Source organism: Delphinapterus leucas, chromosome 13, assembly GCF_059928025.1.
Source record: "Delphinapterus leucas isolate spDelLeu-1000000601 "Yukka" chromosome 13, BTC_Dleu_Yukka2, whole genome shotgun sequence".
In the NCBI taxonomy this organism is placed as follows: Eukaryota; Metazoa; Chordata; class Mammalia; order Artiodactyla; family Monodontidae; genus Delphinapterus; species Delphinapterus leucas.
The window spans coordinates 25,731,441-25,803,529 of record NC_143141.1 but is presented as its reverse complement, the minus strand read 5'-3'; the positions used below and the strand labels follow the sequence as shown (position 1 = coordinate 25,803,529).

Sequence of the window (72,089 nt, the reverse complement as noted above, 5' to 3'; positions counted from 1 at the left end):
CCAGCAGAAAGAAAGCTGCATTTAAAAGAAAATACCAAGAGTCCTACTTCAATTACGGGTTCATTGCAACAGGTGATTCACATTTCCAAGCCTGCTTTGTATAATATGTGGCAACTGGCTATCCAACGAAGCCATGAAACCTTCAAAACTGCTCCACCACATGGAGACAAAGCACCCTGCATTAAAAGAAGCCTTTGGAGTTTTTCGAAAGAAAAAAAATGTGAACACGAAGAATAGAAGCAATTATTAAAGACCACCACTTCATCAAATGTGTCACCGAAGAGCATCATTCTTAGTGGCTAACTGCATTGCTAAAGCTAAGAAGCGCTTTACTATTGGTGAGAGTTGATCGTGCCTTCTGCTAAGGACATTTGTCATGAACTTTTAGGAGAGGCTGCAGTTCAAATGGTGGCATGTTCTTCTTTCGGCTTAGCACCATAACTCGACGAATTGATAAAATAGCAGGGGACATTGAGGCACAATTGTTAGAAATGATTTATGAATCACCGTGGTATGCAATACAGGTTGACGAGTCTATTGATGTTGACATCAAGGCAACAATGCTTGTTTTTATGTGATATGTTTTTCAGGAGGATGCGCATGAGGATATGTTATGTGAACTTTTGTTGTCAACCAACACCACAGCTGCAGAACTATTCAAGTTTTTGAATGATTACATATCAGGAAAACTGAACTAGTCATTTTATGTCAGTATATGCATGGACAGAGCAGCTGCCATGACTGACGGCTTTTTGGTTTCACTACACAGGTCAAAGAGGTCATTTCTGAATGTGAGTCTATGCACTGTTTCATCGATAGAAAAATGCTGGCTAGCCAAAAAATGTCACCTGAATCTAACAACGTTTTGTAGGATGTGATTAAAATTATCACATTAAAGTACATGCCCTTAACTCACATCTGTTCACTCAGCTCTTTGAGGAGGTGGACACAGAGCACACATGTCTTCTCTTATACACAGAAGTGAGATGGCTTTCTAAAGGTAGATCACTGACCTGAGTTTCTGAGTTATGAGAGTTGCTCCAGAGATTTCTTTTCAAAAAACAGTAACTACTGGCAGCACATTTCAGTGAAAGAGAATGGGTCGCAAAACTTCCTTACTTGTGTGACATATTCAACCTGCTCAATGAGCTCAATCTGTCACTTCAGGGGAGAATGATAACTGTGTTCAAGTCAGCAGATAAAGTGGCTGCATTCAAAGCCAAACTGGAATTACGGGGGCAACAAGTGAACATTGGGATTTTTGACATATTTCAAACATTAGCAAGAGATTTTGAAAGAGACTGAGCCAAGGCCTTCTTTTTCCCAGCTGGTGCATGATCACCTATCTCAGCTTTCAAAAGAGTTTGAGCATTACTTCCCAACTACAAAAGACCTCCAAACTGGGAAGGCATGGATCCACGACCCATTTGTGAATAAGCCAGCTGAATCAACTTTGTCTGTGCTAAAGAGGATCAACTGCTTGAGATTGCAAATAATGGTGGCCTTAAAAGTATGTTTGAGACAACTTCAAATCTCCATGTCTGGATTAAAGTCAAGGCAGAATATCCTGAGATTGCATTGCACAAAAGCACTGAAAAGTCTTCTTTCATTTTGAACATCCTATCTTTGTGAAGCAGGGTTTTCTGCAGTGACAGCAACCAAAATGAGATTATGGAGTAGACTGGACATAAGCAACATGCTTTGGGTGTCTCCCATCACCCCCTGATAGGACCATCTAGTTGCAGGGAAACAAGCTCAGGGCTCCCACTGATTCTGCATTATGGTGAGCTGTACAATTATTTCATTATATATTACAATGTAATAATAATAGAAATAAAGTGCACAATAAATGTAATGCACTTCAGTCATCCCCAAACCATATCCCCCCCACCCCACCACCGGTCCATGGAAAAATTGTCTTCCACGAAACTGGTCCCTGGTGCCAAAAAACTTGGGAACCACTGATTTAAGGTCACTGTTTCCTCATTGATTTTCTGTCTGAATGATCTATCCATTGATGTAAGTAGGGTAATAAAGTCCCCTTCTATAATTCTACTACTGTCAATTTCTCCATTTTGTCTATTAATATTTGCTTTATATATTTATGTGCTCCTAAATTAGGTGCATACATGTTTATGAATGTTATATTATCTTCTTGGATTGACTCCTTTATCATTAATATAATGCTCTTCATTATCTTTTACTATAGACTTTATTTTACAGTCAATTTTGTCTGATATGAGTATTGTTATCCCCACTTTCTTTTATTTATCTTTGCATGAAAGATATCTTTATCTTTTTTTCCATCACTTCACTTTCATTCTGTGAGTGTCTTTAGCTCTGAAGTGAGTCTCTTGCAGGCAGCATGTAGATGAGTCTTTTTCATTATTCAGTCAGCCACCCTGTGTGTCTAAAATAAAAATTGGAGCAGTTAGTCCATTTACATTTTCTTTTAATTAAAGAATACTTGATTTACAACATTGTGTCAGTTTCAGGTAAATAGCAAAATGATTCAGTTATACATGTATTACATATATACATGTATATATTCTTTTACAGATTCTTTTCCATTATAGGTTATGATAAGATATTGAATATAGTTCCCTATGTTATACAGCAATTCCTTGTTGTTTAATTATATTATATATAGTACTGTGTATCTGTTATTCCCCAAATTCTAATTTATTCCCTCCCTTCACCTTTAGTACCATAACATTGTTTCTATGCCTGTAAGTATCTTTCTGTTCTGTAAGTAATTTCATTTGAATCCTTTAAAAGATTCCACAGATAAGTGATATGATATTTGTCTTCTCTGTCTGTCTGACTTACTTCACTTTGTATGATAATCTCTAGGTCCATCCATGTTGCTTCAAATAGCATTATTTCATTCTCTTTCGTGGCTGAGTAATATTCCATTGTATATAAATACCAAATCTTTATGCATTCATAATTTGATAGACATTTAGGTTTTTTCCATGTCTTGGCTGTTGTAAATACTGCTGCTATGAACATTGGAGTGCATGTACCTTTTTGAATTAGAGATTTTGTGTAATGTCTCCAGCATTTATTATTTGCAGACATTTCGATGATGGCAATTCTGACACGTGTGAGGTGATACCTCGCTGTAGTTTTTATTTGCATTTCTCCAATATTTAGTGATGTGGAGCATCTTTTTGTGTGCCTGTTGGCCATCTGTATGTCTTCTTTGGAGAAATGTCTATTTAGCTCTTCTGCCCATTTATTGATTGGGTTGTTTGTTTTTTGATCTTTAGTTGTATGAGCTGTTTGCATATTTTGGAAATTAAGCCCTTTTCAGCCTCATCATTTGCAAATATTTTCTCCCAGTCTGTAAGTTATCTCTTCATTTTGTTTATGGTTTCATTTGCTGTGCAAAAGCTTATAAGTTTGATCAGGTCCCATTTGTTTATTTTTGCTTTAATTTATTTTGCCTTGAGAAACTGACCTATCACTATGATTTATATCAGAAGATGTTTTGTCTATGCCTTTTGCCTATGTTTTGCCTTCTAGGAGTTTTATGGTGTCTTGTCATATTTAGGTCTTTAAGCCATTTTAAGTTTATTTTTGTGCATGGTGTGAGGGAGTGCTATAACTTCATTGATTTACATGCAGTTGTCCAGATTCATCAGCACCAGTTGGTGAAGAGACTGTTTTTCTCTGCTATATATTCTTGACTCCTGTGTCATGGATGAATAGACCATAGGTGTGTGGTTTATTTCTTGGCTCTCTATTCTGTTCCATTGATCCGTATGTCTATTTTTGTGCCAATACCACACTGTTTTAATTACTGTAGCTTTGTAGTATTGTCTGAAGTCTGGAGAGCTGTGCCTCCAGTTTTGTTCTTTTTCGTCAGGATTGCTGGGCAATTCTGGGCCTTTTGGGGTTCCATAGAAATTTTAGGATTATTTCTCTAGTTCAGTGAAAATTGTCATTGGTAATTGGATAGTGATTGCATTAAATCTGTAGATTGCTTTGGGGAGTATGGCCATTTTTAAGTCTCCCAATCCAAGAGTATTGAATATCTTTCCATTTTTTGAATCATCTCAAAATACCTTTATCAATGCTTTATAGTTTGCAGCAAATAAGTAATTCACCTCCTTGGTCAGATTTATTCCTAGGTTATTTTATTTTTGATTCAATTTTAAATGGGATTGTTTTCTTATTTTCTCTTTCTGTTATTTCATTGTTAGTTAGTGAAATACAAGATATTTCCCTATGTTAATCTTGTATCCTTCTACCTTGCTGAATTTTCCTCAGTTCTAATAGTTTTTGTGTGGAGTCTTTAGTGTTTTCTATATAAAGTATCATTTCATTTGCATTTAATGACAATTTTACCTCTTCCCTTCCAAATTGGATATATTTTATTTCGTTTTCTTGTCTGATTGCTGTGGTTAGGACTTTCAGCACTAAGTTAAATAAAAGTGGAGAGAGTGGGCATCCTTGTCCTTTTCCAGAGTTTAGTAGGAAAGCTTTCAGCTTTTCACTGTTGAGTATTATTTTGTCTGAAGCTTTGTCATAGATGGCTTTTATTATGTGGAGATATGATCTCTCTATACCCTCCTTAGTGAGAGCTTTAATCATGAATCAATGTTGGATTTTATCAAATGCTTTTTCTGCTTCTATTGAGATGATCATGCAGTTTTTGTGTTTTCATTTGTTGATGTGGTGTATCACACTGATTCAACATTTGCGTATGTTGAACCATCCTTGTGCCATGACATGAATCCAACCTGATCATGGTGTGATCCTTTTTATGTGTTGTTGGATTTTGTGCATTAGTATTTTGCTGAAGATTTTTTCATCTAAATTCATCATAGTTATTGATTTGTAATTTTCTGTTTTCGTAGTGTCTTTGGTTTTGGCAACAGGGTGATGGTTGCTTCCTAGGATGCCTTTGGGGGTATTCCATAGACTTTAATTTTTGGAAGTGTTTGAGAAGAATCAGTAAAGGTTCTTCTTTGTATGTTTGGTAAAATTTCTCAGTGAAGCTATCCAATCGTGGATTTTCATTTGCAGGGAGTGTTTTTCTTTTCTTTTTTAAGTATCTTTATTGGAGTATAATTGCGTGGTTGTTAGTTTCTGCTTTATAACAAAGTGAACCAGCTATACATATACATATATCCTCATATTGCCTCCCTCTTGCGTCTCCCTCTCACCATCCCTATCCCACCATTCTAGGTGGTCACAAAGCACCGAGCTGATCTCCCTGTGCTATGCGGCTGCTTCCCACTAGCTATCTTTTTTACATTTGGTAGTATATATAACTCCAAGCCACTCTCTCACTTCATCCCAGCTTACCCTTTCCCCTCCCTGTGTCCTCAAGTCCATTCTCTATGTCTGCATCTTTATTCCTGTCCTGCCCCTACGTTCTTCAGAACAATTTCCTTTTTTTTTTTAGATTCCATATATACCTGTTAGAATACAATATTTGTTTTTGCTATTTCTGACGTACTTCACTCTGTATGACAGACTCTAGGTCCATCCAACTCACTACAAATGACTCCATTTTGTTTCTTTTTATGGCTGAGTAATATGACATTTTATATATGTGCCACATCTTCTTTATCCATTCATCTGTCGATGGACACTTAGGTTGCTTTCATATCCTGGCTATTGTAAATAGAGCTGCAATGAACATTGTGGTATATGACTCTTTTTGAAATATGGTTTTCTCAGAGTATATGCCCAGTAGTGGGATTGCTGGGTTGTATGGTAGTTCTATTTTCAGAGACTTAAGGAACCTCCATACTGTTCTCCATAGTGGCTGTATCAATTTACATTCCCACCAAGAGTGCAAGAGAGTTCCCTTTTCTCCACACCCTCAACAGCATTTATTGTTTGTAGGTTTTTGATGATGACCATTCTGACTGCTGTGAGGTGATACCTCATTGTAGTTTTGATTTGCATTTCTCTAATGATATCTGATGTTGAGCATTCTTTCATGTGTTGGTTGGCAACCTGTATATATTCTTTGGAGAAATGTCTATATAGATCTGCCCATTTTGGATTGGGTTGTTTGTGTTTTTGATATTGAGATGCATGAGCTGCGTGTATATTTTGGAGATTATTCCTTTGTCAGTTGCTTCATTTGAAAATATTTTCTCCCATTCTGAGGGCTGTTTTTCATCTTGTTTACTGTTTCCTTTGCTGTGCCAAAGATTTTAAGTTTCATTAGGTCCCATTTTTTTTATTTTTGTTTGAATTTCCATTTCTCTAGAAGGTGGGTCAAAAAGGATATCACTATGATTTATGTCATAAAGGGTTCTGCCTATGTTTTACTTTAAGAGTTTTATAGTGCCTGGCCTTACATTTAGGTCTTTAATCCATTTTTGGTTTATTTTTGTGTATGGTGTTAGGGAGTGTTGTAGCTTCATTCTTTCACATGTAGCTTCCAGTTTTCCCAGCACCACTTATTGAAGAGGCTGTCTTTCCTCCATTGTATATTCTTGACCCCTTTACCAAAAATAAGGTGACCATATTTGCGTGGGTTTATCTCTGGTCTTTCTATCCTGTTCCATTGATCTATATTTCTGTATTTGTGCCAGTACCATACTGTCTTCATTACTGTAGCTTTGTAGTATAGTCTGAAGATAGGAAGCCTGATTTCTCCAGCTCCATTTCTCTTTCTCAATATTGCTTTAGCTATTCAGGATCTTTTGTGTTTCCATATAAATTTTTTGTTCTATTTCTGTGAAAAATTCCATTAGTAGTTTGATAGGGATTGCATTGAATCTGTAGATTGCTTTGGGTAGTAGAGTCATTTTCACAATGTTGATTTTTCCAATCCAAGAACATGGTATATCTCTCCATCTGTTTTTATCATCTTTTTTTTATCAATGTCTTATAGTTTTCTGCATACAGGTGTTTTGTCTCCTTAGGTAGGTTTATTACTAGGTATTTTACTCTTTTTGTTGCAATGGTAAATGGAAGTATTTCCTTAATTTCTTTTTCAGATTTTTCATCATTAGTGTAAAGGAATGTAAGAGATTTCTATGCATTAATTTTGTATCCTGCTACTTTACCAAATTCGTTGATTAGTTCTAGTATTTTCTTGTAGCATCTTAGGATTCTATATGTATAGTATCATGTCATCTGCATCTTTGTCAGACTGCTTCGAAAGTCAACTGCCTGCTTGGCATAGAGAGTCGGCCAGTATGGTTTCCCAATATAAACGCTAAGGAGAGTGTTTCTTCATTGCAGCCCTGGTTCAGTGCTGGGAGCCACTGGCCGTACACCTAAAAGACCTGCTGGACCTGTGTTCGAAAGCTGGGACATCGAGCTATCCAACGAAGAAAGCTGTGTGTCACCTTTCACGCCGCATTTCAAGAGATGATTCGGAGGTCCCAGGGCCCTGAAGGTTGTGAAGTCTCCCAGAAAGAGATATTTGGGACGCAGTGTCCTTCCAAGGGAGGTGCGGAGGACGCAGGAGTCCAGGAGTCCTGAAAAGCTCACTAACATGAAGGCACTACATGGACTACGTTTTCATGGCAAATGCTGTGCGCCTAATCTTGTGAATGCAATACATGGACCTTACTATGAGCCTGGCTGGCAGAGTCTTTTTCCCTTTAGGTATTGGCGTCTATGGGATGCCTCAAGCAAGGAACTGGAAGCACCCTATTGCTCTCAAGTAAACACCCTTTTCCTAAGAGGAGCATTCCAGCACGTAAGACTGAGAGCAGCACTATATTTCAGGCAGCTTTGGGGCGTAAGCGGTCCTTCTTTACAGCTGGGAAGTGCTACCATGCGCATACATTCCCAATCCGAAAGTTCAAAACTGCACAAGTACGTTTAGTTTCCAGCGACTGAAAAGAGACAAAAGGAGCACTGTGGCAACTTCCCGGATTATTTTTGAACCAGGGAGTTGTGCAACGTGTGAATGATCTACGGGACTTAAGGCTTTAGGTAGGTTACGACATGTCCTCACTACTTCTCTAAGTGCAGTAGTGTACAGGGGAGTCTATACATTTTCAAGACGGCATGGAATGTCCAGTTTCTGCGTGGCGTAGAGAGGAGTCAGGTAAGTAAGTGTACCAACAACGGACAAAAGAAAAGAGTGTTTTCATTGCGGCTCACGCTCTGCACTGAGAGCCAGTGACATTACACCTAAGACTAACTAGATCTGTGTTCAGGGGGTCTGTTGAAGGTTTTGGCCATCTAGATATCTGGAGAATAAAGCAGAGGGTTGCCTTTCATTCTGCTTTCAAAGAGGTGATCCGGTGGCATTAGGTAGCGTGTTAGTAATCTTCACCACAATTTGAGCTGGGTAAACTGAGTCAGGAAGATCAAAATAATTGAATGAATGAGTGAAAAGATCACTATCTTTAACGTGTCTGGGACAGTCATAGTGTAACCAAGTTTCAATCCACAAGCATTTATTTACAATTCTGAAAACTTCCACAGAATTACAAATGGGACAATAGTAGTAAATTACTATTTGGATAAAGAAAAAATACAAGTGAGCACAACCTAGTTTACAAACTTACAATTAGGCACATTCAATTTGGTGCTAAGTCATAAAATATTTTTTGCAATTTATGAAAAATATCCAATAGGCATGTAATGGCCAAAAAGTTCAAATGATACAAATATCTATAGACATTACAGTGTACCAATTGTGACATAAATCTATCAGAAACTCGAAAATCTATGTTGGTCTTATAGTTCCAGCTTGCTAAAAGATACAGGCTTTGGGTGGGAACACAAAAAAATCCAGCCCTGGCCATAACAGGGCTTCCAGAAAGTATGGGAACTAGCAAAGAGTAGGCCTCTGGATGGGAGTGGGTCCAACATGAGATAAAACAATGCCTTAATGGGTATGTAGTAGGCTGGGATGGAAAATAAAGGAGCAAGGGATATTTGGAGAATCAGACAGCTAAGTATTTGACACTAACAAAATCTACCAGTATCCCATAGGGCCTCAGGTACCATGCAAGGGTTTGAGGGATTCCAGTGTTTAATTAAATCACAATGAGACAATGGGAAGAATTAAGGACAGCCTCAGGGGTAGATGAACTGGGGATGTTACACCAAGACATGTCTCAGTTAACCTGATGGGTTCAAAATGCAGGAAGTGGGTATATGGGACAAGACAATACCCTAACTATAAGAAAAAACGTTTAGGTCAGGGTAGGGCCTGATGTTGCTAAGTGTTGAAATAGAGCTCTTTAGTTTCTTTCTCTTCCATGTACGATTCTTTTAGAGGTTAAGATGATGCTGAGCCTGCAAGCTAAAGTTAAATGGCTGGAACTAGAGAGAGAAAATAAGTTACATAGGCTCGGAACCAGAAAAAGCCTAACTAAGGAATTATAAAGGGTGTACTGTTGCTTCCTAACAGGTGTCATTTGAGAGATCTACCTCTGTACGTTCAAATGATTTATTTTGAGACTTTGCTTATATGTGCAGTAAAACCTTTAATTCCCTAAGATCTTCCTTTCCTCCATCTCATACCCCATTAAGCCCGCTTCAGTTTATCTCCTGAATTTCTTCTGAATCTGTCAACTCTTCCTCAACATCCTAATACTGAACTTGCCTGTCTGTTGCAATTAGGTCCTAAGTAGTGTCCATATTTCTTGTTTCCTTCCAATCCATTCTTCACACAAGAAACCTAAAAAGCAAGTTGGAACATTGCTCATAAACATTGCTCAAAAGCATTGTTTTGAGAATAGAAAACAAACCGTTGGCCTTTAAGACTCTGCGTGGTCTAGAATCCTCTCTGCTTCTCTGGCCCCATCTTGTGCCACTTTTGCCCTCACTTTCTATGCTTCAGGTACACTGAATTAACCTTAGTTCTAACTCATCGTACAGAAGTCAGTTCAGATATTATTTTTCACTGTGATTCCTAGCATTAAGGAATTTTATTATCAGGTTTTGTATGAGGACTAAAACTAAAGGGGAAGAATTGAGTTTAAACTATTTCAGTCAACACGCATGTATTAATGATACCTTAGTAGTCAACACCGGGCTAGGTTTTATCAGGGATACAGAAGTTCTGGCCATCTCTGGTTTTAGATATCCTTTATTTGTTGAGACCTTTGCATTGTTTTGTTGCCTTTTATCTGTTTTCAAGATGGGAAAACAGGAACAAGGGAAGTATAGGTTATTACTAGGTGGGGTTGAATAAGTGGAGCAGCAAAATGCAAAGCAGAAAGAAGAGGGACCTACCCTAGAGGGATATGATTTCCATTTTCAAGGCACATCCATCCTATGCAGGGAGACAGCCTAACATAAAATTTGCCTAACAAAAAATATATTAACAGGTGGAAAGACTATCTCCCAGTTGAACAGCGGATGCCTGGGACTCGTTTCATTGCTTTCAAATTTCCTTTAAAAAAGGTAAGCAAAATTTAATACCGTATTCTTCCAGAAATATGAATTCACCATATACAGCCCTGGCTTTCAACTCCATCGTACTCCATTATCCCTTTTTATAACAAATACTTTTCAATAACTCCTTTACTATCCAGAAATGGAATTCATAGATAAATACAACCTACTTTTTTACTTAATTATAAAACAACAACAACAATGTACTGCCCTAACTATAAATAAAGAGTAAAGTAATTTATAAGAAAGTAATATGTATCTCAGTATGTAAATGTTTGGGGATGACTATACTAGAAATAAAGAAATAGTCAGTTACTTGTACCATGAATGCAATAAACTATGGACTTTGAATGATAATGATGTGTCAGTGTTGGTTCATGAATTCTAACAAATGAAGCACACTGGTATGGCATGTTGATAATGGGGAAGGCTGTGAGGGATGAAGGAGAGAGGGTATAAGTGGGAACTCAGTACATTTTGCTCACTTTTGCTGTGAACCTCAAACTGCTCTAAAACTGGTCTACTAATTTAAAAAAAAGTGTGTGTTGCTGACACTTGAATAACCAAACAGATTAATGGAACAGAGTACATAAATAAGCCAAATACTTAAAAAAATATTTATCAGTGAAAGCCATCCTTCATATAGGTAGATATTCAAGAAGTATTTATTTTTGTGTCTATTTTCAGGCACTATGCTTGGAGCTGGCAATACAGTGGTAGGCAAAATTGATGTGGTCCCTGCCTTCTGGGAGTCTACAGTCTGGTTAGGAGACCAACATGTAATAAAGAAATTTTGAAATAAGTATATAGAGGTGAACTTATTTTCTTCCATCTAATCTCTCTGGAAGAAAGGATTGTAATATCGCTTGTAAATTCCAGCAGAGGAAACTTTACTTTGAATCTCATATGTTAGCATCACAGGGTTTGAATAAATAGATAATATAGTAAAGGATTTTAAACGTATGTTCTCCCTTATTTTATTCTTTCTGACAGAGTTTTGAAAAGAATCTTGCTCCAGAAGAATGATTTTCCCCCTTGGATCTTTTTTAACAAACTCCAGGAACAAAATGAAGAACTTGGGCTGATTATTGACTTAACATATACTCGCGGCTACTATAAACCAGAGGTAAATGGAACCCGTAAAGAACGACCTTCTTTCTGATACTGTAATAATTCATAGTAGTTCAGTAGTTATCATCTTATGCTAAGGTGAGTCCTGGCCTTCTCTCGTGGGTTCAAAAAGGGAAACTAGTGGTTTCCTTAAATACACATTTGTAATTGCTGTTTCAAAATGAGATTAAAGATATGAATTGAACTATATATTTGGCGGTAGGCTCTAGATATGTTGAAGAAATTCTATAAGCTTCCATGTTTTATATTTTGAAAATGAAGTAAACTTTCAGTAGGAATAGTAGTAGCCTAAAAGGAAAGAAAGGTATGTCCATTATGTCTTTAGCACTTATGTTAAGCAGTTGCCTGAGCATGTTTAAGCATCAGGGTAAAAGACAATTGTTCTCTAAGTTTTATGCTTTCTTTTCCTAATATCTTCTGATATAGTACAGAAACCCATCTATTCTCTTGGCCCATGTAGGACATTCCAGTGCAAAAGAATTATCCTTCCTCTGACCTGTTCCATGGCCTTGGGAGACAGTAACACCTAATGTCTTTTAATATTTGTAGAGCAGTTTGCCATTTAGAAAGTTCTTTCATATCCATTGACTTAGTTAATCTTCACAGCAATCCTTTGCTCTTGAAGTGGAAGTAGTACTGATATCTCCTACTGAGTGTTTACCCTGCACTAAGCTCAGAGGATAGACAACTACAATTACTAATTTTACAGACGATGAAACTGACTCTCGGAAAAGGAAGAATTGAAATTTCAACTCAGTTATTCCTGTTTTTTTTATTGTGGTAAAATATAGAGAAATCATATTTCTTTTAACCGTTTATAAATATGCAGTTCAGTGGCATTAAGTACAGTCACAGTGTTGTGTAACCATCACCGCTGTCTAGAACCAAAACTTTTTCATCGTCCTCAACAAAAACTCTGTAACCATCAAACAGTAACAACCCCATTTTCCCTCCCACCAACCCTTGGTAACCTCTATTCTATTTTCTGTCTCTGTGAATTGGCCTATTCTAGGTACCTCGTGTAAGTGGAATCTACAACATTTATCCTTCTATGTCTGGCTTATTTCACTAAACCTAGTGTTTTCAAGGTTCATCCATGTTATGGCATGTAACAAAATGCCATTATTTTTTTGGCTTAATAAATCCCACTGTGTGTATATAGACCATAATTACTTATTCATCGGTTGATTGACACTTGGTTGTTTTCCACCTTGTAGGTATTGTGAATCATGCTGCTATGATCATTGGTGTACAGATATTTGTTCAAATCCCTGCTTTCAGTTCTGTTAGATGTGCAGCGTAGGTAGTAGCAGAGTTGTTGGATCATAGCCTACTGCCAAATACTAAGCTCTACGCTTAACCTGTGAGAAAGTGCCAAACTGTTTTCTACAGTGTCATCTTGTTTTTAAACAATTATCACAATTTTTAAGCATATACAAAAGTATAAAAATACTGTGAGTGTTCCTTGTATACCCATGAACTCATCCAGCTTTCTTATTTACCAACTGATGGCTGTCATGTTTTATCTATACCCCCACCTGTTTCACTCCATTCCATATTATCTTGAAGCAGCTCCGAGACAACATGTAATTACACCTATACATTTTTTTAAAATTAATTAATTAATTTTTTTTGGCTGTGCTGGATCTTCATTTCTGTGAGAGGGCTTTCTCTAGTTGTGGCAAGTGGGGGCCACTCCTCATCGCAGTGCGCAGGCCTCTCACTATCGTGGACTCTCTGTTGTGGAGCACAGGCTCCGGACGCGCAGGCTCAGTAGTTGTGGCTCACGGGCCTAGTTGCTCCGCGGCATGTGGGATCTTCCCAGACCAGGGCTCGAACTCGTGTCCCCTGCATTGGCAGGCAGATTCTTACCCACTGTGCCACCAGGGAAGCCCCACCCATACATTTTTGTATGTATATTTAAAATATAGGACTTTTATTCCTTAATATCATTTTTTAATATTAAATACCCAGTGAGTGCTCAAATTTGCAGTTGTCTCCTAAATGTCATAATAAATTGTTTTTAAGAATTTTGAATTAGATCAAAATAAGGTCCACACTTTGCCGTGGATTGTTAGGTCTCTGAAGTCTTGTTTAATCTATAGGTTCTCCCTCCATGTCTCTCTCACTTTTTTTTTCCTCCTTGAATTTTGTTTCTAAAGAAACCAGGTAATTTGTCCCATCTAGATGTCGATGATTACATTCCATGTGTTGGTAACATATTCTTCAGTCCTTTTATTTCCTGTAAGTTGGTAGTTGATCAGAATGAAGTTTGCATGTTTTGTTTTGGCAAGACAGTTTCATGGGTGATGATGTGTTCTTCCATGGAGACGTATAATTGTCTCTTTCTGTGATGTTAGCAGTCACTGATGATTCGTACCTACGTCCATTAATTCAGTTGAGGCTTCAAAAAATGGTGAATTCTGTTGTTCTTTTTTTCACTTAATAGCTGGGTATATTTCTATCAGAAGTTTCCCTACATCAACTACTTGGTTGCCCAGTTGTACAGGCATGATTCTCTTCTTTTATTTAAGAGTTTTCAAACTAATGAGTTGATTCACAAATATCCTCCAGTGGTGACCAATTTTGTAAAATTTATTTATTCCTATCACTGTGGACTCCATTGCCGTTATTATTCTAACTGAGGCCCTATCTTTGGCCAGTTGCAGCTTTTCAGTGACTCCTGAGTCCTTTTGACATGACATCAGTTGTTTCTACCCTTTTTCAGTGGTCAGAGCTAGGAAATATGTATGTTTGTTTTTAATATTTTTAAAATAGGTCATAGGTTCATACTGCTACTTTCCATTTAAATTCAGAACTAGAGAATTTTCACTTATCCTTTTCTGTCTTCTATTGATAGTCTACTTTCTCCCACCCCAAAAATACCAGTTCTCAACAATGCATGAAATTTGCTCTATTTCCTAATTCGAATCCAAGTTCTTCTGACTCTGTTCTACTCTTCTACCTAAATCACAGCCTCTTTATGGCCCTTGAAATGTAAGATAGAACATAAATGTAGGTAGAACTGTTTATATCATTTTGAGTTACATGTGCATTCATTCACATAGATTTGCTTTTCCTTTTGCATGCCTGGTAACTGTCCGTTCTGCAGTTTTAATGAAAATCAAGTGATAATTACTGGTTAAAGCAGCTTTGGAAAAAATGGCTGTCATCAGAATGACTGACATACAAAGTTTAATGTACTTTCCTGGTTTATATTCTGCTTTCTCTAATTAATTTTTTATTCTTTCCCTACAAAGAAATAATACATATTTTGATGGTTTTGGCTTATAAGACTTACTGGAAACTATTCCTTATTTAAAAATTTGTACAATTGGGCATCAGGTGCCAGATGACGACACTAGTTTTAAATTCCAGTGTGCTGTTAATGGGTTTCTGAAAGAAAATAAGGATAATGGTGAGTTGTTTTTGTTTTTGTTTTTTATTCCTTTACCTGAACTTTGGTATGCATTTTGAGTGGGGTTGGGGATTTTTAACATTTTTAATAGTTCTGGCATTAGTGTCAAGTTGTGTTTGGTAACATTAAGGTGGAAATGTCAGATGGTGCTAATAGAGTACGGTGCTTTTCCTATTTATGGTCACTAACAATTTAGTTTAGTTTGGAAAGTGATTTTTGTGAGAAATATCAACTGAACTAGCTTACTTATCTCTTTTTTAAAAATTTGAATGGAAAAAACATAAAAAAATAAAAATGTTCTTTTGTCCTATTTATTGGTTGAGAGGTGGAAGAAAAGGTTTAGACTCTCGGGTTCTTAGCGTACATAAAAGAGAAAACCAAAAGCAAGGGTTCGGAGTGAGACAGATCCCTAGAAGCAAAACAAAACAGAGTGGACCAGGTAGAGTGGCTTCCTCATCATATATGTGTTTAAGATATTTTTGCTGCTTTTACACTTCGGGTGCAAGTGAGGAAGAACACTACCACCTCTTACTCTTATCTTCAGACAGGAAGAACTTAAAAGGCTGGTGTTTTCTTGTTTCCATTTTAAGATCTACTCTGTTGATAGTAGGTCTTAATAGCGTGTGAATTTTAAGGATCCACTTGCCTTTTTCTAGCATCTAACTATCAGAAGGAACATGGTGTTTGCCATGTTTTAAGACTGAGGAATCTTTTGTCTTTGGAACACCACTGACGCCCATGTGAAAGTGTTCATTTTGTCCTCTTTCTAAATTTAGCCTGAGGAGTGTGCACTTTATTAAATCAATGTAACAGACAGTAAATATTCCGTGTATATATAAAATGATGCACGTGTATACATAAAACAGGGAGTAGGGGAGAGGGAATAGAGATGGAGGTGGGAAGATAGGGGATAGGAGGCGAGAGAGAGAGGGAGAGACTGGAATTTCAAGATGACTTTTCATCCTATAACCTGGTTGCTTAATGCAGGTACTAGCTCTTAAATATCTTCAGCCCTATTCACAGATCTTCCGTGTACTTTAGCTTTAAAACTTGAGAGGCTTGGCCTGTCCTGTGATAACCAGGGTGTCTAGAAAGGAGGCAAATTATCTGATTTGTGTAAACTGTAGTCACAGTAATGTTACCTGTGCTGGCCTACTCACTTCCTCCAGGTTCCTTTGTGTGTGTTCTGTCTGTTCTGCGTGGGCTAGAAGATACTTACAAGTGCATGAGAACACGTTTGTAAACCTTGATTGTTCACATGTTATACCAAGTGTAGTCCATTGCATATGCTGACTCCTCTGTGGGTCTTCTGCATGCATTGGGCTAACTTCACCATGCTGTCTGCCATTGCAGTCTCAGGACCTTAGTTATGATCCATTGGTGACTTCCTCTGCTATAAGCCCCTCCCACAGATGCCAGGCTCACTGATAATGAGGAGGAGACTATACTATCCACTCCCTAGAATTGGTAGAGACTCAGAAAATAAATTGTTTCAGTAAACACCGAGAGGCTTATAGGTTTGTTGTTAGGGCACGGGGATACAGTGGTGAGCAGAAGTCTTTGTTCAGTAGCAACTTACAGTTATCTAGGAAGATAAACATGTAGTGAGTATAAGTGGGTTAATTATGATAAAAGAATCAAGTGCAGCAGGAATATAGAGGAGAAATTGAGGAAGGCCTGACTGAGGAGACAGCGTTTGAGCTGGGCTTTGGGGAAGAGGATTTTTCCGGAATGAGGAAAGGACAGCCCAGGTATTGGGGACAGGTACAAAAGGCCCAGGGCTTGAACTTGTGCTCTGGAGGGGCAGCCTCTGGTGTGACTAGAGGGTAGTGTGAAAGGGCAAAGAATTCATACATTCATTTTCAGCAAATATTTGTATAACAACTTCTAAGTTGAAGGCACTTTTCTAGGAAGTAGGAATAGAAAAAATTTCTTGCCCTTACGTACTTTACATTCTAGTTGGGGAGAGAGATAAATAAATAAGTAAATATATGGAGTGTCAAGTGGTGGTAAATGATTTGGAGAATAACAAAAGAAGATGAAGAGGTGAGGGAATGTGGTAGGTGATCAGGGAAGTCCCCTCTATTAAGATGTCGATTGAGCAGAGCCTTGAAGTGAGAAACAAGCCATTGGATATCTGGGAGAGTGGAGATGGGGTGGGAGGGTGTGTTCTGGGAGAGTGGAGATGGGGTGGGAGGGTGTGTTCTGAAGCAGAAGGAATAGTAGGTGCAAAGTCCCTGAGGCACGACTGTGCTTGGCATGTTTGAGGAATAGTAAGGAAGCCAGTGTGGCTGGACAGGGGAAAGTGAGTGAGGGCAGGGCAGTAGAGAATGAGATCAGGGGAGGCTGGCAGGGCAAAGGAGGGAGGTGGATGATGTAGGTCCTTGTAAGTCATAGTTTGAACTTATAATTCAGTTGGAGAGACAGACTGATATTTGTTTATGAAGAGTTCTCAATGCTGTGCTAACAACCTGGGCTGTATTCTGTGCTAAGTGAAGATGTTCAAGCAACAGAGCAATCCAGCCAAGTTTATATTTCAGAAAGATAACATCTTCCAAGTGGAGGATCATTTGAAATAGAAGAGATTGTTAGAATTGTAGGGCAGTAGTAATCCAGGCAGGAGATGTCACATGCCAGACGCCACCTAGTCACAGACATAACTTTTGCAGAGATCAGCTACATGTTGTTGTTTTGTATTTACTTTCTCATATAACTTTTTTTAAAGTGCTGGACCACGAAATACTGTGGCATAGTTGGACAAATCTGAGACTCGATTCTAGTCTTTTTTTCTGTTTGCCTGCTGTGCAGCTTGGACTTACGTCTGAAGCCTTACTTTTTCATTGTGAAATAAGAACGGTGCTAGTTAACCCGAGAATTGCACAGGCACATAGACCCGTGGTGTGTGAGGAGCAGTGAATGAGAGAAAGAATGGAGGTGTTTGGGACCCCAAGAGCCCTTCAGGAAACGTTTGTTCTTTTTAATATTGAGCATTAAAAGTGAAGGCATTCCATTTGTTTCACTCAAAAACAAATTCTATTCTTCTGTTAGCCTGTTTTTTTTTTTTGCACTCCCTTTTTCTATAGTCAGATCAGTTCCTGATGGGCATTCTCCAGTCCACACTATTGCATCTGATTGGAGGCTATGCAAAGTTTCCCAGAGACAATGAATTTTGACTTTATAGTAGTTAATTCTTCATAGTACGTTCCTGCAAAATACTCTTTTCTCCTGAGTTTTTCCTTTTCAGGATAGTGGTCGTGTTTTGGTAACTAATAAACGCTACTCTTCAGAAAATTGTATAACTTGTGTTTAGTGTATCTACTTCGCTTACTTAATTCCATATTCCCTGTTTTATAGACAGACTTATTTGTGTCCAAAGTACCCATGGTTGAAACAGGACCGCCTACCTCATCTGCAGGTGAGTTGCCAACCCCAAGAGGCAGACCATGTTTAAATTGTTCTGTTTACAACAGTAATGTAAGCTAATGTAAGCTGAATGCAAAAAATGCAGTCAGAGAAATGTATGAAGTGGAAGGCAATTTTGCCCCCTACTCAGAGGTTACCACCAGTAATAATTTAGCACATAATTTTTCAGACGTAAAAAATGCAGATATAAGCATATACAATGGTCCCTTGGTATCTGCAGGGTATTGGTTTTAGGACTCCCCATGGGTAGCAAAATCCTCGGATGCTCAAGTCCCATATGTAAAATGGTGTAGTATATTCGGCCTTCCATATCTGCAGGATATGGAACCGTTGGATATGCAGAACTGACTGTACATGTGATTTAATGGTATAGTATTTAGACATTCTGGTTTATAATTTAATATATGGTGGACATCTTCCTATGAAAATATTTGGAGATCTCAATCTTATTTATTATTATTTTTTTCCTCCAAATTTGCTTTATGTAGTTGGATATAAATTAATGAACAAAAACTTAAGCACAATACATGTAACAATTTACTAGAACCTGATACTCGAATTCTTTCAGTTTTTCTCAAACTCACCATGGGACTCGTAAGAAAAGTCCCTGAGGCACGACTATGCTTGGCATGTTTGAGGAATAGTAAGGAGGCCAGTGTGGCTGGACAGGGGAAATTCAGTGAGGGCAGGGCAGTAGAGAATGGGATCAGGGAGGCTGGCAGGGGAAAGGAGGGAAGTGGATGATGTAGGTCCTTGTAAGTCATAGTTTGAACTTATAATTCAGTTGGAGAGACAGACTGATATTTGTTTATAAAGAGTTCTCAATGCTATGCTAAAAACTTGGGCTTTATTTTGTGCTAAGTGAAGATGTTTAAGCAACAGAGCAATCCAGCCAAGTTTATATTTTAGAAAGATAACATCTTCCATGTGGAGGATCAGTTGAAATAGAAGAGATTGTTAGAATTGTAGGGCGGTAGTAATCCAGGCAGGAGATGACGAATGCCAGACGCTACCTAGTCACAGACATACGTTTTGCAGAGATCAGCTACATGTTGTTGTTGTTGTTGTTTTTTGCGGTACGTGGGCCTCTCACCGCTGTGGCCTCTCCCGCCGTGGAGCACAGGCTCCGGAAGGGCAGGCCCAGCGGCCATGGCTCACGGGCCCAGCCGCTCCACGGCATGCGGGATCCTCCCAGACCGGGGCATGAACCCGCGTCCCCTGCACGGGCAGGCGGACTCCCAACCACTGCGCCACCAGGGAAGCCCTTGTTTTTTATTTACTTTCTCATATAATTTTTTTAAGTGCTGGACCACGAAATACTGTGGCATATTTGGAAATATCTGAGACTCGATTCTAGTCATTTTTCTGTTTGCCTGCTGTGCAGCTTGGGCTTACGTCTCAAGCCTTACTTTTTCATTGTGAAATAAGCACGGTGCAACTTACCCGAGAACTGCACAGGCACATAGACCCATGGTGTGTGAGGAACAGTGAATGAGAGAAGGAATGGAAGTGCTTTGGGACCCCAAGAGCCCTTCAGAAACTGTTTGTTCTTTTTAATAGTGAGCATTAAAAGTGAAGGCATATTATACCCTCAGACCTACTGTAGGACATGCTGTTCTTTGCTGTTGCACTTGTGGCAGGATTCATAGTTTTTCTAACAGGTACAGATCCCTATGCCTGATACTGTGAGGAAATGTTATACTTGAGCTCCACTCTTACCTCTCTCAGGCACTTTTTGGAATTGTCTAAAATGTAAATCCATACTGTCAGCCTCCAGCATGATACCAGGCACATAATACGAACCCAATAAATGTTTCACTGTGAGTGGAGTATAAGTTGATAGAATATTTTTGAAGGTTGATTAGACAGATTAGATTGATTGAAAATCTTTCAATATTTTAAGTTTGCATCTCTTTCATTCCAGAAATTCTATGTCTAGAAATTTATGTATAGCTATATACATGTGTAAAGAGGTTCACATTGCAGCCATGTGTAAAGAGGTTCACACTGTAGCCGATCTGTAAAAGAGGACAAAAACAAACAAACAAACAAAAATACCTCAAACTGAAAACAACTAAAAGTCCATCAATATTGGACTGGCCATGTAAATTATGTAATCTTAACGCAGCTATTGAAGAGAATAGAATGGATGGACACAAAAATTGACTTTGAAAATCACTATCCAAGACACATTGTAGACTATGTATATAGTATGCTACTCTTCTATAAAATACAGGATATCCGTTACGTACAAATACTTACATACAAGATACAAGTGTGAATGTAAGCACTTGGGAAATATCTGACAGAACCACACAAGAAAGTGGGAGAGTGGGACAACTTTCCATGTCCCGTATGATTGGAATTCTGAAGGGTACACACACGAGCTAATGGACCTCCGCTACCAGCCTCCTGCTAAGGAGGGTAATTGCAGGCATCAAATCCTCTTTACTAATGAAGCGTCTCAGTAGGCCGACGTGATGACGTCATCTCGACGGGCGGTGGCGCATGCGCAGTAGTAGGAGGTCCGCGAGCTGCGTGGGCTTGTGCCTAGCCGCCTGTGGTTCGTGGCCTTGTGCTGGCACCGGCGTCGCCGGGTTGGCGACGTTGGCACTCTTGGCGTTGGGTGGGCGGTATCTTGGGGGTTCACATGAGACAGTGGCATCATGCCTGAGGGCGCTGGAGTCAGCGTCGCGGCTTTTCCGGACGTTTGTCAGCCAGGAGGAAGGGCGGAAAGCATATCCCGGAAAGGTAATACGCCTTGGCCCCTGGTCGTTGCCGTTGGAGCTCAGAGCCCCTGGGCCTGGGCTTCCTCTCTTGTGCTGTTTCCTGTGACTGTTGCCCCCGCGCGCTGCCCCGTCCGCGCTGTGCTAGGGGGTATTGGTTGTCTCGCGGCTCAGTTCACAGTAGCTGAAAGGGGCAGTGTGTGATGTTCTGATTTCCCCCCATCGTTTTAAATGGGAGGCTCTGGCCATTGCTCCTCGCGTAAAATGCAGAGGGACTGTTTTTTAAGATGGGACTGTCAGTGTTGGGGACACTCCTTAATTACCAAAATGGAATCCCCTTCAATTCCCCAAGCTGTGTTGTTTTGGCACAGAAAATGTGAGTAAGAGGAACTGGAACTAAGTTTGAGTGAAAAAAAGCACGGGTACTGCCGAATTTTCCATCGAAACAGTTGATTTGTGTTGCCTCTCGGAATTATAAAGGGCGTACTGTTGCTTCCTAACCGGTGTCATTTGAGAGATCTACCTCTGTACGTTCAAATGATTAATTTTGAGACTTTGCTCATGTGTGCGGTAAACGCTTTAATTCCCTAAGACATTCCTTTCCTCCATCTCAAACCCCATTAAGCCCGCTTCAGTTTATCTCCTGAATTTCTTCTGAATCTGTCAACTCTTCCTCAACATCCTAATACTGAACTTGCCTGTCTGTTGCAATTAGGTCCTAAGTAGTGTCCATATATCTTGTTTCCTTCCAATCCATTCTTCACACAAGAAACCTAAAAAGCAAGTTGGAACATTGCTCATAAACATCGCTCAAAAGCATTGTTTTGAGAATAGAAAACAAACCGTTGGCCTTTAAGACTCTGCGTGGTCTAGAATCCTCTCTGCTTCTATGGCCCCACCTTGTGCCACTTTTGCCCTCACTTTCTATGCTTCAGATACACTGAATTAATCTTAGTTCTAACTCATCTTACAGAAGTCAGTTCAGATATTTTTCACTGTGATTCCTAGCATTAAGGAATTTTATTATCAGGTTTTGTCTGAGGACTGAAAATAAACTGTGAAGTGGAAGAATTGAGTTTAAACTATTTCAGTCAACACGCATGTATTAATGATACCTTAGTAGTCAGCACCGGGCTAGGTTTTATCAGGGATGCAGAAATTCTGGCCATCTCTGGTTTTAGATATCCTTTATTTGTTGAGACCTTTGCGTTGTTTTGTTGCGTTTTATCTGTTTTCAAGATGCGAAAACAGGAACAAGGGAAGTATAGGTTATTATTAGTTGGGGTTGAATAAGTGTATCAGCAAAATGCAAAGCAGAAAGAAGAGGGACCTACCCTAGAGGGATATGATTTACATTTTCAAGGCACATCCATCCTATGCAGGGAGACAGCCTAACATAAAATATTCCTAACAAAAAATATATTAACAGGTGGAAAGACTATCTCCCAGTTGAACAGCGGATGCCTGGGACTCGTTTCATTGCTTTCAAATTTCCTTTAAAAAAGGTAAGCAAATGTTAATACCATATTCTTCCAGAAATCTGAATTCACCATATAGAGCCCTGGCTCTCAACCCCGTCATAATCCATTATCCCTTTTTATAGCAAATACTTTTTAATACCTCCTTTACTATCCAGAAATGGAATTCATAGATAAATACAACCTACTTTTGATCTTAATTAAAAAAACCGAAACCAATGGAATGCCCTAACTATAAATAAAGAATAAAGTAATTTATAAGAAAGTAATATGTATCTCAGTATGTAAATGTTTGGGGATGACTATACTAGAAATAAAGAAATAGTCAGTTACTTGTACCATGAATGCAATTAACTATGGACTTTGATAATGATGTGTCAGTGTTGGTTCATGAATTCTCACAAATGAAGCACACTGGTATGGCATGTTGATATCAGGGAAAGCTGTGTGGGATGAAGGAGAGCGGGTATAAGTGGGAACTGTGTACATTTTGCTCAGTTTTGCTGTGAATCTCAAACTGCTCTAAAACTAGTCTACTAATTTAAAAAGAAAAGTGTGTTGCTGGCACTTGAATAACCAAACAGATCCATCGAACAGAGTACATAAATAAGCCAAATACATAAAAGAATATTTAGCAGTGAAAGCCATCCTTCATATAGGTAGATATTCAAGAAGTATTTATTTATGTGTCTATTTACAGGCACTCTGCTTGGAGCTGGCAGTACAATGGTAGGCAAAATTGATGTGGTCCCTGCCTTCTGGGAGTTTACAGTCTGGTTAGGAGACCAACATGAAATAAACAAACCTAGAAATAAATATATAGAAGTGAACTGATTTTCTTCCATCTAATCTCTCTGGAAGAAAGGATCATAATATCGCTTGTAAACTCCAGAGGAAGAAACTTTACTTTGAATCTCATATGTTAGCATCACAGGGTTTGAATAAATGGATAAGATAATAAAGGATTTTAAACACATGTTCTTTCTTATTCTTTCTGACAGAGTTTTGAAAAGAATCTTGCTCCGAAGAATGTTTTTCCCCCTTGGATTTTTTTTAACAAACTCCAGGAACACAATGAAGAACTTGGGCTGATTATTGACTTAACATATACTCACCGCTATTATAAGCCAGAGGTAAATGGAAGGCGTAATTGAAAATGACCTTCTTTCTGATACTGTAATAATTCATAGTAATTCAGTAGTTATCATTTTATGCTAAGGTGAATCCTGGCCTTCTTTCATGCGTTCAAAAAGGGAAGCTAGTGGTTTCCATAAATACACATTTGTAATTGCTGTTTCAAAATGAGACTAAAGATATAAATTGAACTATAGTATTTGGCAGTAGGCTCTAGATATGCTGAAGAAATTCTATAAGCTTCCATGTTCTATATTTTGAAATTGAAGTAAACTTTTAGTAAGAATAGTAGTAGCCTAAAAGGAAAGAAAAGTATGTCCATTATGTCTTTAGCACTTATTTTAAGCAGTTGCCTGAGCATGTTTAAGCATCAGGGTAAAAGACAATTGTTCTCTAAGTTTTATGCTTTTTTTCCCTAATGCCTTCTGATATAGTACAGAAACCCATCTATTCTCTTGGCCCATGTAGGACATACCAGTGCAAAAGAATTATCCTTCTTCTGACCTGTTCCATGGCCTTGGGAGACAGTAACACCTAATGTTTGTTAAGATTTGTATAGCAGTTTGCCATTTAGAAAGTTCTTTCATATCCATTGACTTTGTTAATCTTCACAGCAATCCTTTGCTCTTGAAGTGGAAGTAGTACTGATATCTCCTACTGAGTGCTTACCCTGCACTAAGCTCAGAGGATAGACAACTACAATTACTAATTTTATGGACAATGAAACTGACTCTTGGACAATGAAGAATTGAAATTTCAACTCAATTATTCCTTTTTTTTTATTGTGGTAAAATATAGAGAAATCATATTTCTTTTAACCGTTTATAAATATGCAGTTCAGTGGCATTAAGTACAGTCACAGTGTTGTGTAACCATCACCGCTGTCTAGAACCAAAACTTTTTCATCGTCCTCAACAAAAACTCTGTAACCATCAAACAGTAACAACCCCATTTTCCCTCCCACCAGCCCTTAGACACCTCTATTCTATTTTCTGTCTCTATGAATTTGCCTATTCTAGGTACCTCGTGTAAGTGGAATCTACAATATTTATCCTTCTATGTCTGGCTTATTTCACTAAACCTAGTGTTTTCAAGGTTCATCCATGTTATAGCATGGAACAAAATGCCATTCCTTTTTTGGCTTAATAAATCCCACTGTGTGTATATAGACCATATTTTGTTATTCATCGGTTGATTGACACTTGGGTTGTTTCCACCTTGTAGCTATTGTGAGTCATGCTGCTATGATCATTGGTGTACAGATATTTGTTCAAATCCCTGCTTTCAGTTCTGTTAGATGTGCAGCGTAGGTAGTAGCAGAGTTGTTGGATCATACGGTAGCTCTACGCTTAACCTTTGAGAAAGTGCCAAACTGTTTTCTACAGTGTCGTCTTGTTTTTAAACAATTATCACAAATTTTAAGCATATACAAAAGTATACAAAATACTGTGAGTGTTCCTTGTATACCCATGAACTCATCCAGCTTTAATATTTACCAACTGATGGCTGTCATGTTTTATCTATACCCCCACCTATTTCACCCCATTCCATATTATCTTGAAGCAGCTCCGAGACAACATGTAATTACACCTATACATTTTTTTAAAATTAATTAATTAAGTAATTATTTTTTGGCTGTGTTGGGTCTTCGTTTCTGTGCGAGGGCTTTCTCTACTGGCGGCAAGCGGGGGACGCTCTTCATCGCAGTGCGCGGGCCTCTCACTATCGTGGACTCTCTGTTGTGGAGCACAGGCTCCAGACGCGCAGGCTCAGTAGTTGTGGCTCACGGCCCTGGTTGCTCCGCGGCGTGTGGGATCTTCCCAGACCAGGGCTCGAACCTGTGTTCCCTGCATTGGCAGGCAGATTCTCAACCACTGGGCCACCAGGGAAGCCCCACCCATACATTTTTGGTATGTATATTTCAAATATAGGACTTTTATTCCTTAATATCATTTTTTAATAGTAAACACCCAGGGAGTGCTCAAATTTGCAGTTGTCTCCTAAATGTCATAAAAAATTGTTTTTAAGAATTTTGAGTTAGATCCAAATAAGGTCCACACGTTGCCGTTGATTGTTAGGTCTCTGAAGTCTTATTTAATCTCTAGGCTCTCCCTCCATGTCTCTCTCATTTTTTTTTCCTCCTTGAATTTTGTTTTTAAAGAAACCAGGTAATTTGTCCCATCTAGATGTCGATGATTACATTCCATGTGTTGATAACATATTCTTCAGTCCTTTTATTTCCTGTAAATCGGTAGTTGATCTGAATGAAGCTTGCATGTTTTGTTTTGGCAAGACAGTTTCACGGGTGATGCTGTGTTCTTCCATGGAGACGTATATAGTTGTCTCTTTCTGTGGTATTAACAGTCACTGATGATTCATACCTTCATCCATTAATTCAGTTGAGGCTTCAAAAAATGGTGAATTCTATTGTTCTTTTTTTCACTTATTAGCTGGGTATATTTGTATGAGGAGAAGATTCCCCTCATCAACTCTTTGGTTGCCCAGTTGTAGAGGTATGATTCTCTTCTTTTATTTAAGAGTTTTCAAACTAATGAGTTGATTCACAAATATCCTCCAGTGGTGACCAATTTTGTAAAATTTATTTATTCCTATCACCGTGGACTGCGTTACAGTTATTATTCTAACTGAGGCCCTATCTTTGGCCAGTTGGAGCTTCTCAGTGACTCCTGAGTCCTTTTGACATGACATCAGTTGTTTCTACACTTTTTCAGTGGTCAGAGCTAGGAAATATGTATGTTTTTAATATTTTTAAAATAGGTCATAGGTTCCTACTGCTACTTTCATTTAAATTCAAAACTAGAGAATTTTCACTTATCCTTTTCTGTCTTCTATTGATAGTCTACTTTCTCCCACCCCAAGAATACCAGTTCTCAACAATGCCTGAAATTGCCTCTTTTTCCTAATTTGAATCCAAGTTCTTCTGACTCTGTTCTACTCTTCTGCTTAAATCACAGCCGCTTTATGTCCCTTGAAATGTAAGATAGAACATAAATGTGGGTAGAACTGTTTATGTCATTTTGAGTTACATGTGCATTCATTCACATAGATTTGCTTTTCCTTTTGCATGCCTGGTAACTGTCCGTTCTGCAGTTTGAATGAAAATCAAGTGATAATTACTGGTTAAAGCAGCTTTGGAAAAAATGGCTCTCATCAGAATGACTGACATACAAAGTTTAATGTACTCTCCTGGTTTATATTCTGCCTTCTCTAATTTTTTATTCTTTCCCTGCAAAGGAAATAATACATATTGTCATGGTTTTGCCTTATAGGACTTACCAGAAAGTATTCCTTATTTAAAAATTTGTACAATTGGGCATCAGGTTCCAGATGACGACACTAGTTTTAAATTCCAGTGGGAATTTAAATGGGTTTCTGCAAGAAAATAAAGACAATGGTGAGTTGTTTTTGTTCTTTTTTCCTTTACCTGTAATTTGGTATGCATTTTGAGTGGGGTTGGGGATTTTTAACATTTTTAATAGTTCTGACATTAGGCCTGTTGTGTTTGGTAACATTAAGGTGGAAATGTCAGATGGTGCTAATAGAGTACGGTGCTTTACCTATTTATGGTCACTAACAATTTAGTTTAGTTTGGAAAGTGATTTTTGTGAGAAATATCAACTGAACTAGCTTACTTATCTCTTTTTTAAAAATTTGAATGGAAAATACATAAAAAAATAAAAATGTTCTTTTGTCCTATTTATTGGTTGAGAGGTGGAAGAAAAGGTTAAGACTCTCAGGTTCTTAGTGTATATAAAAGAGAAAACCAAAAGCAAGGGTTCGGAGTGAGACAGATCCCTAGAAGCAAAACAGAACAAGTGGACCACAAGAGTGGCTTCCTCATCATATATGTGTTTAAGATATTTTTGCTGCCTTTACACTTCGGGTGCAAGTAAGGAAGAACACTACCACCTCTTACTCTTATCTTCAGACAGGAAGAACTTAAAAGGCTGGTGTTTTCTTGTTTCCATTTTAAGATCTACTCTGTTGATAGTAGGTCTTAATAGCGTGTGAATTTTAAGGATCCACTTGCCTTTTTCTAGCATCTAACTATCAGAAGGAACATGGTGTTTGCCATGTTTTAAGACTGAGGAATCTTTTGTCTTTGGAACACCACTGACGCCCATGTGAAGGTGTTCATTTTGTCCTCTTTCTAAATTTAGCCTGAGGAGTGTGCACTTTATTAAATCAATGTAACAGACAGTAAATATTCCGTGTATATATAAAATGATGCACGTGTATACATAAAACAGGGAGTAGGGGAGAGGGAATAGAGATGGAGGTGGGAAGATAAGGGATAGGAGGCGAGAGAGAGAGGGAGAGACTGGAATTTCAAGATGACTTTTCATTCTATAACCTGGTTGCTTAATGCAGGTACTAGCTCTTAAATATCTTCAGCCCTATTCACAGATCTTCCGTGTACTTTAGCTTTAAAACTTGAGAGGCTTGGCCTGTCCTGTGATAACCAGGGTGTCTAGAAAGGAGGCAAATGATCCGATTTGTGTAAACTGTAGTCACAGAAATGTTACCTCTTAAGATGTTAGGGTGCAGCTGCCGGCCTACTCGCTTCCTCCAGGCTCCTTTGTGTGTGTTCTGTCTGTTCCGCCTGGGCTAGAAGATACTTACAAGTGCATGAGAACACGTTTGTAAACCTTGATTGTTCACATGTTATACCAAGTGTAGTCCATTGCATATGCTGACTCCTCTGTGGGTCTTCTGCATGCAGTGGGCTAACTTCACCATGCTGTCTGCCATTGCAGTCTCAGGACCTTAGTTATGATCCATTGGTGACTTCCTCGGCTATAAGCCCCTCCCACAGATGCCAGGCTCACTGATAATGAGGAGGAGACTATACTACGCACTCCCTAGAATTGGTAGAGACTCAGAAAATGAATTGTTTCAGTAAACACCGAGAGCCTTATAGGTTTGTTGTTAGGTTAGGCCACGGGGATACAGAGGTGAGTAGAAGTCTTTGTTCAGCAGCAACTTACAGTTCTCTAGGAAGAGAAACATGTAGTGAGTATAAGTGGGTTAATTATGACAAAAGAATCAAGTGCAGCAGGATGTTGAGTAATGATTAGTGATGTTGAGCAGCTTTTCATGTGCCCTGTGGCCATCTGTATGTCTTCTTTGGAGAAATGTCTGTTTAGGTCTTCTGCCCATTTTTTGATTGGGTTGTTTGTTTTTTTAATAATGAGCTGCATGACCTATTTATATATTTTGGAGAATAATCCATTGTCTGTTGATTTGTTTGCAAATATTTTCTCCCATTCTGAGGGTTGTCTTTTCATCTTGTTTATACTTTGCTATGCAAAAGCTTTTAAGTTTCATTAGGTCCCATTTGTTTATTTTTTTTAAGGCTGCATTGTTCCTTTGCTCACTGATGAACATAAAAAGTTCGAAGTTTTTGATATTATAAAACGTCAAAGTAATGGACATTGCTGTGTGAACACCTTTGAATATATATGCTTTGTCTCAGTTAACTTCACTCAGAATGGGACTTCTGCATCAAAGAGTTGGTGCCCTTATGCTTTTTGTGGATGTTGCTACACTGTACCAATTTATGGTTGTTCACGCAGGAAGTACTTATTGAGCATGTGTTATGTCTAAGCGCTGTGCTGGGGGCTAGCAAAAAGACTTGTGACATTTTGTGAGTGAAGAGACTTGACCTGCCCTTTGTGAATTCTAACAGTCCAGAGAGGGAATATATATTCAAGAATCATACACTGCATGTAGAATTACATCTCTGACAAGTGCCAAGGAGAGGAACATGGTTCCATGAGAGCATATTTTAGGGAGGATTTGATCTCATCATGGAGATTAGAGAAGGTTTATTTAGGGATGTTTCAGCTGATATCTGAAGGATGAGTAGGTATTAACCAGATAGGGAGGTTGGGGAGAGATTTCTGAGCATAAGGAATAGCAAAAGATCCTATAAGAGGAAAGCATATGCTGTGCTGGAGGAACTGGCCAGGAAGGTGGGGCTGTTGGGGGAGCATGTGATTATAATGGAGCTACAAGTATGGGTAGGAGCTCGATTGTGCAGGCTTATGTTTAAGGTTTCAGACTTTAAGAGTAATAGAAAACCATTGAACTTTTTTTGTTGAAGGTGAGTGCATGGAACATACCCAGTTGCATTTTCAACCTATTATTTTGCTACCGAGTGGAGAATACAGTGCAGGGAGAAAGAGTGGAAACGAGGAAACAAGTTAGGAGACTTTTGTAGAAATTGGGCATAATGGTGGCTTGGACCAGGGTATGGTGGTCATTTTGGTGGAAAGATGTGGACAGATTCTAGAGGTATGTAGGCAGTATCATTGTTAGCACTGGTGGTGGGTTGAGGATGAGGGTGAGGGAGAAATAGCTGTCAGTGATGGTGATTCCTAAGTCTCTGGCTCCTATGGTTGGTTAGATAGGGTTTTTCAGATATGATGTTAATATTTGTCCTGATTTGTCTTTTGTTATTTGTTGGTTCTTGATGAATACTCTGTCATATTAAGTCTCCTGTTTTTAGCGTACAGAGCATTTTCACCCAAACTGACTGTTGCACGTTATCAGATAACTTTTTAACAGTTTTGTCCTGTATTTTATTCTCTTTCATTTATTAATTAAGTTGTTGTATCAGTGTAAATAATTATATTAATAAATTTTCTAAAGTTGCGTTATCCTTGCATCCTTGTAATAATGCCTTTTTGTAGTCCTGGTGTATATCATTCTTTAATAATTATTGATTAGATGTGCTGATATTTTCTTAGGATTTTTATATCTATATTTGTAAAGTGAAATTGGACATTTTTTGCGAAACCTTGATTTTCTTTTCTTTTTATTTACAAATGACTCGAATTTTGTTGTTTTGTAGATATTTGATTGATGTAGAAGGCATGTGGCCAGATGATGCAATTGGATGTAAGTATAAGGGTTGTCACTACTTTTCCCTTTTTATAAAATTTGAAGGTAGAAGTGTAGGGGAATTTCTCAAATTTTGGAGAAAGAGAAAAGTTTGTAATTCATTTGTTCTGACATAAGGTAACATTTTACCAAAAGTTTTGAAAGGGATGTATCTGGAAATAGTGAGATATAACAGCCTGAATAATTAGTCAGTGGATTTCAGCATTTTTTTTCTTTTTTAAATTTATTTAATTAATTACTTTATTTTTGATATTATATCCACTGCACCACCAAGGAAGTCCCTTTTTCTTTCTTCCTCCCTTCCTTTCTTTAAAGCTCCAAGTCATTTAAAATATATGACTTCTTACTAAAAATCTCCAGTTCATATAGCCAAGGGGTTTATAACTTCTCCTCTAAAAGTTATATTCCTGGGACTTCCCTGGTGGTCCAGTGGTTAAGACTCTGTGCTTCCAGTGCAGCAGGCGTGGGTTCAATCCCTAATTGGGGAGCTAAGATCCCACATGCTGCGCAGCCAAAGAAATTTTTTTTAAAAGTTATATTCCTGTATTATTGAATTTAGTGGTTTAGATTTTTTTTAATGTTTAGAAGATTTCAGTTTATTTACCAGGAACAAACAAAACATAATGTAAAAACAGTTTTCCGGAAACTATTTCCATCATTCTTCTCTTCCCTTTCTCCTGCAGACTGGTGTTTTATCCTTACAAGTTCTCCGTCATTCCATAAGAGAGCTGCTCTTCTTCTGGTTTCATAAGAGATGGTGAACCGTGTTAAAATATCCAGTTTACATAAATTTCTAGAGTACACTTCAGGGAGCGAATGATGGGGTGGGATGTTGGGGCAGAGTGAGAGATACAGATTCTGGTGAGACTGAGAGTCATTCACAAAAATTACTGGGCTGTGGTGAAGGGAGAACAAAAATAAATCAGGTTCCTGCTGGTGGACAGGAAGCCAAAATGAAGAAGAATGGTGCGTAGCCGGGCAGTGTAATTAGGCCCATAAGTGCTGTGTCTTCTGATAGTAATTATGAACAGAAACCAACTAATAATTACAAATAACATGTAGGTGACCAATCCTTGAGAGCTGAGGCAGAGAGAAGGAAAGATGGCATTATACCTTGTCTCTGGTTCATTGAGTTTCCCAGGCTGCTTTGTGACCAATCTTGGGTGAAATCATAACTAAATCGTTTTTACTAAGGTGATCAGCTTTCGTGGGGTCCTTTCTCTGCACTCTGTCCAATGATAAAGCCCACTGGTTTATGCCCCCTGGAAAAGAGTTATTTCAAAACAGTATAAGTGAAGCATTGATGAAACAGCCATGAGGAACACGTTTCCACATGGCCTCGCACCTCCTTTTCAAAGTGCTTTAAAACTTTTTTCATCCAAAAATCAATAAAAGAAAAGGATTGGGATCAAATCCCGTACAGAGGTAGTGTAAGAAAAAAGAGAATAAGGAGCAGAATAGCATCTCTTCGGACAATAAAATCAAGTTGGAAAAGACAGGTCCTCAAAACTGTAACCTATTATTTCAAAGTGGGCTAAAAGATGTTAGGAAAAACAGTGGAAAAGATGAAAGAACATGGATCGAGGAGGGAATGGGAAGTTATTGTTTAATGGCTCTAGAGTCTCTGTTTGGGATGGTGAAAAAGTTCTGCAAATGGTAAATGCTGATAAATGCCACCTATGGGTGTTTGGTTTTAGTTGATCTTCTTCCATGAAAGGGTTTGGAGAGATTCAGAAACTATGCTGCTGCCTCCATCTTTCTGAGGTCCTGCTCAATCTTTAGACATAATTATTTTGAATTTGGACAGTGGTGATGGTCACACAGCATTGTGAGAGTATTTAATGTCACTGAACTGTATACTGAAAATGGTTGAAATACTAAATTTTCTTTTATGTATATTTTACCATAATTAAAAAAAAGATGAACAAACAGCATAAACCAGAATATTAGGTAAGATGATAGAACTCAGGACAGAATTCAAAATAAAAGAAAAAAAATTCAGAAATGAGGACTAAATTTAAAATAATACAAGAGTGGGGACTTCCCTGGTTGTCTAGTGGTTAAGAATCTGCCTTCCAATGCAGGGGATGCAGGTTCAATCCCTGGCTGAGGAACTGAGATGCCCCATGCTGCAGGCCGAGTAAGCCCGCACGCCCCAACTACTGAGCCCACGTGCTGTGGAGCCCACGCGCCACAACTAGAGAGCCCACGAGCCGTGAGGAAGAGACCCCGCGCTGCAACGAAGAGCCCACGTGCTGCAACTAATACCCGACACCGCCAAAAGTAAATCATTTAAATAAAATCATACGAGTGAATGAACATAATGCCTTAAGAGAAACAAACAGGAAAAGGAAAAATTTTTTTGAAGATAAAAAGGATTTTAGAGAAATGGAAAACATAAAAGATAGGCAAAAATGAGTTAGGACATCTCTGAAAAAAGTAATATAAATATGTATAAGAATCTATTATACCATAAAAGTGACATTTCAAATCAGTGGGACAGATTAGTCAATAAATTGTGATACATACATGTTGAGGTATAAATAGTTCTCTGGAAGGATCCACAGCATGGCAAAACCAGATGTCTCTGAGGAGGGAAATGTGTGGCTGGGGCATGTGGGGAAAAGGGTGACTTTTCATTGAATACCCTTGTGTACCTTTTCTAATGTTCTGTCATGTGAATTTATTACCTCTGAAGTTCGCCTGAGTTCAAACCCCAGTTCCCCCAGTTGCTAGCTCTTAATCTTGGGCAAACTCTTCACACTCTCCAAGCGTCTTTATCTGTGAAATAAGGTCAGTAACTTAGCCTGGTGCTGCCTGGCACAGAATAAACTGTCAATAAATGGAGATTATTAGTGTAAAAAAACCAAATGCCCATCAATGGATGAATGGATTTTTAAAATGTGGTGTATATGTGAAATATTATACAGTCATAAAAAGGAATGAAGTACTGACACATGCTACGACATGGACGAACTTGAAAACATTATGCTAAGTGAAAGAAGCCACACACAGTGGTCCCATTTGTATTATGTCATGAAATGTCCAGAAAAGGCAAAACCATAGCAACAGAAAGGAAATTAATGGTTGCAGGGACTGAAGGAGGAGGGGATGAAGAGGGCCTGCTGATGGTTACGGGGGCTTCTTTGCGGGGTGATGAAAACGTGATGGGTTAGATGACGGTGATGGTTGCATAGGCTTATGAATGTACGAAACGACGCTGAATTTGCAGTTTCAGAAGGTGAATGTTATGGCATGTGAATGACATCTCAAAAAATTAATGTTGAAAACGAAAATTGCCAGTTTTCCCATGGTCACTATCCACTATCCACTGTCTCCATCTCTCCCTTCTCCCCACTGCATTCCTTTGGACGCCCACCCCTGCCGCTCTCTCCCATCCTCACTCCCTCGACCTGCCCCACGAGGCCTCACAGGGAGCGTGAACCGCTGGGCGCCTGGGTCCTGTGGCTGTTGGAGCGGCTGCCCAGTGTGCGTGCCCCCACTGCTCTCACCCGTGAGAGTGGACGCTTCCGTCAGATTTTTCTCGTGCGTTTCAGTTGATGGTGATGTTTACAGAAGGCAGCATGTGCCCTGGTCAATGGAGGAAGCCCCTCAAGATAATATTTAGGCCCGTCCAGAAGTTTGATCTCGTCCACCAGTAACCTCAGGATGCTGTGCTCTGAAAGCCAGGTTGGCCGCCTGCTGGCACTTACAAATACTGAGGACTTTGGAGGCGTTTGGGCCTGCAATTGAGGCCTTGTACCTCCACATGCGACATGACCTCAGCCCTTTGCTGCACCTCTCTAAGTGAAGTGGCACAGGAATACTGGCCTTGCCCGTCGTTGCCAGGATTAACTGAAGAGTGCATTAGCTGCCCTGGTGCTTAGGTGTTGAGTACATGGTGATTTACATACCAGGCCCTATTCGTGGGCCTCCTGATGCAGCAGTTCCCTTGGCTCTGCCCCTGTCGTCAGCTGCCCCTAGGATAAGTCTGAGCCCTAGCCACCTCTCTGGTAGATTTCCCTATTCCCCCACTATAATCACACCTGAATAAGGCAACTCTAACCTTTCAGAGATGTGTCCTGAACCTCTTGTTTTCTTAAATACCTATCTGGTGGTTGTGAGACTTAAGGCCAGCCTCCCCAAGAGACTTTTTCTGTTTCTCTTAGTAAACCTAGACTCACCTTCTGTCATCTTCAACTCTACTCAAATTTTGTTCTTTCACCCCTGACCTCTGACCCTGCTTTTTACTTCTGCCATTTCATCCTCACTCCTGCTTCCTTTCATAAATCCATAAATGTCTTTTGGCCTTCCTAGCCCTGGGCCAAGTTCCTTCCTCTTTCCTCTGTTTTTACCCCTTTCCTTCATTCTCCCATCCAACTTTCAGTCCTTCCTTTCTCATGCAGACTTTGATTCTAACCCCATCAAAAAACAAAAAAAAACCAAAAAAACACACCACAGTTAGCATCTCAAAATTCAAAAGTTTTATTACTCACCTATTAATTCTATTACATTTATTTATTCAGTTTTATTGTTTTAAAATATATCAAAATAAATAGAGAAATTTATACCTATCTTATCTGTATATGGAAGAGCAGCTGGTCCCCAAGGCGGCACCAACACTGCTAGCAGCTCTTACTTTACATATCCGTAGTAGTCAGCAATTTCCATTTCTTTTTCCCTCTCAATGAAAAATTGCACTTTCCCCAAAGAGGTGTATTTGGCAGCATTGTAACATTCTTGTTGAGCCCGTCTCTTCATGGCCTCCCGCTCTGGCCTCTGCTCTTGTTCGATGGGCTTTGACGTTACTGGCTTGGGAACATTGGGTTCCCTCCATGGAATTGGTTGCTCGCTGAAGTCTTGGAGTAGAAAGGGGTTTGGAGCTTGGGTGGGGACTGGCGCTTAGTCACAGCAGGGGGATCAGGCTCCCGCTGGAGAGAAGTGCAAGATGAAGTTTTGAGGTGTAGGCCTAGGAGCAGCAGACTGAGGGACACTAGGCTGGGTATGGTCGGTCAAACGCGGTTGGGTTGGGTTGGTCACAGTTGGCTGAGATGGATTGGCAGGACCTGGCAAAGAGGCAGGAGCTGGCTGGGATAAACTCACTGCAGGACGTTGAGCTGAGTTAGTAGAAGCAGGCTGGGCACAGTCAGCCACAGCAGGGCGATGTGAAGCCAGAGAATGTGGCCTGCCAGGAGCAGATTGAGCGTGAGGCTTGTCCCAGGCAGAAAATGTCAGAGGTATCAACTTGACCTTCCCAGGAGGCGGCAGCTCATACTGGGATGGGAATGGACACTCTTTTTCAGCACTGCTGTCTGGTTTCTGGGCTTCGACTTGAGTTTTCTCAGGACTCTTACCCTCAGGTGGGGTATGCCTCCATGGCTGGATAGCTGGGGGTGTTTAGGGTTGCTTGAATTTCCCAAGACCCGACAGGAAGAGAGCCCAGTTTTCTTATCATTCTTCTCCCCCAGTGCATGAAAAACTTTCACAGACTGCAGCATGCGCATGCCTCGGGAGGTTCGAGGCTTTTTAAAGCTCTCTTGGATAAGCTCAGTTTGCTGTTTCTTTCGCTTCGTCTGGGGAATTGTTGGCCTCTCTTCTGCCTTTACTTTGTTCCCTGACTGCTTATTCTCTTCAGCCTTCTTCCTTCCTCTGGTCCTTGTGGTCCTTTCCTGCCCATGGCTCTTCGTTTTGCTGATCTTTCTGGATGCAGCTTTCTGAGGTTTGCCTTTAGAATGCCTGGCCGTGTTCACAGGAGCGCTGTCACTGACTGCAGCATGGCATAGAAGCACTTCTCCCCCTAACAGGCACTCTGGATTCTTTGGCTGGATTTTGGCCATCGGAGCACCACTGATAGGCTCAGAGGCTTTATGTTTGTTCTTCCTGGGTTGAGCAGAGGGAACCTTTATGACACTTGGCTTTTCCTGCACCTGATTCACCTTAATGGCTCTGGTGTCTTTGGCTTTGATCACGTTGGGACCTTTGGATTGATCAAGATCTTTCAAAGAATAAAAGAGCTGGGGAAGGTGAATATCCTCCGCCAGTGTAGTAATGTCTGCAAAACCACTGCTAGATTCCATCCCATTTTCAAGTGTCCCTACGTCCTCAAGACTCAGGCTGTTCTTTCCCCGATCAGCATTTTCAGAAGCAGGCTGCTCCTCTTGGCTGAGGGGATGCATCAGTGCAGGCCAGGAGCTGGTGAATATCAGGGATTTCTAAAGGGAGTAGTGGAGGCTCTTGGTTTTCTCTTGGGATCTGGTAGGCATCCAGAGGCTTTGAAAGCTTGGTTTTAATATCCTCCAAGTGCTCACTCTCTATTTGTCCCTGGCTTGGAGCTGGAGGCAGGGCCAGGAGACTACTGGCACTCTGGACTGGAGCTGTCCCTGAAATGTCCCCAAGTTCAGGTGGTGGGTTACTCTCAAGTATCTGAATATTTCTGCTCCTGCAGGACCTGGGGAGTTCTTGAGTTTGTGTCACACAAGATGTCTGGCTTGGAGGTTGCAATCCCAGGGAATTTTTCATCACCAGGGAAGTCTCCATCCCTACAAAGGAATCCAGGTAGAAGTCAGTCCCTGGTAAGTGAGATGCTCCCCCTAAACACCAACACAGCAATCATGTACCTTTCAAGGTACATGATTGATGTGTTGGTGTTTAGGGGCAAGATGGGCAAGGCATTTCTAGTAACTCTTCTTAAGGGTCACGGACAGTGCCCTATGCTACGAGATAAGGGGTGACTGTTGGAATTCTTACTGGTGATCATTTCATGTCACCGATTCTTGGCTTTCTTTGTATTTCAGAGGATTGTTAAAAGTCAAATAAAAAATGAGTCTTATTTTTTAAAGAAATGAAATGTTTCACAAAGCCTAGCATTCTCATATAGAGTCCTTTCAATTCTCCCCACTTTCCTGAGAGGCTAAGAACACTTCACACCATGAACTAGGAGAGGGAGTAGCGCCCTTCCTGATGAAATATATAAACAAAGACAGAGTCTTAGCCTGCTTGCTCTGGACAGGATCCCGGACCACAAGGTCTTAAACCCTGGTATAAATTAGGGAAGTGAGGACAGTTAAACTGGCACTATGATAACAAGAGTTCTGAACACCTTCCAAAGAGACTGTAGCAGTAGATCAGGGAAGGGAGTGATACAGTGTGGTAGTACAGGGGAAATGATCGGCTACAGCAGTGAAAAATGTGGTACCTGTTGGTATGCTCTCGGGATTCTTGTACATGCAGCATAGATGACCTTTAGAGTGTCCCTCCCACCTTCCCACCTGAATTAGGTGTTCTTTTTTTAAAATTTATTTTTATTTATTTATTATTTGAACTTATTTATTTTATGTATGAATTTGTTTGGCTGCACTGGGTCTTCATTGCTGTGCACGGGCTTTCTCTAGTTGCGGCTAGCGGGGGCTACTCTTGGTTGCGGTGTGCGGGCTTCTCATCGCGGTGGCTTCTCTTGCTGCGGAGCACGGGCTCTAGGCGCGTGGGCTTCAGTAGATGTGGCTCACGGGCTCTAGAATGCAGGCTCAGTAGTTGTGGCACATGGGCTTAGTTGGTCCACGGCCTGGGGGATCTTCCCTGACTGGGGCTCAAACCCGTGTCCCCTGCATTGGCAGGAGGATTCTTAACCACTGCGCCACCAGGGAAGCCCTAGGTGTTCTTATATAGAATCTAAAACCAGAGAGCCCTGAGCGAAGGTAGTGGTTATTAAAGGATCTAAATTCTACCTGTCTGTACACCACTTCCCAGCTATAGATTTGACCCCATTTTTGAATGCTGACCTCATCGTTCAACTTCCTTGCTGTTTGTACTCACCTTGAAAACTTGTTTCTGTGATGGGTTGAGCAGACACAGGGTAGTAGATTCCAGAGGTGGAAGCTGGTGGTTGGATATTTGTGGGCTGAATCTCCTTTAGTACCATAACCACTTCTGGTTGCACAGGGGCCCTACTTCCTGTGTATGACACAGAGACATAGGATTGCAGGCAGGAGTCAAGTTCTCCATACATGTAAAGACCCCAATGTGCCTTGGTTATAGTAGCATACCTGGCTTCCTTCCTGGTAGGGAAGTGACGGGCTGTGTCCCTGGTTTGGAATCTGAGATGGTGTTCCCTGAGCAAGCCTGGCAGAAAGTGATGGATATAGAGGGACCGTGTTATTGGTGTCTGCAGTTTTATCATACTGGGCTGCCATAAACATGGAGGAAGCAGCTGTGTGCTGGTCAGTGACTGCCAGAGTCAAGTCTCCGAGTGAAGGAGAATTCTTTTCAGTGCTTCCTGTGATGTCCCAGTCAAGGACACCTGGATAGGAAGCAGCTGAAGTGGAGATCTGGCTCTGGTCAGTGACTCCAGATAACATAGTTGTGCTAGACTGTTGGTGAAGGTAGGCGCTACCCATGAGTGTCTGGAAAGAGGTACCAGTAGCTGATGCCGAACTGACGGCAGGAGCAGAGACTCTGGAGAAGTTGCTGACACTTCCTGTTAGGGAAGGTGCATTGCTCACCCCAGGAGGAGAGTGCTGCAGAGAATTCAGAGTTCCAAGCAGAGATGGATTTTGGAAATTTTCTGTAAGAACAGGAGGGTAATGAAAAGATCAGGCACATTGATAAATTCTCACTGTGTTTGAGGAACAGCATTATCTTAAGCTTCTCGCTATCTGGACACCTGTAATGTCAATACTTACTGAGAAACCGAAAATCAGACCGTTACGATGGTTGCAAGGACTGAGCAGTTTTACACTCTTCTGTATTAGCTGCCTGTGCTCCCATGTTGGGCACAGATGGGCAGAAGACCCAAGTGGTATGGTTCAGACATTGTTCTCTAGGCTGGAAGCAACCTTCTCCCTGCCCTATCTTTCCCTTCAGCCTGCACTAGTATGGACGTCTATGCTGTTTCGTAGACTGGGAGCATTTTAGAACTAGGAGGTCCTTAGAGAACTTCTGTTTTCACAGTCTTATTTCATGAGGAAGGAAACCGAGGCTCAGAGAGGTCGGGTTGACTTGTTCAAGTTCTCTCATTACGTTAGCATCCTTACCAGGTTTCAGAACCTAAGTATCCGGACTTCCTTGCCAGGACACGACTCTGAGCATGATACTGCCAGAAAGCAGGAGAAGTAGAACTTATAATATAGGCATCTTTTTCGTCCATTAGAAAACAGTACAGCTATTACCATTGTAATCTTCAGTGTCTCACTTTGCTTGTGCAGTTCTCACGCTATTACCTAGAGTTCACATATAGCTCAGTCCAACTGGTAAATTTAAAGAGTTACTTTTACCCTCTTCAATCCTGGAGGTTGAGCTGAGTTAATAGAAGCAGGCTGGGCACAGTCAGCCACAGCAGGCCGATGTGAGGCCAGAGACTGTGGCCTCCGAGGAGCAGGTCGAGATTGAGGCTTGTCCCAGGCAGAAAACGGCAGAGGTATCAACTTGACTTTCCCAGGAGGCGGCAGCTCATACTGGGATGGAGATGGACACTCTTTCTCAGCTCTGCTGTCTGGTTTCTGGGCTTCGACTTGAGTTTTCTCAGGACTCTTACCCTCAGGTGGGGTATGCCTCCATGGCTGGATAGCTGGGGGTGTTTAGGGTTGCTTGAATTTCCCAAGACCCGACAGGAAGAGAGCCCAGTTTTCTTATCATTCTTCTCCCCCAGTGCATGAAAAACTTTCACAGACTGCAGCATGCGCATGCCTCGGAAGGTTCGAGGCTTTTTAAAGCTCTCTTGGATAAGCTCAGTTTGCTGTTTCTTTCGCTTCGTCTGGGGAATTGTTGGCCTCTCTTCTGCCTTTACTTTGTTCCCTGACTGCTTATTCTCTTCAGCCTTCTTCCTTCCTCTGGTCCTTGTGGTCCTTTCCTGCCCATGGCTCTTCGTTTTGCTGATCTTTCTGGATGCAGCTTTCTGAGGTTTGCCTTTAGAATGCCTGGCCGTGTTCACAGGAGCGCTGTCACTGACTGCAGCATGGCATAGAAGCACTTCTCCCCCTAACAGGCACTCTGGATTCTTTGGCTGGATTTTGGCCATCGGAGCACCACTGATAGGCTCAGAGGCTTTATGTTTGTTCTTCCTGGGTTGAGCAGAGGGAACCTTTATGACACTTGGCTTTTCCTGCACCTGATTCACCTTAATGGCTTTGGTGTCTTTGGCTTTGATCACGTTGGGACCTATGGATTGATCAAGATCTTTCAAAGAATAAAAGAGCTGGGGGAGGTGAATATCCTCCGCCAGTGTAGTAACGTCTGCAAAACCACTGCTAGATTCCATCCCATTTTCAAGTGTCCCTACGTCCTCAAGACTCAGGCTGTTCTTTCCCCGATCAGCATTTTCAGAAGCAGGCTGCTCCTTTTGGCTGAGGGGATGCATCAGTGCAGGCCAGGAGCTGGTGAATATCAGGGATTTCTAAAGGGAGTAGTGGAGGCTCTTGGTTTTCTCTTGGGATCTGGTAGGCATCCAGAGGCTTTGAAAGCTTGGTTTTAATATCCTCCAAGTGCTCACTCTCTATTTGTCCCTGGCTTGGAGCTGGAGGCAGGGCCAGGAGACTACTGGCACTCTGGACTGGAGCTGTCCCTGAAATGTCCCCAAGTTCAGGTGGTGGGTTACTCTCAAGTATCTGAATATTTCTGCTCCTGCAGGACCTGGGGAGTTCTTGAGTTTGTGTCACACAAGATGTCTGGCTTGGAGGTTGCAGTCCCAGGGAATTTTTCATCACCAGGGAAGTCTCCATCCCTACAAAGGAATCCAGGTAGAAGTCAGTCCCTGGTGAGTGAGATGCTCCCCCTAAACACCAACACAGCAATCATGTACCTTTCAAGGTACATGATTGATGTGTTGGTGTTTAGGGGCAAGATGGGCAAGGCATTTCTAGTAACTCTTCTTAAGGATCACGGACAGTGCCCTATGCTACGAGATAAGGGGTGACTGTTGGAATTCTTACTGGTGATCATTTCATGTCACCGATTCTTGGCTTTCTTTGTATTTCAGAGGATTGTTAAAAGTCAAATAAAAAATGAGTCTTATTTTTTAAAGAAATGAAATGTTTCACAAAGCCTAGCATTCTCATATAGAGTCCTTTCAATTCTCCCCACTTTCCTGAGAGGCTAAGAACACTTCACACCATGAACTAGGAGAGGGAGTAGAGCCCTTCCTGATGAAATATATAAACAAAGACAGAGTCTTAGCCTGCTTGCTCTGGACAGGATCCCGGACCACAAGGTCTTAAACCCTGGTATAAATTAGGGAAGTGAGGACAGTTAAACTGGCACTATGATAACAAGAGTTCTGAAACATCTTCCAAAGAGACTCTAGCAGTAGATCAGAGAAGGGAGTGATACAGTGTGGTAGTACAGGGGAAATGATCGGCTACAGCAGTGAAAAATGTGGTACCTGTTGGTATGCTCTCGGGGTTCTTGTACATGCAGCATAGATGACCTTTAGAGTGTCCCTCCCAGCTTCCCACCTGAATTAGGTGTTCTTTTTTAAAATTTATTTTTATTTATTTATTATTTGAACTTATTTATTTTATGTATGAATTTGTTTGGCTGCACTGGGTCTTCATTGCTGTGCATGGGCTCTCTCTAGTTGCGGCTAGCGGGGGCTACTCTTGGTTGCGGTGTGCGGGCTTCTCATCGCGGTGGCTTCTCTTGCTGCGGAGCACGGGCTCTAGGCGCGTGGGCTTCAGTAGATGTGGCTCACGGGCTCTAGAATGCAGGCTCAGTAGTTGTGGCACATGGGCTTAGTTGGTCCACGGCCTGGGGGATCTTCCCTGACTAGGGCTCAAACCCGTGTCCCCTGCATTGGCAGGCGGATTCTTAACCACTGCGCCACCAGGGAAGCCCTAGGTGTTCTTATATAGAATCTAAAACCAGAGAGCCCTGAGCGAAGGTAGCGGTTATTAAAGGCTCAGGATCTAAATTCTACCTGTCTGTACACCACTTCCCAGCTATAGATTTGACCCCATTTTTGAATGCTGACCTCATTGTTCAACTTCCTTGCTGTTTGTACTCACCTTGAAAACTTGTTTCTGTGATGGGTTGAGCAGACACAGGGTAGTAGATTCCAGAGGTGGAAGCTGGTGGTTGGATATTTGTGGGCTGAATCTCCTTTAGTACCATAACCACTTCTGGTTGCACAGAGGCCCTACTTCCTGTGTATGACACAGAGACATAGGATTGCAGGCAGGAGCCAAGTTGTCCATACAGTAAAGACCCCAATGTGCCTTGGTTATAGTAGCATACCTGGCTTCCTTCCTGGTAGGGAAGTGACGGGCTGTGTCCCTGGTTTGGAATCTGAGATGGTGTTCCCTGAGCAAGCCTGGCAGAAAGTGATGGATATAGAGGGACCGTGTTATTGGTGTCTGCAGTTTATCATACTGGGCTGCCATAAACATGGAGGAAGCAGCTGTGTGCTGGTCAGTGACTGCCAGAGTCAAGTCTCCGAGTGAAGGAGAATTCTTTTCAGTGCTTCCTGTGATGTCCCAGTCAAGGACACCTGGATAGGAAGCAGCTGAAGTGGAGATCTGGCTCTGGTCAGTGACTCCAGATAACATAGTTGTGCTAGACTGTTGGTGAAGGTAGGCGCTACCCATGAGTGTCTGGAAAGAGGTACCAGTAGCTGATGCCGAACTGACGGCAGGAGCAGAGACTCTGGAGAAGTTGCAGACACTTCCTGTTACGTAAGTTGCATTGCTCACCCCAGGAGGAGAGTGCTGCAGAGAACTTAGAGTTCCAAATAGAGACGGATTTTGGAAATTTTTTGTAAGAACTGGAGGGTAATGAAAAAATTAGGGACATTGATAAATTCTCACTATGTTTGAGGAACAACATTATCTTAAGTTTCTTGTTATCCGGACACCTGTAATGTCAATACTTACTGAGAAACCAAAAATCAGACCGTTATGATGGTTGCAAGGACTGAGCAGTTTTACACTCTTCTGTATTAGCTGCCTGTGCTCCCATGTTGGGCACAGATGGGCAGAAGACCCAAGTTGTATGGTTCAGACATTGTTCTCTAGGCTGGAAGCAACCTTCTCCCTGCCCTATCTTTCCCTTCAGCCTGCACTAGTATGGACTTCTATGCTGTTTCGTAGACTGGGAGCATTTTAGAACTAGGAGGTCCTTAGAGAACTTCTGTTTTCACAGTCTCATTTCATGAGGAAAGAAACTGAGGCTCAGAGAGGTCGAGTTGACTTTTTCAAGTTCTCTCATTATGTTAGTATCCTTACCAGGTTTCAGAACCTAAGTATCCAGACTTCCTTGCCAGGACACGACTCTGAGCATGATACTGCCAGAAAGCAGGAGAAATAGAACTTATAATATAGGCATTTTTTTCGTCCGTTAGAGAACAGTACGGCTATTACCATTGTAATCTTCAGTGTCTCACTTTGCTTGTGCAGTTCCCACGCTATTACGTAGAGTTCACATATAGCTCAGTCCAACTGGTAAATTTAAAGAGTCATTTTTACCCTCCTCAAGCCTGGTTTCTCATCCCATCTCAAAATGATTACCCGAAAGCGAATTTCTTAAGTTCTTTTGGAAAGAAAAAAGCTATCTGCTTACTTCAGATTACTCATCCATAAAGTGGTTATAACAGCACCACCAATAATAATAGCAGTAATAATCCATGAATAAGCTGATATATAGTGTATGATTTATATGGAGGAAGATACAGTAAGTTCTAGAAAGACAAAGAAAAATCATGAAAAACATATTACGTAACGTAAAAGAAATACATAGTTATGAAAACTGGGGTATGTGGCAAGTGTCAAAGCATAATGAGTTTACTAACAAATGACATTCTGTACCATACATGCAATATTATGAAAGTGAATTTTGCCCACTGTATTTTAGTGAATACTATTAACCAAAAAACACGATAGAAGGTGATTTTGAATGAATTCCTAGCCAGTACATACAGACAGGGAAGATATATCAGTAAAAATGCACAACAAGCAACAAAATTCAATCAGTGTGAATGTATACGTAGCCACAATATATGCAGACAAGTATTTCAATGAAAACTGGTACAAAGCAGACAGCAAAATAATAAGTGTAAAAGAATTTCATTATTGTGCTCATTCATATTTTTACCCAGCAAGTAACAGGTATTAAGCCTGATAGAAATATATATTTCAAAGAATAGAAATATATAATAAGCAGAAAGGAAGCTTAAAACGTATCAAGAAGGTTTTTGTATTTATTCTAGAACTTACATTATCTTATTATTATCTTCAACATCCAAGAATATGACATCCCAAAACCTAAAAAAAAATCATCACTAGAATCCAATTAAAAAAGATTTTCAAATGTAAGAACATCGAAAGGCCTCCACAATATTGTTCTAGATAAATGTGGAATTTTTTTTTATTTTTATTTTCTTGCCACACCACGTGGCCCTGGCAGTGAAAGCACCGAGTCCTAACCACTGGACCGCCAGCAAATTCCCTCAATGTGGAATTAGAGATGTGGGGCTTGAATTTTTCTTTTTCTTCTTAGGTAGCTAAGATCTAAGAACGAACGATGGCTGTTGATCAATGTGCTCTCTGTGTTAGGAAGGAAAGAAATGTAAAGATGAAAAGCAACCTTGCCTTAGAACCTACATATCACACAAAGGAAATAGTCCTTCTGATTCAATTTCGAAGATATCATTTAAAAATTTTAATTGGTAAAACCTCTACATAGTTTAAAAATTAGAAAGAATCAAACATTGAAAAGCAGACCCCTAGATAACCACTTTGGTCTCTTGTATATAGGAAGCATCATTTCCAGGACATATTTCTAAAATGTTTATATTCAAAACTGGCAAGTGCCAACTGTATTCAGAGAGGCAATAAAAGAAAAAACACTGAGTATGACTTTTCTGGTAAGCTGCCTTTCCTGGTGATACCCTGTTGTGTCCTTACTTTCCTCTTAGTCTGTTAAAATAAGGATTTGCTACAATCAACTTTGTTTTGCCCTGCTCTGAGCAGATTTCACTCTATGCTCTTTCTGCTTTAATTTAAAATCTTTGGTTCCCATCAACATTCCATTGCAAACTATGTTTTTCTTGAGAGCTCCTCTATGATTTCCCTCTTCATTCTTATATTTTTATCCTATCTCTTGGTTCCTGTTGGCCTGTGCTGATGAAAACAATCCTAAACTTCCTTACGTTTGACTCTGTGCCTCCCTATAGCCCAGTACTCTCCATCCTCTCTCCCTATTTTCTCTTTTCAACTAGTCGAAATATTAGTGGAGGGAGAACTTTAGAGATGAAACATCTTGCTGTATATTGCTAGTTTTCTATGTCACATGGCTCTTCTGTGTTTCTGTTGAAACACTCTTGAGAAGTCTCTGATTTCATTTTCTACATGGGTACCCTTTAAGGCTCAGTATTAGAAAAGAAAGGGATCAGAGTGATCAACCAATGTAGTATCCTAACCTAACAGATAAGGAAAATATCAGGCTTTGTGAGACAGTCAATGATTTGTCCAAAGTCACACAGATAGTATATGCCAAAGTCAAAACTGAAATTAGGTCTCCAGACTTCTAGTTCAGTACTTTCCCTCATTATTCCATGCTATTTTGAATCTACTAGTAAATTTAGGGGCAAAATAAATCTAACGAAAAACTTTAAAAAGTTTCTTTTCTTACCTGACGTGGTCAGAGAAGAAGAGAAAACATCAACTGCAGATACAAGGGATGAGGAGACAACACCAGAGGATGTCTGAGTGGCTGCAGCTAAACGGCACATGTGTCCAGTACAAAGGTCACTGGTTACTGCTCACTGGTCACTGGTCACTTGTGATGATGTAGGAGAATGATGTCACAAGGCAGGCAGTTTCCAGGTATGAGATAGCCAATAGGGAGGTCCGATCCCCAACAGGAAGGCGGGGCTGGGTGGAGAGAGTGTAGAAGAGCTAAAACAACACCTGAATTTCTGAGCTCTGGGGAGGAAATCCTAGAAGACAGATTTACCTCCCCCAGGCTCTTACATTAGGGAAATCGTTGCAACATTTCTTACAGACGTTCATTAATATAATTTACTAACAGTTACCTATATCCTGCAGAGTATTATATTTTATGTATCATATACTTAGAGCTATATATATATATATATATATATATATATATCTTATGTAATTAATATCCTTAGGAAGGCAAGAGCCATCTAGTTGAACTATTACAGTTGTTCTGAAATCATATCTGTCTAATTAGTGAACTTATAGCAGCTTTTAAGGAGCAAAAGTAGGGATTAAGAAGCTCTTTTTGTAACTTGGTTAAATAGTAGGGTGAAGTTTGTTGCGTGTACCTTGTGGAGAATATTGTGGTCCAAGGCTCTTCTCTTTTAGTTTCATCTCCTTGACTCCTACCTTCCTTGGGCTGGGCTAGGCTGTGCCAGGTTGGACTTGTGACTTACATTTCTCTTCTGCTTTCTTTTCTTTTTCCATTATGGGCATTGTTTCTAGGACAAGCCTTGATCTTGCATTCTTACCCTCATGGATGTTACTTCCTGTCAACTTCCAGCAGCAGGAGTCTTCTTTTCAGTGCTTGATGCTTCACAAAATAGACTCTGCTCGTTGGACGCAAATACCAGAGAGCTAGGAGACAGAGCTGGTTGCAAACCTTTCCTCTTCCAGCCTTTGATTGCAATTTTTTTCCCCATAATTTGCTACCTCTAGTTCCTTGGGCCACACAGGTATCCGGCCATCCAGCTCTTTTATATGTGAGAGACATTCTGAATACTGTCCCTTTTTCTTTGCACAGAAGTATATACAGTGTGGCAGTTACTGTAATCTCCTCCCCCTTGCAAACAGCCACTCTAGAATCTTGGACCTCTAGGATTCTCTGTCTTGCATGCTTGGGTGCAAGGCCAAGCAAAATGAAGAGGAGAATAATTAGAGAAGGAAGAGGACATTTCGTGGAGAACTGGGAGCAGATAAGGTGAAAGGGCACAGGAGAAAAGAGATTCATGTAGATTTTTTGGTTTCTGTGGGAAACAAGTTGCCACACTTTGGCCTCATTTTGTATTACCAGAACAGACAGTCACAGATGTAAGTAGCTCGATAGTGCAGCAACAGACATGAATTCTGCACACTAAAGGGAACAGTCTTACATATATTTCTCATTTTGTTTTCTCTCATAGTACCTTATTTATAGCATTCACTGGTATGTTTGTAGAACACAGATTTTTTAAAATGCTCTGGTTTTGTCTGCATGGTTATTTCCTTGTCATATTTTTAAGGACTCCAACATTGTAAGACATATTGCATGTTTTTCTCTTGACGATTGTTTATCTTGAAGCATCATGAACGAACTTGACCTGTTGGATTTTGTGGAGAAACTTCAAAAAGCGTCTGTGAAAAAGGCATTGCGGTGAGTCGCATTATTCACCCAAGCGTAAGGAGCAGTATCTGCCATCAGCCCAACTTGGCCTGGGTTGCCTCTGTTTTAGTTCCCGTGGTTGGTGCTTTGCTCCCTAACCACTCTTGTGACTGTGGTAATGTGAGTAAGGACTGAGTTGCTAATGATTTATATGTGAGGTAAGCTGGTTTGAGGGAGGAAATCTATGGATCTAGTCATTTTCCTTGGTGGTAAGCTTTCAGGGAGGGGTGCAAAGATTGATCTTTCTGGGGACTTTTCTGGTACTAGGAAGATATCCCATAGATGGGACCTCCAAAGACAACACATTTAATTTTTAGGCCTGTTTTTCCTATTATGAGATATGAGTTTTTTCACTGATGGGGTTGATGCTTATCTGAGAAGAAATTGTGAAAGGTGTTGTAGTATAGAGATGTGGCTTAAGCTTTTAAGTGTTTTTCAAGGTTTTTCCCCTAAGCTTCCTACTTCAGATGGCCTACTCACATGATACTAGTATGTGATGTGAGGCTAACAACTTACTAAATACCTGAAAGCCAGATCAGTGTCTCTTTTCTCTATATTTCCATGGAAATCAAGGGACCCATAGCTACTGCAGGTTAGGGTGGGTGGTGTGAGATTGGGGGAAGTGTGGTAAGACACATTTTGGTATCAGTAAAATGTTTACATATTAAAATACTCAGTTCCAACGTTCTATTCTATTTAGGCAAACCCTTAGTTAGGCTTTTCCTGGTTCCGAGCCTATGTAACTTATTTTCTCTCCCTAGTTCCAGCCATTTAACTTTAGTTTGCAGGCTCAGCATCATCTTAACCTCTAAAAGAATCTTACATGGAAGAGAAAGAAACTAAAGAGCTCTATTTCAACACTTAGCAACATGAGGCCCTACCCTGACCTAAACCTTTATTCTTACAGTTAGGGTATTGTCTTGTCCCGTATACCCACTTCCTGCATTTTGAACCCATCAGGTTAACTGAGACATGTCTTGGTGTAACATCCCCAGTTCATCTACCCCTGAGGCTGTCCTTAATTCCTCCCATTGTCACATTTTGGTTTAATTAAATACTGGAATCCCTCAAACCCTTGCATGGTACCTGAGGCCCTATGGGATACTGGTAGATTTTGTTAGTGTCAAATACTTAGCTGTCTGATTCTCCAAATATCCCTTGCTCCTTTATTTTCTATCCCAGCCTACTACATACCCACTAAGGCATTGTTTCATCTCATGTTGGGCCCACTCCCATCCAGAGGCCTACTCTTTGCTAGTTCCCATACTTTCTGGAAACCCTGTTATGGCCAGGTCTGGATTTTTTGTGTTCCCACCCAAAGCCTGTATCTTTTAGCAAGCTGGAACTATAAGACCAACATAGATTTTCGAGTTTCAGATAGATTTATGTCACAATTTGTACACTGTCATGTCTATAGATATTTGTATCATTTGTACTTTTTGGCCATTACATGCCTATTGGATATTTTTCATAAATTGCAAAAGAATATTTTATGACTTAGCACCAAATTGAATGTGCCTAATTGTAAGTTTGTAAACTAGGTTGTGCTAACTTGTATCTTTTCTTTATCCAAATAGTAATTTACTACTATTGTCCCATTTGTAATTCTGTGGAAGTTTTCAGAATTGTAAATAAATGCTTGTGGATTGAAACTTGGTTAGACTATGACTGTCCCTGATATGTTAAAGTTAGTGATCTTTTTACTCATTCATTCATTCATTCAATAATTCTGACCTTCCTGACTCAGTTTACCCAGCTCAAATGGTTGTGAAGATTACTCACAGTGTATGTAAGATACTTTCAGAAATTTGAAACTGAAAAGTAAAACTAACAAAAAACATTTGTTATTATACATAACAGTGGAATTTAGTATGCTATTATACCTTCAGACCTACTGTAGGACATGCTGTTCTTTGCTGTTCCACTTGTGGCAGGATTCATAGGTTTTCTAACAGGTACAGATCCCTATGCCTGATACTGTGAGGAAATGTTATACTTGAGCTCCACTCTTATCTCTCTCAGGTGTTTTTTGGAATTGTCTAAAATGTAAATACATACTGTCAAACTGCAGCATGATACCAGGCTCATAATAGAAATCCAATAAATGTTTCACTATGAGTGGAGTATAAGTTGATAGAATATTTTTGAAGGTTGATCAGGCAGATTAGATTGTTTGAAAAACTTTCAATATTTTAAGTTTGCATCTCTTTCATTCCAGAAATTCTATGTCTAGAAATTTATATATAGCTATACACATGTATAAAGAGGTTCACATTGCAGCCTATCTGTAACAGAGGACACAAACAAAAAACAAACAAAATGCCCCCAAACTGAAAACAACCAAAAGTCCATCAATATTGGACTGGCCATGTAAATTATGTAATGTGACGCAGCTATTAAAGAGAATGGAATGGATGTACGCAAAAATTGACTGGGAAAATCACTATCCAAGACAGATTGTAGACTATGTATAGTATGCTGCTCTTGTATAAAATACAGGATCTCCATTAGGTAGAAATACTTACATACAACATTCAAGAAGTGTGAATGTAAGCACTTGGGAAATATCTGAAAGAACCACACAAGATACTGGGAGAGTGGGACAACTTTCCACGTCCCATATGATTGGAATTCTGAAGGGTACACACACGAACTAATGGACCTCTGCTACCATCCTCCGGCTAAGGAGGGAATTGCAGGCGTCAGACTCCTCTACCAATGAAGCGTCTCGGTTGGCCGGCGTGGTGACGTCATCTCGACGGGCGGTGGCGCATGCGCAGTAGAAGGAGGTCCGCGAGCTGCGTGGGCTTGTGCCTAGGCACTTGTGGTTCGGCCCCTTGTGCTGGCACCGGGGCCGCCCACTTGGCGACTTTGGCACTCTTGGCGTTGGGTGGGCGGCATCTTGGGGGTCACATGAGCCAGTGGCATCATGCCCGTGGGCGCTGGGGTCAGCGTCGCGGCTTTTCCGGACGTTCGTTGGCCAGGAGGAAGGGCGGAAAGCACATCCCGGAAGGGTAATACGCCTTGGCCCCTCGGCGTTGCCGGTGGAGCTCAGAGCCCCTGGGCCTGGGCTTTGTCTCTTGTGCTGTCTCCGGTGACTTGCCCCATCGCGCTGCCCCGTCCGCACTGTGCTAGGGGGTATTGGTCGTCTCGCGGATCAGTTCACAGTAGCTGAAAGGAACAGTGTGTGATGTTCTGATTTCCCCCCATCGTTTTAAAAGGGAGGCTCTGGCCATGGCTCCTCGGGTAAAATGCAGAGGGACTGCTCTTTAAAATGGGACAGTCAGTGTTGGGGACACTTCTTAATTAACAAAATGGAATCCCCTTTAATTCCTCAAGCTGTGTTGTTTTGGCACAGAAAATGTGAGTAAGAGGAACTGGAACTAAGTTTGAGTGAAAAAAAGCACGGGTACTGCCGAATTTTCCATCGAAACAGTTGATTTGTGTTGTCTCTCGGAATTATAAAGGGCGTGCTGTTGCTACCTAACCAGTGTCATTTGAGAGATCTACCTCTGTACGTCCAAATGATTAATTTTGAGACTTTGCTCATGTGTGCAGTAAACGCTTTAATTCCCTAAGACCATCCTTTCCTCCATCTCATACCCCATTAAGCCCGCTTCAGTTTATCTCCTGAATTTCTTTTGAATCTATCAACTCTTCCTCAACATCCTAATACTGAACTTGCCTGTCTGTTGCAATTAGGTCCTAACTAGTGTCCATATATCTTGTTTCCTTCCAATCCATTCTTCACACAAGAAACCTAAAAAGCAAGTTGGAACATTGCTCATAAACATCGCTCAAAAGCATTGTTTTGAGAATAGAAAACAAACCGTTGGCCTTTAAGACTCTGCGTGGTCTAGAATCCTCTCTGCTTCTCTGGCCCCATCTTGTGCCACTTTTGCCCTCACTTTCTATGCTTCAGATGCACTGAATTAACCTTAGTTCTAACTCATCTTACAGACGTCAGTTCAGATATTATTTTTCACTGTGATTCCTAGCATTAAGGAATTTTGTTATCAGGTTTTGTATGAGGACTAAAACTAAACTGTGAAGGGGAAGAATTGAGTTCAAACTATTTCAGTCAACATGCATGTATTAATGATACCTTAGTAGTCAACACCGGGCTAGGTTTTATCAGGGATACAGAAGTTCTGGCCATCTCTGGTTTTAGATATCCCTTATTTGTTGAGACCTTTGCATTGTTTTGTTGCCTTTTATCTGTTTTCAAGATGGGAAAACAGGAACAAGGGAAGTATAGCTTATTACAAGGTGGGGTTGAATAAGTGGAGCAGCAAAATGCAAAGCATAAAGAAGAGGGACCTACCCTAGAGGGATATGATTTCCATTTTCAGTGCGCATTCATCCTATGCAGGGAGACAGCCTAACATAAAATTTGCCTAACAAAAAATATATTAACAGGTGGAAAGACTATCTCCCAGTTGAACAGCGGATGCCTGGGACTCATTTCATTGCTTTCAAAGGTCCTTTAAAAAAGGTAAGCAAGAGTTAATACCGTATTCTTCCAGAAATCTGAATTCACCATAATGGAATTCATAGATAAATACAACCTACTTGTGAACTTAATTTAAAAAAAAACAACAATGGAATGCCCTAACTATAAATAAAGAATAAACTAATTTATAAGAAAGTAATATGAATCTCAGTATGTAAATGTTTGGAGATGACTATACTAGAAATAAAGAAATAGTCAGTTACTTGTACCATGAATGCAATAAACTATGGACTTTGATTGATAATGGTGTGTCAGTGTTGGTTCATGAATTCTCACAAATGAAGCACACTGGTATGGCATGTTGATAATGGGGAAGGCTGTGTGGGATGAAGGCTGTGTGGGATGAAGGAGAGAGGGTATAAGGAGAGAGGGTAAAAGTGTACTTTTTGCTCAGTTTTGCTATGAATCTCAAAGTGCTCTAAAGCTAGTCTACTAATTTAAAAAAAAGTGTGTGTTGCTGACACTTGAATAACCAAAGAGATCAATGGAACAGGGTACATGTATAAGCCAAATACATAAAAGAATATTTAGCAGTGAAAGTCATCCTTCATATAGGTAGATATTCAAGAATTATTTATTTATGTGTCGATTTTCAGGCACTCTGCTTGGAGCTGGCAATACAGTGGTAGGCAAAATTGCTGTAGTCCCTGCCTTCTGGGAGTTTACAGTCTGGTTAGGAGACCAACATGAAATAAACAAACATAGAAATAAATATATAGAAGTAAACTTATTTTCTTCCATGTAATCTCTCTGGAAGAAAGGATCGTAATAATGCTTGTAAACTCCAGAGGAAGAAACTTTACTTTGAATCTCATATGTTAGCATCACAGGGTTTGAATAAATGGATAAGATAATAAAGGATTTGAAACATATGTTCTTCCTTATTTTATTCTTTCTGACAGAGTTTTGAAAAGAATCTTGCTCCAGAAGAACGTTTCTCCCCCTTGGGTCTCTTAACAAAATCTAAGGACAGAATGAAGAACTTGGGCTGATTATTGACTTAGCAAATACTCGCTGCTCTTACAAGCCAGAGGTAAATGGAAGGCGTAATTGAAAATGACCTTCTTTCTGATACTGTAATAATTCATAGTAGTTCAGTAGTTATCATCTTATGCTAAGGTGAGTCCTGGCCTTCTCTCGTGGGTTCAAAAAGGGAAGCTAGTGGTTTCCTTAAATACACATTTGTAATTGCTGTTTCAGAATGAGATTAAAGATATGAATTGAACTATAGTATTTGGCAGTAGGCTCTAGATATGCTTAAGAAATTCTATAAGCTTCCATGTTCTACATTTTGAAAATGAAGTAAACTTTCAGTAGGAATAGTAGTAGCCTAAAAGGAAAGAAAGGTACGTCAATTATGTCTTTAGCATTTATTTTAAACAGTTGCCTGAGCATGTTTAAGCATCAGTGTAAAAGACAATTGTTCTCTAAGTTTTATGCTTTCTTTTCCTAATACCTTCTGATGTAGTACAGAAACCCATATATTCTCTTGGCCCATGTAGGACATACCAGTGCAAAAGAATTATCCTTCTTCTGACCTGTTCCATGGCCTTGGAGACAGTAACACCTAATGTTTGTTAAGATTTGTATAGCAGTTTGCCATTTAGAAAGTTCTTTCCTATCCATTGACTTTGTTAATCTTCACAACAATCCTTTGCTCTTGAAGTGGAAGTAGTACTGATATCTCCTACTGAGTGCTTACCCTGCACTAAGCTCAGAGGATAGACAACTACAATTACTAATTTTACAGACGATGAAACTGACTCTCGGAAAAGGAAGAATTGAAATTTCAACTCAGTTATTACTCTTTTTTTAAATTCTGGTAAAATATACATAAATCATATTTCTTTTCACCATTTATAAATATGCAGTTCAGTGGCATTAAGTACAGTCACAGTGCTGTGTAACCATCACCGCTGTCTAGAACCAAAACTTTTTCATCATCCTCAACAAAAACTCTGTAACCATCAAACAGTAACAACCCCATTGTCCCTCCCACCGGCCCTTAGTAACCTCTATTCTATTTCCTGTCTCTATGAATTTGCCTATTCTAGGTACCTCGTGTAAGTGGAATCTACAACATTTATCCTTCTACGTCTGGCTTATTTCACTAAACCTAGTGTTTTCAAGGTTCATCCATGTTATAGCACGTAACAAAATGCCATTCCTTTTTTGGCTTAATAAATCTCACTGTGTGTATATAGACCATATTTTGTTATTCAACGGTTGATTGACACTTGGGTTGTTTCCACCTTGTAGGTATTGTGAATCATGCTGCTATGATCATTGGTGTACAGATATTTGTTCAAATCCCTGCTTTCAGTTCTGTTAGATGTGCAGCGTAGGTAGTAGCAGAGTTGTTGGATCATACGGTAGCTCTACGCTTAACCTTTGAGAAAGTGCCAAACTGTTTTCTACAGTGTCGTCTTGTTTTTAAACAATTATCACAAATTTTAAGCATATACAAAAGTATAAAAATACTATGAGTGTTCCTTGTATACCCATGAACTCATCCAGCTTTCTTATTTACCAACTGATGGCTGTCATGTTTTATCTATACCCCCACCTGTTTCACTCCATTCCATATTATCTTGAAGCAGCTCCGAGACAACATGTAATTACACCTATACATTTTTTTTAATTAATTAATTTATTTATTATTATTTTTTTTGGCTGTGCTGGATCTTCATTTCTGTGAGAGGGCTTTCTCTAGTTGCGGCAAGTGGGGGCCACTCCTCATCGCAGTGCGCAGGCCTCTCACTATCATGGACTCTCTGTTGTGGAGCACAGGCTCCGGACGCACAGGCTCAGTAGTTGTGGCTCATGGGCCTAGTTGCTCTGCGGCATGTGGGATCTTCCCAGACCAGGGCTCGAACTCGTGTCCTCTGCATTGGCAGGCAGATTCTTACCCACTGTGCCACCAGGGAAGCCCCACCCATACATTTTTGTATGTATATTTAAAATATAGGACTTTTATTCCTTAATATCATTTTTTAATATTAAATACCCAGTAAGTGCTCAAATTTGCAGTTGTCTCCTAAATGTCATAAAAAATTGTTTTTAAGAATTTTGAATTAGATCCAAATAAGATCCACACTTTGCCGTGGATTGTTAGGTCTCTGAAGTCTTGTTTAATCTATAGGTTCTCCCTCCATGTCTCTCTCACTTTTTTTTTCCTCCTTGAATTTTGTTTTTAAAGAAACCAGGTAATTTGTCCCATCTAGATGTCGATGATTACATTCCATGTGTTGGTAACATATTCTTCAGTCCTTTTATTTTCTGTAAATCGGTAGTTGATCTGAATGAAGCTTGCATGTTTTGTTTTGGCAAGACAGTTTCACGGGTGATGCTGTGTTCTTCCATGGAGACGTATATAGTTGTGTCTTTCTGTGGTATTAGCAGTCACTGATGATTCATACCTTCATCCATTAATTCAGTTGAGGCTTCAAAAAATGGTGAATTCTGTTGTTCTTTTTTTCACTTATTAGCTGGGTATATTTGTATGAGGAGAAGATTCTCCTCATCAACTATTTGGTTTCCCAGTTGTAGAGGCATGATTCTCTTCTTTTTTTTTTTGCGGTACGCGGGCCTCTCACCGCTGTGGCCTCTCCCGTCGCGGAGCACAGGCTCCGGACGCGCAGGCCCAGCGGCCATGGCCCACGGGCCCAGCCGCCCCGCGGCATGTGGGATCCCCCCGTACCGGGGCACGAACCCGCGTCCCCTGCATCGGCAGGCGGACCCCCAACCACTGCGCCACCAGGGAAGCCCGATTCTCTTCTTTTATTTAAGAGTTTTCAAACTAATGAGTTGATTCACAAATATCCTCCAGTGGTGACCAATTTTGTAAAATTTATTTATTCCTATCACCGTGGACTCCGTTACAGTTATTATTCTAACTGAGGCCCTATCTTTGGCCAGTTGCAGCTTCTCAGTGACTCCTGAGTCCTTTTGACATGACATCAGTTGTTTCTACCCTTTTTCAGTGGTCAGAGCTAGGAAATATGTATGTTTGTTTTTAATATTTTTAAAATAGGTCATAGGTTCCTACTGCTACTTTCCATTTAAATTCAGAACTAGAGAATTTTCACTTATCCTTTTCTGTCTTCTATTGATAGTCTACTTTCTCCCACCTCAAGAATACCAGCTCTCAACAATGCCTGAAATTGCCTCTATTTCCTAATTTGAATCCAAGTTCTTCTGACTCTATTCTACTACTCTCCTTAAATCACAGCCGCTTTATGGCCCTTGAAATGTAAGATAGAACATAAATGTAGGTAGAACTGTTTATATCATTTTGAGTTACATGTGCATTCATTCACATAGATTTTCTTTTCCTTTTGCATGCCTGGTAACTGTCCGTTCTGCAGTTTTAATGAAAATCAAGTGATAATTACTGGTTAAAGCAGCTTTGGAAAAAATGGCTCTCATCAGAATGACTGACATACAAAGTTTAATGTACTCTCCTGGTTTATATTCAGCCTTCTCTAATGTTTTATTCTTTCCCTACAAAGGAAATAATACATATTGTCATGGTTTTGCCTTATAGGACTTTCCAGAAACTGTTCCTTATTTAAAAATTTGTACAATTGGGCATCAGGTGCCAGATGACGACACTAGTTTTAAATTCCAGTGTGCTGTTAATGGGTTTCTGAAAGAAAATAAAGATAATGGTGAGTTATTTTTGTTTTTGTTTTTTTTCCTTTACCTGAACTTTGGTATGCATTTTGAGTGGGGTTGGGGATTTTTAACATTTTTAATAGTTCTGACATTAGTGTCAAGTTGTGTTTGGTAACATTAAGGTGGAAATGTCAGATGGTGCTAATAGAGTACGGTGTTTTTCCTGTTTATGGTCACAAACAATTTAGTTTAGTTTGGAAAGTGATTTTTGTGAGAAATATCAACTGAACTAGCTTACTTATCTCTTTTATAAAAATTTAAATGGAAAAAACATAAAAAAATAAAAATGTTCTTTTGTCCTATTTATTGGTTGCGAGGTGGAAGAAAAGGTTAAGACTCTCAGGTTCTTAGCGTATATAAAAGAGAAGACAAAAAGCAAAGGTTCGGAGTGAGACAGATCCCTAGAAGCAAAACAGAACAAGTGGACCACAAGAGTGGCTTCCTCATCATATATGTGTTTAAGATATTTTTGCTGCTTTTACACTTCGGGTGCAAGTGAGGAAGAACACTACCACCTCTTACTCTTATCTTCAGACAGGAAGAACTTAAAAGGCTGGTGTTTTCTTGTTTCCACTTTAAGATCTACTCTGTTGATAGTAGGTCTTAATAGCGTATGAATTTTAAGGATCCACTTGCCTTTTTCTAGCATCTAACTATCAGAAGGAACATGGTGTTTGCCATGTTTTAAGACTGAGGAATCTTTTGTCTTTGGAACACCACTGACGCCCATGTGAAAGTGTTCATTTTGTCCTCTTTCTAAATTTAGCCTGAGGAGTGTGCACTTTATTAAATCAATGTAACAGACAGTAAATATTCCGTGTATATATAAAATGATGCACGTATATACATAAAACAGGGAGTAGGTGAGAGGGAATAGAGATGGAGGTGGGAAGATAGGGGATAGGAGGCGAGAGAGAGAGGGAGAGACTGGAATTTCAAGATAAATTTTCATTCTATAACCTGGTTGCTTAACGCAGGTACTAGCTCTTAAATATCTTCAGCCCTATTCACAGATCTTCCGTGTACTTTAGCTTTAAAACTTGAGAGGCTTGGCCTGTCCTGTGATAACCAGTGTGTCTAGAAAGGAGGCAAATTATCTGATTTGTGTAAACTGTAGTCACAGAAATGTTACCTCTGCCGGCCTACTCACTTCCTCCAGGCTCCTTTGTGTGTGTTCTGTCTGTTCCGCGTGGGCTAGAATATCCTTACAAGTGCATGAGAACACGTTTGTAAATCTTGATTGTTCACATGTTATACCAAGTGTAGTCCATTGCATATGCTGACTCCTCTGTGGGTCTTCTGCATGCAGTGGGCTAACTTCACCATGCTGTCTGCCATTGCAGTCTCAGGACCTTAGTTATGATCCATTGGTGACTTCCTCTGCTATAAGCCCCTCCCACAGATGCCAGGCTCACTGATAATGAGGAGGAGACTATACTATCCACTCCCTAGAATTGGTAGAGACTCAAAATAAATTGTTTCAGTAAACACTGAGAGCCTTATAGGTTTGTTGTTAGGGCACGGGGATACAGAGGTGAGCAGAAGTCTTTGTTCAGTAGCAACTTACAGTTATCTAGGAAGATAAACATGTAGTGACTATAAGTGCGTTAATTATGATAAAAGAATCAAGTGCAGCCAGAATATAGAGGAGAAATTGAGGAAGGCCTGACTGAGGAGACAGCGTTTGAGTTGGGCTTTGGGGAAGAGGATTTTTCCGGAATGAGGAAAGGACAGCCCAGTTATTGGGAACAGATACAAAAGGCACAAGGCTTGAACTTGTGCTCTGATGGGGCAGCCTCTGGTGTGACTAGAGGGTAGTGTGAAAGGGCAAAGAATTCATACATTCATTTTCAGCAAATATTTGTATAACACCTTCTAAGTTGAAGGCACTGTTCTAGGAAGTAGGAACAGAACAAATTTCTTGCCCTTACGTACTTTCCATTCTAGTGGGGGAGAGAGATGAATAAATAAGTCAATATGTGGAGTGTCAAGCGGTGGTAAATGCTTTGGAGAATAACAAAACAAGATGAAGAGGTGAGGGAATGTGGTAGGTGATCAGGGAAGTCCCCTCTATTAAGATGTCGATTGAGCAGAGCCTTGAAGTGAGAAACAAGCCATTGGATATCTGAGAGAGTGGAGATGGGGTGGGAGGGTGTGTTCTGGGAGAGTGGAGATGGGGTGGGAGGGTGTGTTCTGAAGCAGAAGGAATAGTAGGTGCAAAGTCCCTGAGGCACGACTGTGCTTGGCATGTTTGAGGAATAGTAAGGAGGAGAGTGTGGCTGGACAGGGGAAAGTGAGTGAGGGCAGGGCAGTAGAGAATGAGATCAGGGAGGCTGGCAGGGCAAAGGAGGGAGGTGGATGATGTAGGTCCTTGTAAGTCATAGTTTGAACTTGTAATTCAGTTGGAGAGACAGACTGATATTTGTTTATAAAGAGTTCTCAATGCTGTGCTAACAACCTGGGCTGTATTCTGTGCTAAGTGAAGATGTTCAAGCAACAGAGCAATCCAGCCAAGTTTATATTTTAGAAAGATAACATCTTCCATGTGGAGGATCAGTTGAAATAGAAGAGATTGCTAGAATTGTAGGGCGGTAGTAATCCAGACAGGAGATGACGAATGCCAGACACCACCTAGTCACAGACATACCTTTTGCAGAGATCAGCTACATGTTGTTGTTTTTTATTTACTTTCTGATATAATTTTTTTTAAGTGCTGGACCACGAAATACTGTGACATAGTTGGAAAAATCTGAGACTCGATTCTACTCTTTTTTCAGTTTGCCTGCTGTGCAGCTTGGGCTTACATCTGAAGTCTTACTTTTTCATTGTGAAATCAGAACGGTGCTGGTTACCCAAGGTCTCCACAGGCACATAGACCTGTGGCATGTGAGGAGCAGTGAATGAAGGAAGGAATGGAAGTGCTTTGGGACCCCAAGAGCCCTTCAGAAACTGTTTGTTCTTTTTAATATTGAGCATTAAAAGTGAAGGCATTCCATTTGTTTCACTCAAAAACAAATTCTCTTCTTCTGATAGCCTGTTTTTTTTTTCCACCCCCTTTTTCTATAGTCAGATCAGTTCCTGATGGGCATTCTCCAGTCCACACTATTGCATCTGATTGGAGGCTATGCAGAATTTCCCAGAGACAATGAATTTTGACTTTATAGTAGTTAATTCTTTAGAGTACGTTACTGCAAAAACACTCTTTTCTTCAGAGTTTTTCCTTTTCAGGATAGTGGTCTTGTTTTGGTAACTAATAAAGGTTACTCTTCAGAAAATTGTATAACTTGGTTTTAGTGTATCTACTTCACTTACTTAATTCCATATTCCCTGTTTTATAGACAGACTTATTCGTGTCCACTGTACCCATGGTTTAAATACAACGTGTCCTCACACCTTCTATAAGCGTAGTAGTGTTCAGGGGAATCTATATATTTTCAAGAGCGCATGGAATGTCTAGTTTCTGCATGGCGTAAAGAGAGGTCAGATAAGTAAGTGTACCCAGAGCAGACACTAAGAAACGTGTTTTCCTTGCAGCTCACGCTCCGCACTGAAAGCCACTGACGTTACACCTAAGACTAGCTAGAGCTGTGTTCCAGGGGTCTGTAGAATGTTTTGGCCATCTAGATATCTGAAAAAGAAAGCAGAGGGTTGCCTTTCACTCTGCTTTTAAAGAGGTGATCCGGAGGCCTTAGGTAGCGTAACGCTGCACAGTCAGCCAGGGAGAGTGATCCCGTACGCAGTGTCCTTGCCTGGGACACGGTGAGGACGCAGGTGTCGTAGGAAAAGCATACTAGAGTTTCAGCACTACTTTTCTGAAAGTCAGTGGAAATCCTCTGCACGCCTCAATTCGTGGATGGAACATCTGAACGATACTTTCAACCTTGTAGAGAGGTCTATCTTTCCCTTTGGCAGTGAGGGCTCTGGGATGCTTCCTGGAAGGCACAGGGCACACTCTGTTTCTCTAGGAACACTCTCTTTACTCCACAAAGGCATTCTAGCTGTGAAGAAAAGACAGAGAACAACACTTTCTCAGGAAACTTTGACGCCGCAAGTATTCTGCTCTCCAGTGGGGAAAATAGTGCTTTTCTCACTAGGTCACCAATATCAAAGTTGCATACTGCATATTACGTGCAGTTATTGATAAAGGCAAAGAGTCTGAAGCAGCACCCTGTCCTTCCCTGTTCAAACTTCGTACCAAGGAACATCTGCATGGGGCGAGTGGAGTGACATACTTACTGCCTTTGCTTAGACTTCGACATCCGTACAACTTATAAAAGGGCAGTTGGTGCTTCAGGGGAAAACTGTGCCTTTGTCAGGCTGCTTCGAAAGTAACCTGTCTGCTTGGCATAGAGAGATGGCCAGTTAGGGTTCCCAATATAAACACTAAGGAGAGTGTTTCTTCATTGAAATCCTAGTTCAGTGCTGGGCGCCACTGGCCGTACACCTAAAAGACCTGCTGGACCTGTGTTCGGGTGTTTTTTCGAAAGTTCGGACACCTAGCAATCCAACGAAGAAAGCAGTGTGTCGCCTTTCACTCCACATTAAGAGAGATGATCCGGAGGCCCAAGGTCCCTGAAGGTTGTGAAGTCGCCCAGGAAGAAATATTCGGGATGCAGTGTTCTTCCATGGGAGGTGCGGAGGATGTAGGAGTCCCGGAGTCCTGAAAAGCTCACTAACGGGAAGGCACTACATGGACTCCGTTTTCATGCAAATGCTGTACGCCTAATCTTGTGGATGCAATGCATGGACCTTAGTATGAGCCTGGCTGGCAGTGTCGTTTTCCCTTTAGGTATTGGCGCCTTTGCGATGCCTCATGTAGGGAACAGGAAGCACCTTATTGCTCTCAGGAAAACGCCCTTTTCCTAAGAGGGGCATTCCAGCACGTAAGACTGGCAGCAGCACTATATTCCAGGCAGCTTTGAGGATGCAGTGGTTCTTCTTTACAGCTGGGAAGTGCTACCATGCACATACATTGCCAATCTGAAAGTTCAAAACTACCCAAGTACGTTTAGTATCCAGCGAGTGAAAAGAGACAGAAGGAGCACTCTGGCCACTTCCCAGATTAATTTTGAACCAGGGAGTTGTGCAACGTGTGAATGGTCTATGAGACTTGAGGCTTTAGGTAGGTTATGACGTGTCCTCGCACCTTCTCTAAGCATAGTAGTGTTCAGGGGAATCTATACATTTTCAAGACTGCATGGAATGTATAGTTTCTGCGTGGTGTAGAGAGAGGTCAGGTAAGTAAGTGCACCCAGAACAGACACTAAGAAAAGAGTGTTTTCATTGCAGCTCACGCTCTGCACTGAGAGCCACTGGCATGACACCTAAGACCAGCTAGAGCTGTGTTCCAGAGATGTTTTGAAAGTTTTGGACATCTATACATGTGGAGAAGAAAGCAGAGGGTTGCCTTTCAATCTGCTTTCAAAGAGGTGATCCGGAGGCCTTAGGTAGCGTAACGCTGCGCAGTCAGCCAGGGAGAGTGATCCCGTACGCAGTGTCCTTGCCTGGGACACGGTGAGGATGCAGGTACCGTAGGAAAAGCATACTAGAGTTTCAGCACTACTTCTGTAAAAGTCAGTGGAAATCCTCTGCACGCCTCAATTCGTGGATGGAACATCTGAACGATACTTTCAACCTTGTAGAGAGGTCTAGCTTTCCCTTTGGCAATGAGGGCTCTTGGATGCTTCCTGGAAGGCACAGGGCACACTGTTTCTCTAGGAACACTCTCTTTTCTCCACAAAGGCATTCTAGCTATGAAGAGAAGAGAGAGAACAACACTTTCTCAGGAAACTTTGACGCCGCAAGTATTCTGCTCTCCAGTGGGGAAAATAGTGCTTTTCTCACTAGGTCACCAATATCAAAGTTGCATACTGCATATTACGTGTAGTTTCTGACAAAGGCAAAGAGTCTGAAGCAGCACCCTGTCCTTCCCTGTTCAAACTTCGTACCAAGGAACATCTGCATGGGGCGAGTGGCGTGACAAACTTACTGCCCTTGTTTAGACTTCTACATCCGTACAACTTATAAAAGGGCAGTTGGTGTTTCAGGGGAAAACTGTGCCTTTGTCAGGCTGCTTCGAAAGTCACCTGTCTGCTTGGTATAGAGAGATGGCCAGTAAGGGTTCCGAATATAAACACTAAGGAGAGCGTTTCTTCATTGCAGCCCTGGTTCAGTGCTGGGAGCCACTGGCCATACACCTAAAAGACCTGCTGGACCTGTGTTAGGGTGGACTTTAGAAAGCTCGGACACCTAGCTATCCAATGAAGAAAGCAATGTGTCGACTTTCACTCTGCATTAAGAGAGATGATCCGGAGGCCTAAGGTCCCTGAAGGTTGCTAAGTCGCCCAGGAAGAGATATTCGGGACGCAGTGTTCTTCCATGGGAGGTGTGGAGGACACAGGAGTCCCGGAGTCCTGAAAAACTCACTAACGGGAAGGCACTACATGGACTACGTTTTCATGGCAAATGCTGTATGCCTAATATTATGGGTGCAATACATGGAGCTTACTATGAGCCTGGCTGGCAGTGTCGTTTTCCTTTTATGTATTGGTGCCTTTGGGATGCCTCATGCAAAGAACTGGATGCAACCAATAGCTCTCAGGTAAACGGCCTTTTCCTAAGAGGGGCATTCCACCACGTAAGACTGGCAGCAGCACTGTATTTCAGGCAGCTTCGAGGCTGCAGCAGTCCTTCTTTACAGCTGGGAAGTGCTACCATGTGCATACATTGCCAGTCCGAAAGTTCAAAACTGCCCAACTACGTTTAGTTTCCGGCGAGTGAAAAGAGATAGAAGGAGCACTCTGGCAACTGCCCGGATTAATTTTGAACCAGGGAGCTGTGCAACATGTTTATGGTCTACGGGACTTGAGGCTTCAGGTAGGTTATGACGTGTCCTCGTAACTTCCCTAAGCATAGTAGTGTTCAGGGGAATCTATACATTTTCAAGACTGCATGGAATGTCTAGTTTCTGCGTGGCATAAAGAGAGGTCCGGTAAGTAAGTGTACCCAGAACGGACACTAAGAAAAGAGTGTTTTCATTGCAGCTCACGCTCTGCCCTGAGAGCCACTGGCATTACACCTAAGATGAGGTAGAGCTGTGTTCCGGGGGTCTTTTGAAAGTTTTGGACATCTAGATATCTGGAGAAGAAAACAGAGGGTTGCCTTTCAATCTGCGTTCAAAGAGGTGATCCGGAGGCCTTACGTAGCGTAATGCTGTGCAGTCAGCCAAGAAGAGTGATCCTGTACGCAGTGTCCTTCCCTGGGACAGGGTAAGGACGCAGATGCCGTAGGAAAAGCATACTAGAGTTCCAGCACCACTTCTATAAAAGTCAATGGAAAATCTCTGAACGCCTCAATTCATGGATGGAACATCTGAACGATACTTTGAACCTTGTGGAGAGGTCTAGCTTTCCCTTTGGGAATGAAGGCTCTGGAATGCCTCCTGGAAGGCACAGGACACACTCTGTTTTTATAGGAACTCTCTCTTTTCTCCACAAAGGCATTCTAGCTGTGAAGAGAAGACAGGCAACAGCGCTGTTTCTCAGGAAACTTTGATGCCGCAAGTATCTTTCTGTGCAGTGGGGAAAATAGCGCTTTTCTCACTAGGTTACCAATATCAAAGTTGGATACTGCATATTATGTGCAGTATCTGACAAAGGCAAAGAGTCTCCAGCAGCACCGTGTCCTTCCCTGTTCAAACTTCATACCAAGGAAGTTCTTCATGGGGCGAGTGGCGTGATGTACTTACTGCCTTGGGTTAGGCCTCTACGTCCGTACACCTTATAAAACGCTAGTTGGTGATTCACGGGAAAACTGTGCCTTTGTCAGGCTGCTTCGAAAGTAACCTGTCTGCTTGGCATAGAGAGTCGTCCAGTTAGGGTTCCCAATATAAACACTAAGGAGAATGTTTCTTCATTGCAGCCCTGGTTCAGTGCTGGGAGCCACTGGCCATACACCTAAAAGACCAGCTGGACCTGTGTTCGGGTGGACTTTAGAAAGCTCGGACATGTAGCTATCCAACAAAGAATGCAGTGTGTCACCTTTCACTCTGCATTAAGAGAGAAGATCCGGAGTCCCAAGGTCCCTGAAGGTTGTGAAGTCACCCAGGAAGAGATATTTGGGATGCAGTGTTCTTCCATGGGAGGTGCGGAGGACACAGGAGTCCTAGGGTCCTGAAAAGATTACTAATGTGAAGGCACTACATGGACTACATTTTCATGGCAAATGCTGTATGCGTAATCTTATGGGTGCAATACATGGACCTTACTATGAGCCTGGCTGGCAGTGTCGTTTTCCCTTTAGGTATTGGCGCCTTTGCGATGCCTCATGCAAGGAACATGAAGCACCCTATTGCTCTCAGGTAAACGCCCTTTTCCTAAGAGGGGCACTCCAGCACGTAAGCCAGCCAGCAGCACTATATTTCAGGCAGCTTTGAGGCTGCAGCGGTCCTTCTTTACAACTGAGAATTTCTACCATTCGCATACGTTCCCAATCCAAAAGTTCAAAACTGCCCAAGTACGTTTAGTTTCCAGCGAGTGAAAAGAGATAGAAGGAGCACTCTGGCCACTTCCCGGATTAATTTTGAACCAGGGAGTTGTGCAACGTGTGAATGGTCTATGGGACTTAAGAATTTAGGTAGGTTATGACGTGTCCTTGCACCTTCTCTAAGCATAGTAGTGTTCAGGGGAATCTATACATTTTCAAGACTGCATGGAATGTCTAGTTTCTGCGTGGCATAGAGAGAGGTCAGGTAAGTAAGTGTACCCAGAACAGGCACTAAGAAAAGAGTGTTTTCATTGCAGCTTACGCTCTGCACTGAGAGCCACTGGCATGACACCTAAGACCAGCTAGAGCTGTGTTCCAGAGATGTATTGAATGTTTTGGCCATCTATACATGTGGAGAAGAAAGCAGAGGGTTGCCTTTCAATCTGCTTTCAAAGAGGTGATCTGGAGGCCTTAGGTAGCGTAACGCTGTGCAGTCAGCCAAGAAGTTGATCCCGTACGCAGTGTCCTTCCCTGGGACAGGGTGAGGACGCAGGTACCGTAGGAAAAGCATACTAGAGTTCCAGCACCACTTCTGTAAAAGTCAGTGGAAATCCTCTGCACGCCTCAATTCGTGGATGGAACATCTGAACGATACTTTCAACTTTGTAGAGAGGTCTAGCTTTCCCTTTGGCAATGAGGGCTCTGGGATGCCTCCTGGAAGGCACAGGGCACACTGTTTCTCTAGGAACACTCTCTTTTCTCCACAAAGGCATTCTAGCTGTGAAAAGAAGACAGATTACAACACTTTCTCAGGAAACTTTGACGCCGCAAGTATTCTGCTCTCCAGTGGGGAAAATAGTGTTTTTCTCACTAGGTCACCAATATCAAAGTTGCATACTGCATATTATGTGTAGTTTCTGACAAAGCCAAAGAGTCTGAAGCAGCACCCTGTCCTTCCCTGTTCAAGCTTCGTACCAAGGCAGTTCTGCATGGGGCGAGTGGCGTGACGTTCTTATTGCCTTTGGTTAGGCTTCGACGTCCGTACACCTTATAAAAGGGCAGTTGGTGTTTCAGGGGCAACTGTGCCTTTTTCAGGCTGCTTAGAAAGTTCACTGTCTGCTTGGCATAGAGAGACGGCCAGTAAGGGTTCCCAATATAAACACTAAAGCCATTCAAAAGAGCATGGGTAGGCAGGTGTCTCTTGTAGTACTATAGGTGACTCTTCTAAGTGACACCAGGGCAATGTCTTGCACAGTGATTTTTCTCTCTGGTAGAACTCATGGAGAAACATGCAGCTGGCCGTGCATAGTTGGAGACAGCTGCAAGATTTCTGTTCAATGGAGGTACACACAAACGTGCTCAGCTCTGTGTTCCAGTGCAAAAGTGGTCTCAAAGGCTTTCAGAGTGTTGGGAAAGGCTTGTTTCCCACTAAGGGGACCTTTGTACTCTTTCATGTTTTATTGTACTTGGGAATACCTAGAGAAGCACCCTAGAGGAGAGGTTCCATGCAGGAGATCGAACCAAAAAAAGTTCAACCCTCTTGTCTATAGTGCCTAGAGTCTTAAGGAAAGTTCCTGTCTCCCAAAGGTCCCTCAGGGCGACTTGTAGCTCTGCTCCACACTGCAGGACTCGGCGAGAGAATGACAGCACTGTTTCCTCCCCCTGAGTGAAGAAATTCTAGGACTATCCAGGAGTCCTCTGAAATGGCCCCCATGAAGAAACACACGGTGACATTCTGCCCTTCTCCGGAAGGAGTACTACACATGCTGCCGTGACTGGAACGACTGTTTCCTAAACTCTATTGATGGGCTGTTGGTAATTGCTCTTGTGAAGGTGATGCCAGCTTCACTTGCTAAGTGCAAGAGAGAATCAAAGGCTCTCACATGTAATTTGCAGCCTTGGAGTCCTATATGGGATGGATATGAAGCTTTCTCCCAAGGCCGAGGCCACGCTCAGCAAAGTATGCTTCTCAAGGAGAAAGACTTACCTGAATTCCGAGACCTGTATTGACTTGTTCCAGAAACTTGGAAAACACCCTAAGAAGAGTGGCCTCGGACTTCCCTGGTGGCGCAGTGGTTGGGAGTCCGCCTGCCGATGCAGGGGACACGGGTTCGTGCCCCGGTCTGGGGGGATCCCACATACCGCAGAGCGGCTGGGCCCGTGAGCCATGGCCACTGAACCTGCACGTCCGGAGCCTGTGCTCCGCAACGGGAGAGGCCACAAGAGTGAGAGGCCCACGTACAGAAAAAAAAAAAAAAAAGAAGAGTGGCCTCAGGAGAGGAAAATTCCATGTTTCTCACAAGGCTCATGAAGGATATTGGAGACACAGTGTTTTTTCTGAGAATGTAGTTTCATGCCCAAGGTGTGGCTGCTCGTAAATTGTATGAGGGCCTTGTACTACTGCCTTCTCCACACCTCTGAGTTTAGCTGCCTTCAGCACAATGTTCAAAGAACGCTTTGCACTAAAAGCTGTTCTGAAGGGCATGGGAAGGCAGGTGTTTCATGTAGTACCGGTAGGTGTCTTTTTCAACCAACACCAGGGCAATGTCATGCACAGTGACTTTTCTGTCTGGGAGAACTCATGGAGAAATGTGCAGCTGACAGTGAATATTTGGAGACAACCGCATGATTTGTGGTTTCACAAAGGTACACACAGTTGTGCTCAGCTTTGTGTTCCAAAGGAAAAGTGGCCTCAAAGGCTTTCAAAGTGCAGGGACAGGCTTGTTGCACACTAAGCAGTTCTTTGTGCTCTTTCATGTTTTATTGTTTTCAAGAATATCTAGAAAGGCATCCTAGAGTAGGGGTTCCCAGCAAGATGTCGAGCCAACAAAGGTCGGACCGTGTTGGCTCTAGGGCTTAGCGTCTTAAGGAATGGTCCTGTCTCCCGAGGGACCCCTGGGCGAACGTGTAATTTTGCTCAACACAGCAAGCTTTGACAAGACATTGACAGCCCAGGCCTTTTATGTACTGCTGAGTGAAGAGATTCTAGGACTATCCAGGTGTCTCCTGAAACCGCCAACATGAAGAAACACAAACAGTGCCATCTGGCGTTCTCAGAAGGAGGACATTTGCTGCGGTTACTGGAGCGACTGTGGTCCTAAACTCATATTGATGGGCTGTTGGTAATTGCTCCTGTGAACGTGATTCCAGCCCCACTTACTAGAGGCCAGGGGGAATCAAAGGCTTGCAGGTGTAATTTGCAGCCTGGGAAGCCTATATGGGGAGGACATGAAGCCTGCTCCCAAGGCCAAGGCCACGCTCAGCAAAGTGTGCTTTTCAAGGGGGAAAGACATACCTGACTTCTGAGACCTGTATTGACTTGTTCCAGAAACATGGAAGGCACCCTAAAAGGAATGGCCTCGTGAGACGAAAAGACCACGTTTCTCACAAGGCACTTGAAGGACATTGGAGACACAGTGTTGGTTCCAAGTATGTCATTTTGCACCTGAGGTGCGGCTTTTCCTAAATTGTATGAGGGCCTTGTACTACTACCTTCTCCACACCTCAGTGTTTAGCTGCCTTCAGCACCATGTTCCAAGGTTGCTTTGCCGTGAGAGACATTCAGAAGGGCATGGAATGTCTGGTGTCTCATGTAGTACCAGTAGGTATCTCTTTCAACCGACACCAGGGCATTGTCTTGCACAGTGATTTTTCTCTCTGGAAACTCATGGAGAAACTTCAAGCTGGCGGTGAATGGTTGGAGACAGCTGCAAGATTTCTGGTTCCACGGAGGTATGCACAACTGTGCTCAGCTCTGTGTTCCAAAGGAAAAGTGGTCTCAAGTGTTTCCAGAGTATTGTTAACAGACTTTTTTCGCACTAGGCGGACCTTTGCACTCTTTCGTAGTTTACTGTACTTGGGAATACCTAGATATGCACCTTAGAGTATGGGTTCCCTGCAGGAGTTTGAACTGCAAAATTTAGAGCCAAAATTTATTGGCTGTAGTTCTTAGTGACATAAGGAAAGGTCCTGTCTCCCGAGCGTTCCCCAGGTGACCTTGTAGCTCTGCTCCACACTGTAGGCCACAATGAGAGAATGGCAGAGAAGGCCTTTCACCTGCTGCCGAATGAAGAGATTCTAGGATTACCCAGGAGACTTCTGAAACCGCCTGCATGGAGAAATACACACAGTTGCATTCCGGCCTTCACAGGAAGGATGACTACACATGCTGCAAGGACTGTAGTGACGGTTGTGCAACTCCTATTCATGGGCTATTGGCAATTGTTCCTGTGAACATGATGTCAGCTCCACTTGTTAAAGTCAAGCAGGAATCAAAGGCTATCAGACTGTTATTTGCAGCCTGGGAGGCCTATACGGGAAGGACACGAGGCTGGATCCTGAGGCCGAGGCCACACTCGGGAAAGTGTGCTTTTCAAGGGGAAAAGACATACCTGACTTCTGAGACCTGTATTGACTTGTTACCAGAAACATGGCAGACACCCTAGGAGGAATGGGCTTGGGAGGCAAAAGTCCATGTTTTGCACAAGGCACATGAAGTACATTGCAACACATTGTTGGTTTCGAGTATGTAGTTTCGGGTCCGATGTGCGGCTGCTCGTAAATTCTATGAGGCCTTGTACGACTGCCTTCTCCACACCTCAGAGTATGGCTGCCTTCAGCACCGTGTTCCAAGGGTGCTTTCCAGTGAAAGCCGTTCAGAAGGGCATGAGAATTCAGTTGTCTCATGTAGTACCAGTAGGTGTCTCTTTCAATCAACACCAGGGAAATGTCTTGCACAGTGATTCTCTTTGGGAGAACTCTTAGACAAACGTGCAACTCTCGGTGAATTGTTGGAGACAGCTGCAAGTTTTGTGGTTCCACAGAGGTACACACAACTGTGCTCAGCTCTGTGTTCCAAAGGAAAACGTTTCTCAAATGCTTTCAGAGTGTTGGGACCATACTTGTTTCATACTAAGTAGACATTTGTTTTCTTTCATGTTTTAATGTACTAGGGAATAACTCGAAATGCACCCTAGAGTAGAGGTTCCCTGCAGGAGGTCAAACTGAAAAATGTTCTACGCTCTTGCCTCTAGTGGTTGGCATCTTAAGGAAATGTCCTTTCTCCTGAAGGTCCCCTTAGGCAACCTTGTAGTTGTGCTCCACACAGACCTCGAGGAGAGAATGGCAGCCAAGTCCTTTCACCTGCTTCCAAGTGAAGAGATTCTAGGACTCTCCAGGAGTCCTCTGAAACTGCCCGCTGAAGAAACACACACAGTGGCATTCCTGCCTTCTCAGGAAGGAGGACTACACATGCTGTTGGTATTGTAGCGACTGTTATCCTAAACTCCTTTTTTTTTTTTTTTTCTCAGTACGCGGGCCTCTCACTGTTGTGGCCTCTCCCGTTGCGGAGCACAAGCTCCGGACGCGCAGGCTCAGCAGCCATGGCTCACGGGCCCAGCCGCTCCGCGACATGTGGGATCCTCCTGGACCTGGGCACGAACCCGTGTCCCCTGCATCGGCAGGAGGACTCTCAACCACTGTGCCACCAGGAAAACCCCTAAACTCCTTTTGATGGACTTTTGGTAATTGCTCCTGTGAATGTGATCGCAGCTCCACTTGCTAAAGACAAGGGGGAATCAAAGGCTCTCAAACCTATTTTCTCACATATTGTTCAGCCTCGGAGGCCTATATGTAAAGGACCCTAGGCCTCCTTCCTAGGCCAAGCCACTCTCAGCGATGTGTGCTTTACAAGGGGTAAACATATACCTGACTTCCGATTCCTATACTGACTTCTTCCAGAAGCACTTTGGACACTTCCCAAAGAGGAATGGTCTCGGGAGAGTAAACATCCACACTTCTCACAGGGCACATGAAGGACATTGGAGACACTGTGTTGGTTCCAAGTATGTAGTATTGGGCCCAGTTGGGCCCAATTGGGTGCAGTGGCTTGTAAATTGTTTGAAGGACTTGTAGTACTGCCTTCTCCACACTTCAATGTTCAGCTGCCTTAACTACTGTGTTCCAAGTGCAATATAGAGTGAAAGCCTTTCAGGGGGAAAGGAAAGGCAGGTGTGTAATGCAGTTAAAAAAAGTGTGTCTTACAACTTGGATGAGGACAATGTTATACACGGCAATATTTGTCTCGAAAGAACTTAAGGACTAGCATTCAGCTGGTGGTGGGAGTGGGGTGGGTGAACTGTGTTAGTCCTGCAAGATTTCAGTTTTTATTGGTCAAGGCACAACTTCGCTCCCCTATGAGTTCAAAAGGAAAAGTGGACCTGAAGAACTTCAGAACTTAGGGACAAGACTTTTTTCTGTTCAACCTCCTGCAGGGTACCCTTACTCTAGTGTGCATTTCTAGGTATTCCCAAGTACAATAAAGCATGAAGTAGCGTAAAAGTCCTCTTAGTGCCAAACAAGCCTGTCCCAACACTGTGAAAGTCTTTAATACCACCTTTCCTTTGGAACACAGAGCTGAGCACAGTTGTGTTTGCCTCCGTGGAACCAGAAATCTTGCAGCTGTCTCCAACCATTCATCACAGCTGCATGTTTCT

The 72,089-nt window shown here is 41.4% G+C and overlaps 1 protein-coding gene and 2 pseudogenes across 1 annotated transcript; 1 reads left to right on the top strand and 2 right to left on the bottom strand.

The window, feature by feature from the left end:
• Nucleotides 1–35,152: 35,152 nt before the first annotated feature.
• On the bottom strand, nucleotides 35,153–39,157 carry LOC149747705 (uncharacterized protein C2orf78 pseudogene; annotated as a pseudogene).
• Nucleotides 39,158–39,829: 672 nt separating this feature from the next.
• Nucleotides 39,830–46,290, bottom strand: LOC111171116 (uncharacterized protein C2orf78 pseudogene; annotated as a pseudogene).
• A 4,341-nt stretch (nucleotides 46,291–50,631) lies between these two features.
• On the top strand, nucleotides 50,632–62,496 carry LOC111171237 (RNA/RNP complex-1-interacting phosphatase-like). The gene is made up of 5 exons (XM_089922924.1): nucleotides 50,632–50,935; nucleotides 52,341–52,416; nucleotides 53,337–53,467; nucleotides 56,981–57,104; nucleotides 59,889–62,496. Exons 1-3 carry the CDS (start codon nucleotides 50,694–50,696, stop codon nucleotides 53,424–53,426), a joined length of 408 nt encoding a protein of 135 aa, XP_089779050.1. The 5' UTR covers nucleotides 50,632–50,693; the 3' UTR covers nucleotides 53,427–53,467; nucleotides 56,981–57,104; nucleotides 59,889–62,496.
• Nucleotides 62,497–72,089: the final 9,593 nt, after the last annotated feature.

What these genes read in the sequence shown, in the direction of transcription:
- LOC111171237 (XM_089922924.1), top strand. Translation starts at nt 50,694, where the DNA reads ATGCGCAGTAGAAGGAGGTCCGCGAGCTGCGTGGGCTTGTGCCTAGGC. An exon ending in GGAAAGCACATCCCGGAAGG is followed by an intron (nt 50,936 to 52,340) that starts GTAATACGCCTT and finishes ATATATTAACAG; the next exon opens with GTGGAAAGACTATCTCCCAG. An exon ending in TCAAAGGTCCTTTAAAAAAG is followed by an intron (nt 52,417 to 53,336) that starts GTAAGCAAGAGT and finishes TCTTTCTGACAG; the next exon opens with AGTTTTGAAAAGAATCTTGC.